Source organism: Phragmites australis, chromosome 2, assembly GCF_958298935.1.
Source record: "Phragmites australis chromosome 2, lpPhrAust1.1, whole genome shotgun sequence".
NCBI lineage: Eukaryota > Viridiplantae > Streptophyta > Magnoliopsida > Poales > Poaceae > Phragmites > Phragmites australis.
The window spans coordinates 6,941,960-7,006,746 of NC_084922.1; the positions used below are offsets into that span (position 1 = coordinate 6,941,960).

At 41.4% G+C, this 64,787-nt stretch overlaps 6 protein-coding genes and 3 pseudogenes across 6 annotated transcripts; 5 read left to right on the top strand and 4 right to left on the bottom strand.

The window, feature by feature from the left end:
- The first annotated feature begins 10,174 nt into the window (after positions 1 to 10,174).
- Positions 10,175 to 11,690, top strand: LOC133902157 (1,4-alpha-glucan-branching enzyme 2, chloroplastic/amyloplastic-like; annotated as a pseudogene).
- Positions 11,689 to 12,362, top strand: LOC133902168 (S-adenosylmethionine decarboxylase proenzyme-like; annotated as a pseudogene).
- Positions 12,363 to 17,379: 5,017 nt separating this feature from the next.
- On the bottom strand, positions 17,380 to 17,915 carry LOC133909806 (uncharacterized; annotated as a pseudogene).
- An 8,179-nt stretch (positions 17,916 to 26,094) lies between these two features.
- LOC133896841 (transcription factor bHLH51-like) lies at positions 26,095 to 28,087 on the top strand. Its single transcript, XM_062337492.1, has 3 exons — positions 26,095 to 26,374; positions 26,546 to 26,868; positions 27,317 to 28,087. The coding sequence occupies exons 2-3, from the start codon at positions 26,587 to 26,589 to the stop codon at positions 27,794 to 27,796; spliced, it is 762 nt and encodes a 253-aa protein (XP_062193476.1). The 5' UTR covers positions 26,095 to 26,374; positions 26,546 to 26,586; the 3' UTR covers positions 27,797 to 28,087.
- A 1,587-nt stretch (positions 28,088 to 29,674) lies between these two features.
- LOC133896849 (pyruvate decarboxylase 1-like) lies at positions 29,675 to 34,508 on the bottom strand. The gene is made up of 6 exons (XM_062337498.1): positions 33,906 to 34,508; positions 31,632 to 31,795; positions 30,883 to 31,533; positions 30,431 to 30,548; positions 30,153 to 30,341; positions 29,675 to 30,072 (listed from the first exon to the last, which is right to left on the bottom strand). Exons 1-6 carry the CDS (start codon positions 34,401 to 34,403, stop codon positions 29,902 to 29,904), a joined length of 1,791 nt encoding a protein of 596 aa, XP_062193482.1. The 5' UTR covers positions 34,404 to 34,508; the 3' UTR covers positions 29,675 to 29,901.
- A 4,471-nt stretch (positions 34,509 to 38,979) lies between these two features.
- LOC133896860 (receptor-like protein 6) lies at positions 38,980 to 42,275 on the bottom strand. Its single transcript, XM_062337505.1, has one exon. The coding sequence runs from the start codon at positions 42,211 to 42,213 to the stop codon at positions 39,124 to 39,126; it is 3,090 nt and encodes a 1,029-aa protein (XP_062193489.1). The 5' UTR covers positions 42,214 to 42,275; the 3' UTR covers positions 38,980 to 39,123.
- A 1,690-nt stretch (positions 42,276 to 43,965) lies between these two features.
- Positions 43,966 to 44,862, bottom strand: LOC133902176 (uncharacterized). The gene has a single exon (XM_062343775.1). It carries the CDS (start codon positions 44,632 to 44,634, stop codon positions 43,966 to 43,968), a length of 669 nt encoding a protein of 222 aa, XP_062199759.1. The 5' UTR covers positions 44,635 to 44,862.
- A 4,621-nt stretch (positions 44,863 to 49,483) lies between these two features.
- LOC133909808 (uncharacterized) lies at positions 49,484 to 52,102 on the top strand. Its single transcript, XM_062352356.1, has 3 exons — positions 49,484 to 49,510; positions 49,607 to 50,773; positions 51,971 to 52,102. Exon 2 carries the CDS (start codon positions 49,635 to 49,637, stop codon positions 50,754 to 50,756), a length of 1,122 nt encoding a protein of 373 aa, XP_062208340.1. The 5' UTR covers positions 49,484 to 49,510; positions 49,607 to 49,634; the 3' UTR covers positions 50,757 to 50,773; positions 51,971 to 52,102.
- A 1,878-nt stretch (positions 52,103 to 53,980) lies between these two features.
- LOC133896869 (single myb histone 5-like) lies at positions 53,981 to 60,132 on the top strand. The gene is made up of 7 exons (XM_062337512.1): positions 53,981 to 54,270; positions 56,176 to 56,377; positions 56,537 to 56,760; positions 56,875 to 56,959; positions 57,643 to 57,726; positions 58,408 to 58,755; positions 59,948 to 60,132. The coding sequence occupies exons 2-7, from the start codon at positions 56,228 to 56,230 to the stop codon at positions 59,960 to 59,962; spliced, it is 906 nt and encodes a 301-aa protein (XP_062193496.1). The 5' UTR covers positions 53,981 to 54,270; positions 56,176 to 56,227; the 3' UTR covers positions 59,963 to 60,132.
- Positions 60,133 to 64,787: the final 4,655 nt, after the last annotated feature.

A 64,787-nucleotide genomic window follows, 5' to 3' on the forward strand; every position in this document is an offset into this window, starting at 1 on the left:
GCAAATACACGACAAAATACCATCGTACAGTCTTTGATTCACTTAGCAATGGAAGTCATAGACCGCTCCTTTTGCTCGAAGACTCTTCAGTTCCATTCCTTCCAAATCTCCCAAATGACCAATATGACTAGTGATTTTAAGACCTTCACTTGAGTTAGTGACCCAATTAGCCATGGACATCCACCACGCATGCACCGATGAAGATTGAAGTTAGTTTATAGGTTTGATGGATGCTTGGCCGATTTGCAGCGCCAAAGTGCGCCACACCCTCTTGGTGAAGGCATGCTCTGAGAGGAGGTGAAAACAATCTTCATTCATCTGCTTACATACTGAGCAGAGAGGGCTACAAGGCCAGCCTCAGCGAGTGAGGCGATCGGCAATCCAAAGCTTGTTTTACACGGCCAACCAAACGAAGAATTTACACTTGGGTGATGCCCATGCCTTCCAAAACAGCTGAACGAAGCTCGTTTGTGTGGAACCCCAGAAAAGCAACTTGTAGGCCGATCAGATAGAATACTCCTCCTGGCAAGAGAATTTCCATGTGATACAGTCACTCAAGTTCAGTTGTAAATGTACAACCACGCTCCAAAGCCAGACGAACTACGTGATATGATCCTGCATGACGTGTTGTAGGGCGGCCACATTATGAATCCAGGATTTACAATAGACCGCCTCCTTAAGGGAGCATTGCTTTGTCCTTGATAAAGCAAAAATGCCTGGTGCCTGGTCTTTTGGCCTAAGACACTTCACCAAAGCCAAATGCCAGAAAGATTGCAGTTTTAGCAGTACTATGGTTTTGAAAACTACCATCTTTGTTACATCCAAGCACCTCGTGGTTTTTCAAAACCAAAGTATTTTATAAAAACCGTAGTAATTTTTTAAACCTCTAAAAATACTTCGTATCCAAATAGAGTTTAAGTGGCAAAATTAGCCATTACTTCTATAAATTTTGGAGGGGGCCATGGCCTACCTTAGCTATAAGGAAGCTCCGTCACTACTATTACATGTATGAAAGATTTTGCTACAACAGAAAGATTAGAGTTACAATTTTAGGACTCTAAATATGGTACCAGGCCCTGATCCTATCTCATCCACTCATATTTTAGACGACCAGCTCCTATAAAATTCTCAATCCTCCTACCTCACCGAGAGTCATCTTCTCTAACAGGTAAAAAACAAGCAATAAAACACCTCTCCATATACATTTTCTCTCCTCTGTTGAAAGGCATAAGCATCGTAGCACCGCATGGAGAAGGTGAACACGAAGGTGGCCGTGGTGGCCCTGGTGCTGTTGCTGGGCCTGGTGCTGGCGGGGCAGGAGGTCGACGCCAAGATGCCGACGGCCATGTCGCGCTCGTTTAGCAGCCTGATCAGCAACCGCGAGAAGGAGCGCGCCAACCGCCCGCCGAACCAGGCCAACCCGTCCACCCGCAGCTGCAGCAAGATCTTTGGATGCCGCGGCTGATTGATCCATGGAAGCACGCGCTCGCGCGCGTGTGATACCGCGCGGGTCAGCGTGCGCCGTTCCCGTCGATCCCATGCAGCTTGTGAAAAGCTAATTAATTTAATCGCTACTCTCTGCGGTGATTCTATCGCTTTTTGTTAATTTGCTTGTTACTCCTCGTGATCAAAATATTGTACCTACTTCTTCAATGTGATTGTATACAACTTTCTTAATTTTCTTTTTTAAGAAAGAACCATGCAGCAACTTTTTCCATGTGTATGTTGTGCTGCTGTACATACACGTACTAGTATATAATATGCTTGGTTATATTGGTGACACGGGGACGCTGCCAGACGGTTCGTATGTTATTTTGCCGACATCGTTAGCTAATTATCCTTTAATTTCCGTGCAGATTTGTGCGTTCCCGTGCTTCCCGTTGTTTTACTATATTTTTCTATTTTAAAAAAACTTAATTTAGATGCTAAGAAGCGTGTTAAATTTATTCTTAAGTTGTATAAAATTATTAAAAAGAATATAGAGAGTATGACTGAAAAGTTTAAGATTGCTGGAAGTAAGGTAGTAAGGAAATAAAATTTGAACTGAGTGATTTAGTTTAATTGTATTTGAGGAAGGATAGGTTTTCAAAACTAAGAAAGTCAAAATTGGTATTAGAGTTGATAGACTATTTAAGATAATTAAGAAAATCAATAACAATGCATATAAATTGGATCTATCTGTAGATTTAGGGTTAGTCTCACGTATAATATTTCAGATTTGAAAATATATTTGGGAGAAGAAGATAAATTTGAGTCGACGACGACTCCAATTCAAAAGGGGGAGGATGATGAGCTTATTGCTCCTTGAGATACGATCAATACTAGTAATATTCCTCAAATCATACAAGGTACAATTACAAGAATACGTGTACGATAATTAGATCATTAGGTGAACTCGTTTCTCGCTGTTCATACTTCCTTGGATGAGTTACTACTAAAGGTGCGTTTGGTAGGGCTCTAGTTTCTCTCAGAAATGTTTTTGTTCCAGATTCTCTGAAAACGTTTCTCTGGTGAATCAGAATCACCTTTGAAAACCGTTTAGCTAGCTAGCTGAATTCAGTTTTTTGAAAGAAAGGATGATAGAGCAATTGACCACTTTGTCCTTTACTGATATGCTATTTTTTTAGAGTTGCAATAACAACAATTGACATACATATACAGCATGAGTATCATCTCTGATCATTTTTGAGCAATTGTTGTTTGCATTTGAATTTAATTGGAATTGTTCAAATTCATGAAAAGTGAGGTCATGTTAAGAAACTTGAAATTTCACTTAGAGCTCTAGATAATTTTCTAAATTAGTTCATTAATTAAGATGAATATCGACTAATTTTTTCTAATTTTGGGAATCCTTTTAAAACTCTAAAAATTCATAAAAAGTGCAAAAATAATCAAATTTAAAGAAATTTAATTTGAATTCTGTTCATGCTTTTTAAATACAAGCAGTTAAAATAAGTTGCTTATGCATTATAGAAGCTACATAAAAATTGATAGATTTTTTGAAACATTTTAGAAGGTCTAAATTTATAGAGAAAAGAAATTGAAAATATAGATTTTTAGGCAATTTTGCAACAGCTGGACAGAAAGGTGGATCGGGATCGGCCCCTTTCCGTGGATCGTTTCGAGCTGAAACGATTCGATTGAAGCCGTTTGGATGCTGTTCCGACCGAATCGCCTGAGAATCGTTCCGGTTTATGACATCCAAATGCACCTATTTTTTTATGTTTTATTACTTAAAAATGTGGGAGAGTACTATAAATTGATATAGATGTTACTCCTCAAAGACTAAGTCTATTAAGTAATCGAGGTCGCATTCTAGTCATGATCGTGATCGAGTTTCATAGCATATCAATAAAACAGATTTAACTCTTACATACGGAGTCCAATTAAGATGGTTTTAGACTCGTTAAAAAGCTATTGACGAGATCTTTTCAGTAGATCTGATCTCACCCTTAGATTTCTTATAGATTAATCAGAGACGTTAAAATAAGGTGTTGCGTCACCGTTTTGGGCCTTGTTAGATCTTATAATCGTGTCAGGATCGAAATTTAGATTGTGCACGTCTCTTTCCACAACTACACAACCCTAAGTCAATATTCTCACTCACTCCTATATATACACAGTAGCCATTATAGTTTAGACTTAGATTATTCTGTTTTAGACAGTTTCGTCGTTTATCGGTTTGTTGCACCCCAATTCAAGTATTTTATTGGTAATTATTAATATTCAGATTGTATCTATCTGTTCTTGTTTGTATTCATGATTCACTTACAAGAAAAGACTTTTTGCTGAGGTTAACCGCGTCTTAATACGGTTGATAATCACGGAGTAGTGGTGTAGTGGTTGCGAGTGTTCTCGATCTATTCTGTTTGAAGTATTTATATTATTAACGTCGAAACTCCACCAATCAACTTATCATATTATTTTTTTAAAAATCGAACAAACGCGCATCAGTAAGTGAGACGTTCATCAGTCCAATACTCGTTTTGCATGGTCAACCAAATGAAGAAATTACACTTGGGCGGCGTCTATGACTTCCAAAACAGCTGAAAGTTCTTTGCATGGAACCTCGGAAAATCAAGTCATAGGCCGATCAGGTAGAGTACTCCTATCAAGAGAACTTCCATGTGATAGAGCAAGGCAAGTTCGGTTGTAAACGTACAGCAATAGCCACGCTCCAAAGCCAGACACTGCGTGATATGATCATGCATGACGTGCCGTAGGGCGGCCACATCATGAATGTAGGATTTAGAATAGACCAAGCATTGCTTTGTCCAGAAAGATATATCCTCTCCACATACAATCGAAATTGAAGTAGCAACCGCGCAGATTGCAGTTTTAGCAATACTATGGTTTGAAAACTAGAATCTTGGTACATCCAAACACCTTGTGGTTTTTTCAAAACCAAAGTATTTTGCAAAACCGTAGTAGTTTTTTAAACTCTAAAAATACTTGTATCCAAATAGGGCCTAAGTGGCAAAATTAACCATTACTTCATAAATTTAGGAGGGGGCCATGACCTACCTTGGTCATAAGGAAACTTCACCACTGCTGTTACATATATGAAAGGTTTCATTAGCAACAGAAAGATTGGAGTTACAATTTTGAGACCCTAAATATGGTATTGGGCCCTGATCCCCTCTTATCCACTCATATTTTAGACGACCAGCTCCTATAAAATTCTCAATCCTCCTACCTCACCAAGAGTCATTTTCTCTAACAGGGTGAAAAAACAAGCAATAAAACACCTCTCCATATACATATTCTCTCCTCTGTTGAAAGGCATATATATATAAGCACCGCATGGAGAAGGTGAACACGAGGGTCGCCGTGGTGGCGCTGGTGGTGCTGCTGGGCCTGCTGTTGGCGGGGCAGGAGGCCGACGCCATGATGCCGACGCCCATGTCGCGCTCGTATAGCAGCCTGATCAGAAACCGCGAGAAAGAGCACGCCAACCGCCCGCCGGACCAGGCCAACCCGTACACCCGCGGCTGCAGCAAGATCCATCGGTGCCGCCCCTGATCGGTCGATGAAAGCACGCGCTCGTTTCCCTGTGCGTGCGTGGGTCAGCGTGCGCCATTCCCGTCGATTCCATGCATGCAGCTTGTGAAAAGCTAATTGATTTAATCGCTGCTCTCTGTGGTGATTGGATCGCTTTTGTTAATTTGCTTGTTACTCCCCGTGATCAAAATATTGTACCTACTTCTTCAATGTGATTGTATACAACTTTCTTAATTTTCATGCAGCAACTTTTTCCATGTGTATGCTGTGCTGCTGTACATACACGTACTAGTATATAATATGCTTGGTTATATTGGTGACACAGGGACGCTGCCAGACGGTTCGTATGTTATTTTGCCGACATCGTTAGCTAATTAACCTTTAATTTCAGTGCAGATTTGTGCATTCTAAGGGGCAGAATAAAGGTAAAATTAAACATATGGCCTTCAGCGTGTCCATTTCATGCATTTACATACAGACATATGATCTCACACCTTTGCCAATATATATAGGACAACGAAGCCGAACATGACGTGAAAAATTGAAGTAGAGCGACAAAAAGTTAAACAGAAACACACTTCCGATCCTGGTATGTTTTGCACACCACTACAAACAATGTCGATATGCAGATGCGCACGCACCACATATTTGAAGCCATAGAGGTATAGCTTTATCTCCTGTTTAGAAAATCCCTAATTCATATATTGTCAGCCTTTGTTTTGCCCCCGCGTCCGCTCGCTCGCCCTACATGCATCGGTTGTTCGTCATTCCCCTGACTATACATCTGCACGCATCGTCCATCCGACCGCGCCTCTGCCCGCCCTCAGGTTTCGCTCATCAGCACGTTTCGCTCCACCCCGGGTTCCACCCAAAACCGTGTTCCACTCCTTGCCTCCCTGCTCGTGTTTCGCTCACTCCGCTCCTCACCCCCAAGATCCGCCCCATCGTAGTCGCCTCTGTCCCCTGCACCACTCTTTAATCCACCCTTAACCTGCAATCTGCATCTCCCCCGCCGACATCCCCCTATCACCGACGTCCTCCTGCGTCCACCACCGCCATCCGCCTCACGCTTTACATGTCCTCTATGCACTCATCTACGTCGCTAGACGACCACGCCTGCGTCAGCGCCTCCACATCATCGGTCGTCCTATCTATCGTTGTCGGAGGGTGAACTCCTCAAGCGGGGATCCGGAAAGACCCCCTTTGAGATTCGATCGGGGGATGATTCTGAACCCGTCTCGTACGTGAAATAAATAGGAGTAAATGAGATGCAGGTTGGGTGGAATGATCGGATGTAGAAAGAAGTAAATGCTCAGGGGATTTTTAGACAGGTTCGGGCCGCACTGAGCGTAACACCCTACTCCTGTGTGTATGCTATAAATGCTCTGAGAACATCTCTCTGAGGATCTGCTGTGTTACAGAAATGTTTGTCTAGTCTAGAGCTTCGTGCTTCTGTCGTCGTCGATCGGCGTTCGTCCGATGTGCTCTTCAGCTCCGTTCTCCGCCCTCCGTCTTCTTCGGGGAGCCTGCCCCTCCTTTATACCCGTCGGGGCGGGAGGCGTGCCCAGGAAGGATTGGCGCAAGTTCCAAGACGTCATAAATAGAAAGCAACCATCATGGGCTGTTGCATGAGGTGACGGGGAGAGTTGAAAACGCGCCCCTGTCCGGTCTTCATCGTCATCATTCCGCTTTTCAGCAGGAGCAGCGGGGAGGGCCCGCCAGGTAGCCACCGAGCAGCCCCGCGTGCCCGCCCGATCAGAGCGGGTCTGACGTAGCAGAGCGGCAGGCGTCGCCCCTCGAGCCCTACGACGTTATCCCAAGGCGCGCCGCATGACGCGTGATGGGACCCGTGCATTAAATGCCCCCCACGCCTCCCTGTCAGACCGTGGCAGGGACTGACAACAAGCGTGGGGGGAGTGGTTGGAAGTGACAGGCCACACGCCCTCTTAAATGCAGCATCGGGTCTCTCACCAGTTGATACCTCACCACTGAGCCCCTGGGACCACCAGCGTAGGACTTCTAAGGCCCTCGGGGAACTGTGAGTGCTCGGAGACTACTGTTCATAGCCCCAAGCACTCTCTCATGGATATGCCCTCTCTTGGTCCACGGGGAACCGGGTGCTCGGGGGCTACTGTTCACGGCCCGAGCACTCTCTCCCAGAACTTGACTGCTCGGGTCCTTGGGGAACTCGAGTGCTCGGGGGCCACTGTTCATGGCCCCGAGCACTCTCTCCCGGAATTGACTTTTCTTGTCATCGGGGAACTCGGGTGCTCGGGGGCCACTGTTCACGACCCCGAGTACGCTCTTCCGGAACTTGGTCTTCTTGGGTCATCGGGGAACTCGGGTACTCGGGGACCACTGTTCATGGTCCCAAGCACCCTCTCCCGGGACTTAGTCTTCTCGGACCTCAGGGAGATAACCCCCGAGGGAGGGCGCCACGTGGCACTCTGCTGTTCTGGCCTCGGGACTCGGGGACCCCTGGTTCCCAGCCGACAATCGCCCCATCCACACCTTCGGCCGTCGATCTTCAGTGGCTCAAGGCCACCTAGATTTACGTGTGTCACGTTCAGTTGTGGCTCGCCCACTCGTCCTCTTCCTCCACCTGCCCCTCTTCTCCGGCTCCTCCATGCAAGGCCGGCACCGTCCACCAACATCCCCTTCCAACGGTAAGCTGTGAGGCTGTGCCGCCACCACCTCCGTCGTGGCGGCCACAACGTCAGCCACCGTGACCCTGCTTTTCCTCAGATGCCCCCAGTCTCAGTCCAGGATCTACTGCATTGGGAGCGGTGAAGGGGGGAATTTGTAAGATCTGAACCGGATCACACGTGCACACTCGGGATAAGGGGGTTCAACATATACTTTGTCAAATTGTAATTTTCTCTTGGTCAATTACCCCTTCCTAGGATGTTGTGGCTTCTAGATTTGAGATTTGTTGGGCATGTTGATATGTTATGCTATTTTGTTCATTTTTCTATGTGTCGAGTTTTTAGGGTTCATGGAGTAGGTTGTTTCGTGATCTTGTGTGGCCCTATGAGTTATGATAGAGGAAGGAGGCATGGCCCCGGGTGCGAGCTCGCTCCCCTTCGATCGGAGGCACAACATCGCGTTTGGGTCCATCAAGGTAGGGAGGGGCTTTTGGTTGTCTCTTGCGTAGCTTGTGGTTTGAAGAGTACGTGGTTGTGTTAGGAAAAAAGGTTTGGATCTTAGCTCTTATTTCTTTTTAGCGTGCTTATCTATTTCCTGATTTTTATCCTTGTTTAACTGTTTGAGGAGTGAAATGATTTTTATCCTTATTTTTATCTATTTCCTGATCGCTTGGTTCTTGGTGTGATTGTCCCGCCATTTGTCCATTTTAGTCCTTCTAAAGATTCGGTTGTTGATGTTTAAATTCGTTCGATTATGGAAATGGATTGGTCTCCTTATGTGCGTTCTTATGTTGGATGCTAGCCACAGGGTCTCGACCGGCAGCATGGTCAGGGTGTCCTAGTCTCCCTCAGAGTCGCTGCCATCGTCCTCGTCGATCGTGCCACTCCAGATGGAGTCGACGGCAGGGCGATTCCTCTCGCAGATTCTGCTCATGCACCCACACCTACTTCCCGCCGCCGCCGAGCAATAACTCGAGCAACTCTAGACCGACAAAGAGGCTGAGAAGGAGAAGGGCAAGAAGAACGCCAGTAGCAACAAGTTGGCACCGTCGGGTGGTGATCTCGTGTTGTACAGGTAATTGTGGTTTTTGGTTAATGAGTTCATTAGCCTTGTTACTTCCGGTACATCTAGCTATAAGAGGATAAGATTTTGATAAATATATTTATATTGAGCTATCAGATTGCTTTTTAAGAGGCCGAGCGCAACAGACTGTCACATAGCAATTGTACAATTGTCAAGCTATCGAGGCCGGCTAACATGCTGCATCCAGAGGAGATTAAATCTTGTATTTTATGGATCCTTGTTGAGCTCCTTAAACATTATGTGAGTTTAAAAAATCTAAAGAAATGTTTGGTGGGATGGCTATATCATATATGAACTGATTGTCAATTGAGTTATGCATAGAGAAGAAAGTGTGAATAATTCTAGCCTGTTTGATTGTGGTGGAGTTATCATAGTTCATTTATGAGAAAATGATAGGGACTGGTCTGGACAAGAAGAAAGCTGAGTACCCAAAGCAACCTATGGTATTTATCGTGGGCATTAGGGCTGGATAACAAGCCAGCTCGGCTCGTTATGGCTCGACTCGTTTGGCTTGTTTAGATAACTAGCTGGCTCGGCTTGTTAACATAATGAGAAAAAATTTCAACTCGGCTCGGCTTGTTTGGCTTGCGAGCCAGCTCGTTTGGCTCATGAGCTAACTCGTTTGGCTGATAGAGGACTATCGGTGACATGAACAGAGGTTCACGATGACGCCGAGAAGCTAAGGTGGATGGGGATCTAGGTGGTTGATAGCACGAACATCGTGGACGAAGGACTGAGGATTGCTATGGACAGAGAATGGTGTTGTCGATTCACCGCTCACCGAGTCACCGATGGCTGGTGGTTCGGCGCCTGGGCCTCGCAGCCCTTGCACCCATGCCTTGAGCAGTCGATCCCTCATCCCTCGAGCACCAGTTGCGGTAGCTGCAGGATAATAGAAATGAGATGTTGTGTTAGAGTTCCTAGGAGTGAGGGTATATATTTGGTTGCGCAAATGGTCTACTGGGCTGTACAATATTTTATGGGCTGGCTCTTGGCTTGTAAGCCGCTCGTGAGCTAGCTTGTTATCTAAATGAGCTAAAACTCTGGCTCAGCTCGTTAGATTTTGGAACGAGCTAAGCCGAGTCGAGCCAGACACAAGCTAAGCTAGCTCGCGAGTTTCGAGTTTTTCATTTAGCCCTAGCGGGCATGTGAATTTCATCTTTGTTCCTCGAAGAAAATAGTTGAAAGGAAATAGTTAGACTATTATTATTGGGACCATTGCATAAGATTTTTATTTATATTTGATGAGTCAATAATTAATTATAGTTTTCCTTGTATGTTATCTTTTTGCCACCCAGATTATAAGTGAATGGTTTATTTTTACACCGTGTTGTTCTATACTTTATGCATATGGCTAATACTTAGTACATATGAAAATACAGTATTGTGTTGTTAATTCCTGATTCAGTACAAAGTGACATGGATATAGATATCTCAACTTCTCATGCAGGATATCTATAATTTCATGGCTCTGGATAGACCTTCAACACCTCGCATTGATCGTGGGATAGCATTACATAAAATGTAGGCTTAGCACAATGGGTTTAGGAGGGGAAAGCTATCTCCATTTCATGGGAAATGAGTTTGGGCATCTTGGTAAGTGTTTACAATTTATTGTATTTTGTAGCGTTTTAGGGTTTTAGCCATGATATTCGCATAGTTATTACCTATCGCTTCTGAGGAGTTGATTCGTTTTAATTTACTTGGCAGAATGGATTGATTTTCCAAGAGGTTATCAAAGTCTTCCAAATGGCTCAGTCATCCCAGGAAATAACAATAGTTTCGATAAATGTCATTATGGATTTGACCTTGTAAGTTTCAGCTATGCTATTGTATCCTCTCACCAGATCCAGATGGTCATGTTTATATGGAAATCTTGTTTAGGAAAGATTATTTTATATAAATGCTAACGTAATATTAATATATGTTACTGTTGTGAATAAGTAAGAGTTCTGTCCCTTTTGTTAGGAAGATGCATATTATCTCATATATCGAGGTATGCAGGAGTTTGATCGGGCAATGCAGCATCTTGAGGAAAATTATGAAGTATGGCATTGTTTTATCTCTATTGCTTATTAAGTTATAGTTAAATTCTAATGCCATCATATTGTGTATGTGTATATTTTAATAAGTAGACAATAAGTAATTTGAGAAAAAAATTATGTGTATATTGAATTTCTTTTCACGTTAGGGTAATTGGTGACTTATTACTAATGAAATAATCAATGTAATTGTAGTTCATGACATCTGAGCACTAGTATGTATCAAGGAAGTATGAAGAGGATAAGGTGATCATCTTTGAGAGAGGAGATTTAGTTTTTGTGTTCAACTTCCACTGTAGCAATAGATATTTTGACTAGCATGTTGGTTGTTTAAAGCTTGGGAAGTACAATGTATGCAGCTTTTTTTGCATGCTCTATAACTTCAATTGTGTAACCTATCATCACTTATGGGATTTTGCATTTTTTTTATATTTCTTCACACATAATTTGTTAATCTAGATGGTGGTACTCAAGTAGCAGTGTAGTATTCCTGTAATTTGTTTTATATTCATTATGGACTTCTAGCAATCTTCCTTCATTTAAGTTTTGTGCATACTGAAATTTATTTCACAGATTTACTGAAATGATACTATCGATTTTAGAGCCACCTATTTGGAGACACATGTTTTTATTGGTTGCTAATGGTTTATTTTATTTCCTATCAGCTGGTCTTAGACTCTGACGATGGCCTCTTCGGTGGATTCAGTCGGCTTCATCATGACATTTAGGACTTCACTGCTATAAGTGCTGGCTCAAGTGTTGAGGCATATTCTACTTGTTTTTTGGGTAGCACTAATATGAATCAACGTAGAATTTTACTGGTGCCTTGCAGGACTGGACACATAACAGTAGGTTGTGTTCTTACTCATTTACGCTCCTAGCATAATTGCTGTCGTTTATGCCCTTACAAAGGACTAGGAAGCACCCTATTGTTACCCTTGAAATGTGCATGACTGGTCTGTACAAGAAGAAAGGTTAAGTCTTTTTCAAGACTTCTGTTGATGGCCGCACATCATGTGCTAATATATGACTAAGCTCTCTAGCATCTATGCAATTATCCTCGAGATGGAGATCTACAATTTTGACTTCAAACCCTATGGCTACTTCATGAATGCGATCCATGGCACTACATCCTCTAACATTCATGTGACCCCCAAGGATGGTTTCAGCTATGCTAGCTATGAGGTTATGGGCTTTGATGCCATCACTTTGGCTTATGGTGACCTCGTCAAGAGGGTCCTCAATTGCTTTGGCCCTTCAGATTCTCTATGGATGTGACCATCTTTGGTGGGCGTGGCCAAGTAGGGACACGGGGGAAGAAACTTGATGCTGAGGTTCATGACTACTTCAACATTGTAGAGCAGAAGCTGCCTTGCGGTAGTCTTTTCTTTTACCAGAGCTTTTTTGTTGCTGAAGATGCTATCGTCGATTCGCCCAAATATTTTTTTCCATTGCTTTGAGGGTGAGAATGTGGAAAATCCTGCTCCTGCAAAGAACAGTAAACTTCCTACAAAGAACGGTAAATTGGCTAATCTTCTCTCCTGGGAAGAGGACGCCTTGGAGGAGATGGACGGAGTGCTTGATGAGTAAGATGGGACTCCATTGTTGATTTTTCGCTGAGTATTTTTTATTGTTTTGATTGTCGTGGTTGTCATTTGGTTATTCTATAAAGCAACCAAGCCAGGTTATTAGTATATAAAAATTATCTGTAGCATGCTTAACCTGAATAAGTATACAACTCTAGGTGGTTAGTTGTGTCTACCACAATGAGCATATGTATGGAGAAATGTCTATCACAACATATCAATAAGAATTATTTTGAGTCAATGATTAGTTATTGGTTTGTCATTTCTAAACGACTGGCCGGTGCAAATTGTGGCCTGATTTTTGCACAGAGGCGGCTAATAATCAGCTCATGCCGTTCTAACAGGGACACATTATGCATTCGTCGCAGTTGGCAAGTCATTTCATCGTCTCTCAGCTCTGTGTATAGCTGAAATGTCGAGATGTTACTTCTACAGCAAATAGATTTTTTTTATAGACGAAGTCTGCAGTAAATAGCCGGAGAACATGTATTGCGTGGCTGGCTGTTAGATGCAAAGTTTTGCCAGTTTGTTTTAGGCGTGGGCCCATTGACTTTTTGCTCTATTTGTATTTTGCTCTCAAGAGCATGCAAAAGATTGCTCTGTTTATTGTACTAATATATGCTTATCTTTTGGAGTAGGTTTATGCACTTGCATTAGATGTCATCGGGACTAGAGGGGGCACGTTTTATATCTTGAGTAGATAACAATCGTGTTTGGTAATAAAAAATTGCTCTTTGATTCTTTCGGTTACGAGAGATTTGCATATACCTGTACCATTCTCCATACACTTAACTACTGACAAGGCCGATGCTTTCTTCAATAATTTGATGTGGTGGGCCTTGTAAGTTGGATCCGATAAACAAATTCCATATTCCCATCATGTCGTACCGCCGTCTCCTAATAATACGTTTTCAGCAACTGCTTTTTATGTGTCGTCGATGTTTTGTTTGTTTGACCCACGAGGAGCTGGATTTCATTTTTGCCAACTACACACCAAAGGTAGTTCTTGTTTAGGACGCCGGTACAAGCATTGTCATCGTCAGACGATAAGCATCTCTCACTGGAATGATTGTGCACAATTTATTTTAATATATATAAATTTCTTTTTTGCCTAATATAAAATGATATCTTGCAATAAAATTATACTTGAAAGCACATTTTGTCTCTAGCATTGCAATCTGGAGCCGAATCATATCATGTTAATGTTGATGCTATTGAATAAAAAATATTAGCATGTTATTAGTATGGTCATAGATAGGTTATAGTGTATTATATATAATGCTATAGACAGGAACTTGTTTTACATGTTATGTCCTAAAAATAAATTACGACTCCCGTTGGAACTTAGGGACACATAACTATCTATCACAAAAGAAGAGAGGTATAGCTTCATCCTATGTATCTTAGCTATAGCGCACACGCACGTCCTCACAGGATACATGAAAGGGTGATGGCTACGCAAAGACCAAAACTTTGTAGCCAGCCGTACGTGTATCGCCATACAGTGCCCTCGGGTACGTACATACACCCTCGTAGCAACTAGCAAACCTAACTAGACGATTGGTGCCGACCATGTCCATATACAATAGACACTAGATACACACGCTGGATATATAATTGGTACGACATTCTATATATATACAGAGAGGAAGCTTTTTCTATATTCTAAACATACATATTTCTTTTTTAATTGATGTTCAAAAGGAGTATATATCTTAAAAAGTAATACATATATTTTAAAATATATATAGTTCACTTATAAAAAAAGTATATACATATCAAAAAATAATATATACATCTTAAAAAATAGTATATATTTAAATTATAACAGGAACAGTAAAAATATATACTCCAAAAATATAAACTAGTTTATATATATATACACAGACATTATTCTACATCAAAATATAAAATAACTATTTTACACCAGATCCATATATATATATATACCTCTGTTCCTCCGACACGCCCCTCCCCGCTCGAGCCTCGGCGCGTCCCGTCCCACCCCCACACACCCGCCCGACGCACATCCCCTCCCCGGTGCGCCTCCCCACGGCCCTTGGCGCCCTAGCGTGCATCCCCATGCCTTCAGCCGCCGTACCTCCTGGGGCGACCCCCTCCCCTCGCACGGCGCGCCCCTACCCCCAGCATGCCTCCTCACCTCTCCCCGGAGTCCGTTGGCGACGTCAAACGCGTCCACCGCACCGTCCACCCCGACAATATCGTCGTCAAGCTCTGCCGCAGCAGGCAAGATATATAGTTTCTTTCCTTTCCCGTACGCTTAGGCTTAGCTCGCTCAATCAATAATGGTCATTTCTTCTTCCGGAGCTAAGTGATGCCATTGCAGAGCCCTCAATGCTGAGGTGGAACCATGTACGTGTCCAGCGATGCTTCCGACGAGCCCCTTGTGAAGTCCAACATGTTACCTCTCGGTGGCACCAAAAGTTCTTCGGTGCAGTCAACCGAAGCATCAACCTGATCAATATCTATATCCTAACGGTGGAAAGAATAGCGCCCTCTCGAGGCCTTGCTACTGTAGCAGTGGGCCTGAGTACGTATACATACATACACGTATGTGTATATGTATATATGTATATATATACATGTATATATATACATATATACATGCATATGTAATTTTCTTTTCTAAAAATTCTAGAAAAATATCGAAATGAATAAAATGCAAAGAAAAATATCTAAAACTCAAAAAAATATGAAACAAATTTTTTCAGGTTAGTATTACTTTCACCTACACGTTAAAACTATGTGCATGCATAAAAGTACTATTGTTTTCTCTATATTTAATTTAATGTGTTTAACATTAACAATTTTATAAATAAATATTGAATGTAAAAAATTTGTGAACTTAATTTTTTAGTCTTCTTTTGTCGTGCTCTACATAGTAAAATAAAAATAGGCGCGTAACATTAATAATTTTATAAATAAATATTGAAATGTACAAAATTTGTGAACTTAATTTTTTAGTCTTCTTTTGTCGTGCTCTACACAACAAAATAAAAATAGGTGCGGCGTACGCGCGCCAATCAGACTAGTTGAAACTATTGAAGGTACTTCTAGAAGCTATTTGAAAATAACTACAAGCTTCTAAAGCTACTGAAGGACTATTGAATATCTGAACATGTTGTATACAAGATGACATGATCAATCCAAACATTATACCAAACTTTGAAATCAACTTTGGAAAGCCTAAGAGCGAGCATAACAGAACTTTGAAATCAACTAATGATATAGTAGTGTAGCTTCCAAGTTATAAAAAAACTTCTGACACTAAATTAAATTACTGATATATTTGAACAACACAACTAAACAAATTTATTATGACTTGAAACTACTGAATAATTACTAACATTACTAAATAAAAACTATTGAACAAACTATTTGAAAATAACTACAAGCTTGAAGCTATTGAATGATTATTGAATATCTGAAAATGTTATATGCAAGATGACATGATCAATCCAAAAATTATACTAAACTTTGAAATCAACTTTGAAAAGCCTGAGAGCAAGCATAACAAAACTTTGAAATCAACTAATGATATAGTAGCATAGCTTCAAGTTATAACAAAACTTCTGACAACCACTAATTAAATTATCAATATTATTGAATAAAACAACTGAACAAATTTATTATTACTTAAAACTATTGAATAACATTACTAAACAAAAATTACTAAAATTACTGAACAAACTACTAAAAGTTACTGAGTAATTTTACTATAATTTAAAATTATAAAATAACTACTTGCACTACTGAATAAAACTACTAACACTACTGAACAAACTATTGATACTCCTAACAATCACTAACAACTACTAACATTATTTACATAAAAATTACTGAACGATTTTACTATAAATTTGAAACTACTTAATATTAAACTACTGATGACTACCGACACTGCTGAACAATTTTTCTATAACTTAAAATTATTAAATAACTACTAACATAACCACTAAATAAAACTATTAATAACTACTAAAGCACCTAAATTATAGTAATTATTGAGCAGTTGGCATAGGGGCGAGTGGTGTGTGAACGCGTAGCGAGGGGGCACGGGCGAGCACATGGCGCCAAGGGGGCGCTGAGCGGGTGAGCACGTGAGTAGGAGTAGGTTCGCGTGACTGGGCAGGGGTTAGACTAGGTTGAATTTATTTTACACTATAAATATAAAATAGCATTACTAAACTACTTAAATTACAGGACTACTAATAAACCACTAATCACTAATAAATTACTAAACCACTAGATGTGTGGCGCGCGGCACGTCCGCACGCTTCTGCAAGACACGAATTCACCGGTTCATAGCCGAAACCACCAACCGACCAACCTAACCCGTCGATTGCAGCAAGTGGCCGAGGACCGACCTACAGTCTGGGCCCTATGACCGATTCCACACCGGACTGCACTGAATTACGACCAAACTCGACATAACCAAATAGACCGAAACTCTAGCAGCCGCAGACTCCAACCCACCTGGCCCACTCGATATAACAGCCCATCATAACGCATGCAAGAGCACAACAGCCATACATCAATGCCCATGTGCAGCCTGGGCCCACCGGAGCCGAACTCGCACAAGTACTGATTCCACGTGAACCAACAGCACACACGTATGCAGAAAACACCGACCATCCGACTCCTGGAAATCTGGAATCTACGCGCGGGCACGGGGCTGGGAGTTAGCGCTGCTTGATTGAGTTTTTTTTCTGAACTTTTGCTTCTTAGAAACTACTGAGTTTAATTAAATAGTTTGCTGAGAAGTTTATTTTTGAAAAATTGAAAAATTAATTTATAAGAAAATAAACTAAAAGTTGAGAACAGGTCACCGAAAGCTGAGATGCTGATTGAAATAAGTTTTTATGATTTTGGTGTGTTAATAAGCTAAAAATTTATTATAAAAATTAATAAAAAAATATCAGTAAGAAACAGAAATCAGTTAAAAAAATCAAAAGCCTCATCCTAGCAAACAGTGGTCATGGTCGTCATCGATGGATGGATCAGTCGCGGCCGAGATCCTCCTTGGCCTCCTGAAGCTTCTTCTCGTCGGGCTCGATCGATGAGCACGGCGCCTTCGCTGTCGGCGCGGTCGTTGCCGGACTCCCTCGTGCGACTCAGCCCACCCTTCTTACGCCCTGCACGAACTTCACCCGCGCCGTCAGAAAGCAACATGGAACGTAAGTATATAGGAATGGGCGAGCTCAACGTGCAATGCCTTCGGCAGATCCGCGAGGGCCGTGCCTCCGCTGCGCCGCCCCCTCGCCCTCCTCGCGGCCGCGCGCGGCGTTCCCAGCTCCGCCCGTATCTCCGGGGGTCCGGATCCTGCAGCTCCGCCGCCTTCTCCGATCCCGCCGCCTCCCGGGACGCCATCCGCACCGGGCGCGAACTCCTCGACCCAACTGGTTTGGTTGTGCTGTCCTCCCGGCTCACTGCCGGTCAGTGGTCACCCGTCGACCCCGACTAGCTGCAGTTGGACTCGACACCCGTACAGCCGCTCTTATATAGAGCTCGAGACGGCGGCGACGCCGGCGACGAGTGCACTGCTGCACTGACCTCGACCAGTGTGTTGAACCACGCGTACATAACACGGCTGCACTGAGTTTGGGCTGGCTCCATCGGAAGCACGGACCTTGCCGTTTATGGGCCGGCCCACTTGATTGGTCTTCCTGTTTTCTTTTTCGGCATCCTAGTTTTCTTAGCAGTAAAAGAGGTGTATCAAGTTTAAATATAGTCACGTAAAGGGGACAGAAAAGGTAGTCTAGACGAACAGTAAAAGTTAGAGCAAAGTTTGTGTGGTTGTTAATAAGTTGTGCCATTACCGTCTAGTCAAATACTCCCTTTGTCATAAAATATAGAGCGTATTAAGATTTGAAAAAAATCAAATTTTGTAAATTTTAATTAACAATTAATCAAATTATATGTATATTTTAATATATAAAAGTTATATTAATATATCTGTATTTCATAGATTTTTTAATATTATATTAATTTTGTAGTAATTGATACTATATAATAAAATAAATTAATGGTCTAAGTATACTTTCAAATACTTTTTCAAATCCTAATATATCATATATTTTAGAACGGAGGAAGTACAAGCAAAAATGATTCTAGCTAGCATGTCCAGAAGGCCGCAGTTTTCCTCGTGGAGGAACGTCAAAAGATATGAAGGATCCAAAAAGATCAGAGATCAGAGATTACATGGTCCCCATCTTTGAACTTAAGCAACAAAGCCAATGTTCTGCTACAAAAAGCCAAAGAGGTATGTCTAGATGTACATGCAACTTTGAATTTACACCGTCTCTATCAGCTTCATTTTGGCACTGTTTGGCAAACGAGGCCCACTTTTAAACAGAGTGAGTATCATGAAAATATTTTTCAAAACAAGTTTATTAGTGTTATTTTTAAATATCTAAATTCAATATATAAAAAATAATTTATAGCTAAAATTTAAAATAGTTGGTTATACGCAACCTAAAACAACACTTATTTTGGACTAAAGGAGGCATTAAAAGTTGGATTAGATGGTTTGGGTGCTATTAATTGAAAATAAGAGTAATTAAGAGAATTAGACATGTCAATAGTAGGAGGCTAGGTGCATTAATTGCCATCTTGTTCTATATGCTAGAGGCTAAAACCACATTATGTCTTTTTGGAAAACTCGGAACAACAAAAGGAGGTAATTGGTTGGGACTGCTAGTGCAAAATAGATTATTCAAGAAATAATAATTGCAGGAATAAGGTAGAGAGCGTTTTTGGGCAGGTGCATTTATGTCTGTTTTACTAAACCATGCAATATCAGATTGTAACCGATCTTATCCGTTTAACTAAAAGAATTTAATGGTCCACATATAATGTTTGTAAGTTGCAGAGGCCAGAATAAAAAAGTTCCTTCGTTTAAAAAATAATGTTTGTAAGCAGAAATTCTTCATAGCTCACGTGACACACATCTCGAAGCAAATTTTATTTTTCAGATAGTTGAAGATGTCTCCTGGTCTCTGTATCTTCACGATGCACACAGGCTCAATAATTACATAGTTTCAACATCAATTATATGGTTGGCACACTAAGGTACGCATGAATTTCAGACACAACGACAAACAAATCATACAGGGGATTCGTCATTTCTTGCTCCGACACAGTGTTCTCCGCGGTTTCTTGGGCAGCTTGTCTACCCGGTGCACTCGCAAGTTCGCTTGCAGAGCAGCTGACGTACGAAGGGAAGGAGCCCGAGAGAACCGTCTCTCTGTTTACATTATTAATTTTGGCATCAACCCTATCGTTATTCATGGGTCAAAGGAGAAGCTATCTCAATTGTGCCGTGTCAGGCCTTCAATTACTCTGAACAATAAAATGCTCTGCAAGTAGCCACAAAGCTATAGTAGTAGTTCTAATCTCACATGTTCCCAGGGAAAAAATAAATTAAATTAGGCAGTGCAAGACGACAAAGATTAGTGTCTATCAGAGGGATAAGTTCGAGGAAATAGTAATTTACTGTCTGATTGAGATAGCAAAATCGATGCATTTGATCAGAGCGTTGATTGCTGCAACTGAATCATATGCAGGAACAAGATTACAAAACCTCTCAGTCGGAAAGGATCCAAAGGCATATGCTGTGAAGTTGCTGTTAGAAGTGAACTCAGGCTCTATCCCTAACTTATTCGAACCGATTGTGAATGAGAAATAAGGGGAGTTCATTATCACCTCACGTCTAGACGTGACCAACCTATTTGGTTGTGATTTCGTTTCACCAACACTATATATAAAGAGCGCTAACAACCGGATCTCAAGATCGATCGATAACTCGAGACCAATGCACACCCTTACACACCTATGCTCTAGACCGATCACTAGGGATGCTACAGTGGAGTGGAGACCGATGCCGCGCCATCGCCATCTGCATCACACTGGCACTGCACCAACTCGTCTACACCGACATCCTCACCAACGTGTACGCCTACATCACCAACCCTAATGGCTTCACCGGCTTCCAGTTCGTACACATGCTTCCGCTCTCAGGGTGTTCATGCTTAGGATTAGCCAATTATGATGATTAGATGAGAATTAACATCAACATTTGGCATCAGAGCCTGCTAGCTCTAAGATGAACCTAATTAGATAAATTTTCACCCGTTTATGCCTCGGGTCAGTGCAATTAGTGATAATTAATGTTAATTGAGCCATTTTTATTCATGAATCTGCACTTTTTGTACAAATTTTAGGTGAATTAGCTTCAGCTTAGATGGATTAGTTGCACTTATGATCAATTAGGCCTGACTTGATGTCAATTAAGCTCAGACTATTGTGTCTTGTTCATGAATGAGATGTCTATGTGTATTTTCATGATGAATTGATTCGGTTTGGGGATGATATGAGTTTGGATATCATTAAGAAGGAAGGGATCAAGTTTTTTTTCATGAAATCCTAAAAAATCCCCTTCACCATAACCCTAAACCCCACCCCCACCCCTCCCCCAAAATGGAACCCTAAACCCGTAAATCCCCATTCAAACCCTATATCTATTAGGAGAAAAGAGGTTACTTACGTGTACTCACTCATGTTGTCGATGTCGTCATCACCAGAGTCGTCATGGAGCACCCTTTTGCTTTCGGCCATGCACATACACCTCAGCTCCTGCATTTGTGCGCTTCCCACTCGTCGCATACACGCCACTATCCTCTCGGGCGCCACCTTGAAACCGCTCGACGGAGCCACGTGCAACCTCAGTTGCACGTGTGCCCTAGTGAGCGAATCCGTGGGAACACCACTCCAATGCTCCATCGATGCCGTTCTCTCTCGCTCATGGTTGCTCTCTCTCTCTCTCTCTCATCGACAGGGATGCCTTGTCGGAGTACTCACATGCGTGGTCACCGATGTTCGCCTCATGCTATCGGTCGCTACGTTTTTTCCGTAGGAGACGGGAAATGGGAGATAGGGTTAGCGTTCCAGGGGGAGGGCGCCATTTTGATCGAGCAAAAATGCCGATGTGCTGTTGATCTCCATCGAACAGCTGGGATCAGTCGAACTCGACGGATATGGGCTGGTGCTCATGTTGGGCCGATGTGGGAGTAGACTAGGTCATGCTCCCGCACGCGGGCGCCACTGGGCCACGTGTGGGCAAATGTGGATTATGGGCCGAAAGACTGATAAGGTTGGATGGGCTATTTTCTTTAAAGTTTTGGGCTATTTTCTATTTTATGATTTATCCAATGATTTTAATGTTTAATCTTTTATGCACTAGATTATGACCCAAAATTAATGATATTTAGTGCAAAAAAAAATGATTAATTTTTTGGAGGAATTGGAAGCAAGGGGAAGATTTTTTTTAGAGAATTTTACGTAGGTTCATAATTTCTTTTTGACCAACATTGACTGTAATTATATGACATTTATGTGTTTAGTTACAAATTATTTTCTATTTTTCTGCCTAACGATGATACGGATTGAGTTTAATTTTTGCATAATTTTAATCAGACCAATGTAGGGTTATTTTGATGCAAATTTTTCACAATACATTTCTAATCTGGCTCAAAAAAATTTCTCCAACTCTTAACACCTCCAATGTTGCTGCCACAATTGACGGCATAGAGTAGCTCACGGGGAGCAATTTTTCCAATTGGAAGGCAAAAGTAAGTGTTCTCCTTGGCGTTCTGGACCTTGATTATGCACTCAGGATTAATGATCCCACTGCTCCCGTCGTTGGTGTGAAGAATTATGATGCAATTGCTGAAGTAGGAGCGGTCAAACTATTTGTCTCTAATGGTTATGAAGAACTCCATCTCAGTTGGGATAAGAGGAGCAATCTCCGACTCTGATACTGTAAAGACATACTTGGCGTCCGTGGTGGAGCAATTCAAATGCATCTCTAAGGTTTATGCTGGTACACTCATTTAGAGACTTTTGCATTAAGTATGATGGGTCTGACACATATGAGAGCACATTATGATGATGACTGACATGGCTGGCAAGCTCATGGGCATAGATATGGAAATCTTTAAGGGTTTTCTTGTTTATTTTATTATGACATATCTCCCTCCTGAGTTTACTCCTTTTAAGGTCAACTACAACACTCAGAAGGAGGAATGGACCATGAGCAACTTGATTGTGATGTGTGTCGAAGAGGAGAGATTGGGGGCTGAAAAGAAAGATTTTGTGCATCACGTTAGCAGCCCTGACAACGAAGGAAAATTCCAACTGGATTTTAAGTCTAAGAAGAAGTTGTATTTCACCTCTAAGCTCGAAAAGGCAATGCAAACGGCACCCAATACACCTGCTCCTTCTGCTTCTGCCACTTCTGCCATAAGAAGGGACACTACCAGAGAAACTGCACTAGTTTTCTAAAGTGGCTCACAATAAAAATGGTAATGATTTAATAACATTCATTTACGAGTCTCTTTACACTGATTTTTCCCTTAATAACTGGTGGATTGACTCAAATGCCATTGTTGTCGTTACCAACTACTTACAGAGATTCCATATCGTGAGAACACTAAGAAGGGAGGAGCGAAGTCTTGGAGTGGCCAATGGGAAGGGACCTGAAGTTGAAGCTGTCGGATCACTTCCCTTAGTCCTTGATAGTTTATTCGCTCTTAGGCTAAATAATATAGTTTATGTTCCTTCAATGAGGATGGATCTCATTTCAGTTTTTATGTTGGATGATGATGATTTTATTATAATTTTGGAGACAATAAGTGTATTAATAAGTCTAATTCAGATATTATTGGTCTTACCATCCGACAAGAGAAACTTTATATGCTTCCTCTAAATGAATCTTCTGTATCTTTGAATGTCTGTGATGTAAATAGCAAGAGAAAGAGAAGTGCAAATAATGATACTTCTTCAAAACTGTGGTATTATCATTTAGGCCACATTTTACGGGAGAGAATGAAGCATATCATTAAGGAAGAGATTATTCAACCTTTAGACTTCTCCAATTCTGACCATTGAATACATTGCATTAAAGGGAAATACGTTAAGCAAATAAATAAGAGGTCACTCGAAGCACGTGACTCTTAGAATTAATTCATATGAACTTTTGTGGTACTTTTCCTGTGACATCAGTAGATAGTTTTAATCAATTTATTACCTTCATAGATGATTTCTCCCGCTATGGCTACATCTACCCCATTAAGGATCGATCTGAGTCTCTCAATAAATTTAAAATATTTAAGGTTAAGGTAGAAAATCAGCACAATCTAAAGATTAAAGTAGTGAGATCGGATCGAGGGAAGAGTATTATGGACATGCCTCTTATAGGCAAATCTTTAGTCCTTTGCCAGATTTCTTCAGTATAATGGCATAGTAGCCCTATATTCTACACTTAGTAAACCTCAATAGAATGGGGCAGCTGAGTGACGTAACCACACACTTATGGACATGGTACGAAGTATGCTCAGTTATTCTAGTTTGCAGTTGGATTGTGGATGGAGGCATTTAAGATAGTCGCACACATTCTCAATCGGGTTCCCAGTAAATTAGCTCCTAAAACTCTTTATGAATTATAGACTAGGAGGAAACCAAACTTAAATTATTTACATGTGTGGGCTGTGCAGCTGAAGCTAAAGTATTTAATCCACATATTAAGAAATTAGATCATAAGACAGTTAGTTGTCACTTTATTGGGTATCCCAAAAGATCAAAAGAGTATAGTTTTTACTATCCAAATAGGATCATTAAGTTCGTAGAAATAAGACACTCTAATTTCAATATGAAGGATCTCGGTGAAGCTTCTTACATTCTTGGTATTGAGATTCACTGAGATCGATCCAAATGAGTATTAGGTTTGTCCCAAAAGACATACATTGATAAAGTACTGAAGAAAAACAATATACATAAGTGCTCTGCCATGCCTGCTTCTATTGTTCAAGGTGATAAGTTTTGGACAATTCAATATCCAAGGAACCAATATGAAGTTGATCGGATGGATTTGGTTCCTTATGCTTCAGTTGTAGGAAGCATTATGTATGCTCAAGTATGTACACACCCCGATTTAGCTTCTGTAACCGGGATGCTTGGCAGATATCAGTCGAATCTAAGACCGGATCATTGGAAAGTTGTTAAGAAAGTTCTTCGGTATTTGCAAGGCACTAAGCACTATATGCTCATATTTAAAAAAAATATGATATTCTTAAAGTTATTGGTTATTCGGAAGCAGACTTTGTGAGGTTTGTGGATACTAAGAAGTCCACATCATGTTATATCTTCACCCTCATAGAAGGAGCTATCTCATGAAAAAGCTCTAAAAAGACACTAACGGCATCGTCAACGATGCAAGCTGAGTTTGTAGAATGTTATGAGGTTGCTGGGCATGTTGTATGGCTAAAGAAATTTATCCTATGATTAAGAGTGAGACAGTATTTCAAAACCACTTACGTTATACTGCGATAATCAACCCGCAGTTTCTATATGAGTAACGACAAGTCGAGTGGTGCTAGCAGACACATCAACATTAAGTATCATGTTGTAAAAGATAGAATTTAGGATCAAACTATCAGTGTCAATCATATAAGTACTAAGTCAATGCTTGCGGATCTGCTCGCTGAAGGCTTACCATCATATATTTTTCGTAATCATGTTTCCATCATAGGGTTATTAGAAAGCCTACGATTATGGATAAGAAGACCATAAAGCAAACCAACTCCCATTAAGCATAGCGAATATCCATTTTGAGTTGGAGTGATATACTATAGGTATTTGGGTTTCAGTGGCATTTCATTAGCCGCTGTAACATTTTGCCATGATGTGTTATTTTATTAAGAGTGAGCTTATAATGTTAGCCTTACGATTAAGGGGATGTTATTGGATTAATCCCTAGTATATCATAACCGAACGTGATCGAGAGATGAGGAGGAGTCCATCCCCACCTTGCGCCCTGATCGGGGGCACAACCAAACTATTTGGTTGCGGTCATGTTCCATCAACACTATATATAAAGGGGGCTAACGCTGGGGTCTCAAGATCGATCGATAACTCAAGACCAACGCACACCTCTACACACCTAAGCCCTAGACCAATCATTGGATGTGCTACAGTGGAGTGAATACCGTTACCGTGGCGTCGCCATTTGCATCTGTATTATGCCGGCACCGCACCAACTCATCTACACCGACATCCTCACCAACGTGTACGCCTACATCACCAATCTACCCAAGGCATCACCAACCCTAATGGCCTCAGCAGCTTCCGGTACTTACACATGCTTCTGCTCTTAGGGTGTTCATGCTTAGGGTTAGCCAATTATGATGATTAGATGAGAATTAGCATCAACAATTGCTTGTTAGGGAGTGTGAAAACGAAGTGTGGCTGCAGCTCAAACCCAAGCCGGCAACTTTTGGAGCCTACAGTTCGTGGGAATTCATTTAATCATGTCCCTATCTCATGAGGCAATGCATGGAACATTAGTCAATGGATTGCAAAGACTTCTTTCGTGGCCATCCAATTCCAGAGGAGAATATTGTGGGTTTTTTTTTTCTCGAAAGGAGGAGAATCTTGTGGTCTACCCTCCATACTTTCAGAAGTTCATAAAATTTACATGAGATGTGATCCTAGAACACAATCAAATGTAAATTCACTTAATAGTAGTTAAAAATCTTTAGTCGAGTTATCAAACATATGGTTACAGTCTGAAATCATCTGAATCCTTATCAGAACAGAAACTTTCTACGCAGCTATTGAAGTTCTCTATTTGGCACGCTTTTTCTGCATATACTACGTATACTCATGCATGCCACCTCAGCCATTGGTCCCAGAAGCACATCCATGCCCATTCGAAGAAATTTCTCCTAGTGGAAACACATGTGGACTGTGGAGAGAGAGAGAGAGAGAGAGAGAGAGAGAGAGAGAGAGAGAGGTTGGCCAGTAAAAAGCAGAGTACACTACATGACTCCTATCATACATATCATAAGATGATCACATCTCACACACAGGCATATCACTCATCCTAGGATGAGATGAGAAGACGTTGCACCACTTATTGTAAGCAGCAGCAGCAGCAGCGTGAGTAGCTTTCTCTTTGCTTGCTTCATCTTCTCACCTCCTCTTCTTGATCTTGCAGCTTGCTGCATCATTTCTTGCAATTTTCAGTCGCTGTTGATGCTGTTCAAATTTGGTAGCTGCTTCTTTATCTAGTGACTAGTCCAACTAACACATTCCCCTTTCTTGTTGTAGTGACAAGAACCGGGAGTGAAGTGAATAGGATGCTTTGCTGAATGGCTGCATGCCAACCGCTGCAAGAAGGGAAGGAGCTGCAGCCATACGATGGCTGTGATGCTGAAGTGTACAGAGGACCAATTCTGCTGCCCCGGCAGGCCAGCTCGGCCCCTCCTGCCGTGCCGGTAGCACCGCCGGAGATGTCATCGTCGTCGGGGTCCGGGAGGAGCGCGACGGAGGCGAGGGCTCTGAAGATCCACAGCGAGGCCGAGCGGCGGCGCCGGGAGAGGATCAATGCTCATCTGGTTACGCTGAGGAGGATGATACCTGATACTAAGCAGGTCTGTGCAATCCTGTCACATACGAGCTTGGTTTGTATTGAAGCATGTGACAAGATATAAGCAGCTAAATGTGAATCATTTCAGAGTTTGCCCACATTTAATCGGAAGTTTTTTTGAAGTTTTTTTTTTGTAGCCTAGTTTTCTCTAGCAATTTGGCTGGTTTACATTAGTAGACTAGTAGTAATAGTAAAAGAACAAGTTTCTTGAAGTAAAACTGGAGAGAAGTTAAGCTTCATCATTGTCTAGAAGTTCAGTGTTAGATACCAATAAGTGATAATTCCGAGTCATAATCCATGGAGAACTTTGAGGTTTGCAAGGAAGCCATATGAATGGAACCTTTGCACTCACATTTGTTCACATTTCATCATGCTTTCACTTTGGAATTCTCTAATGAGACACCGTACAATGCTATGACTTAGAAAAAGGTTTTTGTTTTTCTGCACTGCAGATGGACAAGGCGACCTTGTTAGCCAGAGTGGTAGACCAAGTGAAGGACCTGAAGAGGAAAGCAGAGGCCACTCAAAGCATGCCCCTCCCACCGGAGACCAACGAAGTCTCCATAGAATGTTACACCGGCGGCGACGATGGTGGCGCTGCCGCCACCGACAGGATCCCGCACATAAAGGCCTCCATCAGCTGCGACGACCGGCCGGACCTCATGGCCGGGCTCATCCAGGCGTTCCATGGCCTGAGGCTGAGGACAGTGAGAGCAGACATGACTTCCCTGGGAGGAAGGGTTCATCATGTGTTCATACTGTGTAAGGAGGAGGGCTTGGGAAGTGCAGGTGCAAGCCTCAAGTCTCTGAAGGAGGCTGTCAGGCAAGCACTAGTGAAGGTTGCTTCTCCAGGAATGGTATATGGCAACAGCCCCATTCAGAGCAAGCGGCAGAGGATTCTGGAGTCACATTACTCAATTATGTCCATATAGAAGATTATAATTTGTGGCGATTTATGAGCTGAAAGTCTGCAAGAAATGATAGAAAATTCTTGTTTTTAAGAGTGTTAATTATGTTGTGTATCAGAAATGGCGTTTTCACACTCTGTGTTTTGAAATCTGAACTGTGGCCAGTGCGGCAACAAGTATGCAATCCACATGGTCATGGCCCATGGTTTACAACTTTACATGGGGTGTGCTGTAGTATGACTGTATGCATGCAGAAATGTCCTTCTGCAGAGTCATATGATTGGCTTGACATTTCAGAGTTTGCGTGAAAGGACATTGATACCTTTCGAATTTTGATTGGCTCGTAGACTACAATATAAACACCTTGTCTGTTGTCTCTACTTTCGGCAAAGTCACACGCGCGAGGAATAATAGTGTTTGCTAGAATTCTGGCCCAACTGCCAGATGGAATGAGAAGCAGTCTATTTCACAGAACCAAATGTTCTTCGCTGCAAATGAACTTATAGTACTGTACGCATACATTTTCTCAAATGTTTTTTGAAGCATTCATTTCTTTTAGAAAAAGCTTTGAAGCATTGTTTTTGCTGTAATAGTTAGACTTATTAGTGTTTCTGATATCAGCATAGATGTTCTTATGTGATGAGTTTAATACTATCCTGTTAGTTTAGATAGGTTGAAACTAGCTTATAAGCTTTTATATTCTAAATATAGTACATTCGAGTTAACCGTTTTTACAAAACGAGAATAAAAGTATAAGAGATATGCTATGTATATACAGATCTGCTTCACAGGTGAGTTGTGCTCAAATTTTAGAGGCGAGATGTTACAGCTAGTATCAAAATCAACTCTCGTTGCACAAGTGCATGCGTGTCGACTCGTGAAGGGGACATGATATGGCCGTGGTACCAAGGGAAGATATTGTGCATTTGTCTATTGTGAATACAGTAAGCTATTGAGGGTGCCAACTCTAAAGGAAAGAATGTAATAGTGTTTCTAGTTTCGGGTCTGTGACTCAAGTGTTCTGGTATAGTGAGTTTAGTATCATATTGATAAAATAGGTTAGAGTCAGCTTATAAGTCTTCGCTTCCAAACATAATATTTTTGAATTAACACTTTTACACGATGTGATAAAAAAATATAGAAGAGATGCTATATGCACGCGTGCCAGTCCACAGTTGGACTAGACTAATTTTGGAGATATCGTATTACATTTGCAATAACTAATTAATATGCGAAACCGTGAGCGTCTTCCCATAGGTTCAATAAATCTGTTTCTTTCACCAAACAGAATTTGCTTTCTTATATATGTGCCTTTTGCTTTTTCATTGGAAAATTGTATGCCTACTTTTGACGAGGGGTAGTACTCTTTCAGTCATACTGATAGAAAAGCCCAAGCCTTAAACTTCTCGAGTATTGACTCCTGACAGAAAGCGCTAGACTAGCTGAGCTCCCTGGCCTCCCTGTCCCTTCCTGTTCTTGTAATTCCCTGTGATTCATTTTCAAAGTTGATCTACCGAACCTTGTTGCCTATTAGGCCTTTGCACTCAGGTACAAGACAAAAAGGTGCTTTGGAAAATAGATATACAAAGTGCACATGTTAGACTAACTCAAGAAACTTTGCAAAGTCACAATTCGGAGAGGAACAAATCGGTAGATGGAGAGAAAACAATCTTCTTCACCCAAACAAAATCTGCTTCTTTATTTCTCAAAATGCAACTTTCTTCCTCACTGCAAAAATTTAGCTTTCCATAAGGGATACCGCTGTCAGACTGAGAGACAATGCCAGCCTGATTTTAGGTGCTTAACTCGAGCGCACGAGCGAGATACACTTAGTACACATGTTGGACTAACCCATGAAACTTTATAGAGTTTGTAAAGGTCCCGACACAATTTGCTAGTTGGTTAAGAACAACAAAAATCGATTTCAGATTTATTGGCAGCAATACAGCTATACAAGCATCAGTTTCTGAAATCATTTCCGTGCAGTAACCATGAGGGCTAACAGCATCAGTTAATTACATGGATAATTTAATCAGAGATCAATGACATATCCTTTTCTGAACTTTTTTATGTGGACATCGAACAGGACGAGGACCCATTTCCCGTGCAAGTGTGGAGACCAGATGAACTCATTGAGGATTCGGTGGGCGGCTATTTGCCGCAGAAACCCTAGATCCCCACTCGAGAAGCTCTTTGCTGGTGTCATCTTTGTGCACGATGACCTCTATGAAGCACAAGCAGTCCTCCTTAGGTCCCAGAGCTGCCTCGATTGCCTCCTTCAGCTCCTCCTCAGTTCGAACCTGCAAGCATAAAATGCAAAATGTCATTGCAATGCAAATTTGTGCCAGACTTCACAATAATATAGCATACAGTTGCCAACCTTTGCTGTGTAGCACTTGCCCTCGCCGTTGTGGAATGCTTCCACCAGACCAGTGTAGTTCCAATTCTTGATAACATTGTAAGGACCGTCATGGATCTCCACCTCAATGGTGTACCCTCCATTGTTTATGAGAAATATGATGCTGTTTTGCCCCCACCGGAGCATTGTTGACACCTCTTGTGCCGTCACCTGAATTTCAGTCAAATTAATTTCTTGTTCACTGCATATTTTGATACAAATCCAAATAGCAACCATAACAATCTTTGATTGTTTCATACCTGAAAGCTGCCATCTCCAATGCAGGCAATGACACGCTTATCTTTAGCAGCCTGTGCGTATCCCAGAGTTGCACCCACTGACCAGCCAATCGATCCATATTGCATCTGAAATTCGTACCTGGTGAAAGAAAATATTGTTTAGTATGAACACACCGAATAGTAAACATCTTAACACACCGATGCAAGTATTGACATCACTACTATCTAATAGTTAAGACTTCTACAAGAAAACAGCTACTAGTATTGAATTTGTAGTATTGTCAGAAACTCAGAACAAGATTCCTCAAATTTTCATCCCACTAGGCCTACATCAATAGTATCAAAATAACCATTTATGTTACCAATTATCACCCAGGCACCCACCAAACCAATGATTTTAAAAGAAACTGACAGATATACATTGCATCACTACAACATAAAACAGCCAAATTTTGATTTCAGCAGGAGTTTACCCACAGCCTTCTGGTAGCTTCAGCTTCTGGCAGTTAAACCACGAGTCCCCAGTCTCTGCAATGACAGCCGAGTTGCCAGACAACATTTTCTGAATATGCTTGAAGAGTATGTTCACTCTCAATGGCTCTCCAGGTTCAGATGACAGTGGTTCGCCCTGAGGCACAAAAATTCGACGATAGTTCTCATATGCAGCAGCATTCTTCTTCAGGCGGGTTGCAAGTGCATGCAGGAAGTCCTTCATCAGGACACATCCAAACGCAGGGCCATGTCCGATCACCACCCGTTCCGGTTGGACAATGATGGCCTTCTCCTTCTTCAGGAGTAGTGAGTACCCAACCGAGCTGTAGTCATTAAATATTGGACCAGCAAATACATAGGCATCGGAAGACTCGACGATTTCAGCACAGAACGGAGTGCTCACAGCACCCCAGTATGTGCCAATAAACCTAGAGTGGTGCTCTGGCACAAGCCCCTTTGCAGAAGGCATCACTGCTACGGGATAGCCGCAGGCATCTGCAAGCTCTACAAAGGCTTTGGATGCTTTGGCCACCCTCATCTTTGGTCCACCAACAAGCACTGGCTTGACTGCTTTGTTCAAGAACGCTGAAGCGGCTTCCACTGCTGCCTCCAGGTTCATCTGGTTCGATAGTCTGCAAATTTAACAATTAATCCACATGAGCAATACCAAACTGATTCTCGCCTCGCTTTTATTACACACATATAAAAGCCTGCCAAGTTGCCAACATACCTTGGGGACAGGAAGAAAGGGACAGGATGGCGGCTGAAGGTGGGATGTGGGATTGAGGGGAGGTTGCAGCTGATGCTAATGTAAACAGGCTTGCTCTCCTTCAGTGCCGTAGAGATGGCAGTGTCAATCTGTTCATGTGCATCTTCCAAGTTGTTCACCACTGCCTGTGAGATATAAGCAAAAAAGCACCATACCTTAGCAAAATGTTCATATGAGTATCTTGTTCACATTTTTTTCCCCACGAGAACAAATCGCATAGCCTCAAGCATGGAATATTTACAAGCTCAAAGGGATTTGGTTAATCTGTTGTGGCACTTCAATGTGCCTATTTTCAATGTTAATTCAAGTGTCTCCTAGCCATCTATAGCTCGAAGTAAAAAAATAATGGTTCACCAAGTGAAAGACCAAGCAATGTAAAAGTTCTACTTGAAGTCACTAGACATAGCTGCAAATGATGTATCGTTTGAGCACAGACACACAATAGCCATCAAAGATGGTATCCAAAACTTTGGTAGAGAAAAGGGAGTGCCCTTAATACATATATTTACGCAGCATACCATTTTGGCACCGAAGAGACGGCAGAGTAAACAGTTACTAGTTACCACATATTAGTCTAAGCAATCATATTTGAAGTTTGAAAATCAAGAAATGCACCAGCTAAGAATTTGAGCAGTTCATCTATTATATTATTATTTGAAGAGAAAAAAGAGGCACCAGTTCGGTCTCAAGATCACAAAATTACCACTTTAATCGAAAAAAGGAAAAAGATCTAGACCACTTATTGTTATGAACATCTAATGGTCTAGATTAAACCAAAGAGCCCATATCAAATACGATTAATAAATAGCTAAATTTGGAAACCAAAGAGTCCTTATCAAATACGATTAATAAATACCTAAATTTGGAATAAAAATCATGGAAAATTAGCATTTCAATTTCCATATGGTTTAGGAAGCAAAATATATAAATAAAGAGTCCAAATAAAATAAAATAAATAATAATTAAAATTGGGGTTAGAATAAAAAATAAGGATCCATACCAAATATAGTCTTATAAAAAAATCAAATACCTAAATAAAGAGTCCATGTAAAATACAATTAATCAACAACTAAAATTAACAATAAACATAATTAAAAAAATTAAATTTCTTACTAAAATAATAGATTAAGAAGCACCGTGTAGCTCAAGATAGTCACATCAAGCAGTCAGCAGGCAAGACAAACATATCTTATTTTGGTTGAGCTGTCTACACCCGAAACACGGTTTTGACAGTTGATCAAGACGTATACGAATCGAACCAATATGTGTATACGATTCGAGTACAAGTTTAGAGTATAAATAATTTTTTTTCTACTAACATAATTTTTATTTCTTCTATAATTTTATGTGTTTTGTAACTAAATGACACTAAACTCAGAAAAAACTAAAGAGATTAAATTTTAATCAAAGATTATCATAACAAAATATTACAGGGAAGCTAGCCACGCTATTAGCATGTGTCACCTTACTAGTTAAAAATATTTAAATGGCACAAAGTTTGGTTCTAACAATTCTGTTGCTACACAAAGGAGATGAACAGACAGCTCAGAAGTGCATTGGTGCCAACAAACTGATATATTGTAAAATTAAATTGTTGGAGGTGAAAATGATTATTTGTACTGAATGATCTTCCACTGGTATTGGAGTGAAAACTCTATGGGAGGGTTTAAAGATATAATCCATGACTGGATTTACTATTCAGACTTCAGAGCATCAGTTTAATTATCTCAGATATCAATTAATTATTTCATAAACATTAGCTCGAATCATCAATTCCTAACTACAACCCTCACAACAAACAACTGCATCTTTATGAAGATCCTATCCGTGAGACTGAGCAAACAAAAAATTTAAAAGAGAGAAGGCAAATTATATCGCAAATTCTTAGCTGACACCAGAACTTTGACCTCTTAAACCCAACTCCTGGGTCCTGACACCCGAAGGTTAGTCACCCTCGAAGCAAGTAACATTCTGTAACTATACGGCCCCGTAAGGTTTCCAAAGTATCAAAATATGCAGGAAACTAGTTATTGCCTCGAAATTCCTAACAAAATAGGGGTAACCGACAGCAATGAAGCAAATTTGACAGTAAAAAAGCAATCTTTGGCCTTAATAGCTACACATACAGACAGAAATGCGATTAAAAAAAAGGAAGGAAAAGAGAGTCCAACACTGAACACGTAATACAAGTCTAAAACTCGACCATCCAGGATCAAGAAAAAAAAATGGAATTACCTGATAGCACGTGACAGTCTGGAAGCACCTGAGCTCCTGCGTGAAATCGGGCAAGCCGATGGTGTGGTGCAGGATCCTGTTGCTCCCGTAGTCGTTGCTGTTGGGCCCCCCGACGATACAAATCACGGGCAGGTTCTCGCTGAAGGCCCCCGCCACGGCGTTGATGGCGCTGAGGCCTCCGACAGTGAAGGTGACCGCGCACGCGCCCACCCTGCCGCCCCGCGCGCGGGCGTACCCGTCGGCGGCGTAGGCCGCGTTGAGCTCGTTGCAGCACCCGACGAGGCGGACGCCAGTCGAGCCCTCTGCCTCGAGCTCGTCGAGGAGGGTGAGGTTGAAGTCCCCCGGCACGGTGAAGACGTCCCGGGCCCCCACCTCCGCCAGGCGGCGGGCCAGGTGGCGCCCCAGCGTGGCGTCCCGCGGTGCGGTCGAGGAGAGGGCCACGGCGGGGGACGACGCGGCGTCGGACGCGGACGATACCGAGCCAATGGCCGTATCCATGGCGCGCGGCGGCGGCGAGGCGATGAGAAGAGAAGAGAAGTAGAGAAGGTTCGAGCGGAAAAAGTTCGTCGCTTTTCTGGTGCGAGCTGCGAAGCTTCAAGTGGAACGGTCGAGGTCGACTCGGCCGCCATAAATGGCCGAGGGAGTGGTGGGCCTGACGCCGCCAGTGAGTGTAGGGGAACAGGTAGCGCCCGATGTGCGAGACAAGTAGCGGTCCCGCGGCCGTGGACCTTTCGCTGGCGTGGCGACGAAGCAAGGTCAGCCTGCAATCCGGGGGCGCATCGTTGCAAGTTCCTTACTGCGAAATGCCGAAACCACGACGCGAGGATGCGCAAACGAATATGAACTGTGAACAGAGCCGCGTAGATAGAAAAAAAAACGTGGTGTAAAAAGAATCGTGAACAGAAGCCGACCTCTTTAGTCAGCAGACAGCATCACGCTGTGTGTGCTGGTTGTGTTATGTTTGTGGTCTTTTGATGCTCGTTGAGCTCTTGGTGAACACTAAGTCTCGATTTAGATGGTTAGCAAATGTACTAGTACCTTTTATTTATAAGGGATTAAATCTTATATGTCTTATCAAAATGAACTTTTTTTATGGGTAAGTGATGTGTTCGTTGATAATAAGATGTCTGTGATGACTTTCTCAATATGTAATTTCGTATCTTTAGTATTTAGTAGTTATTATGTGAGTATATAGATATATTTATAAGTTGTATTAATATTTTTTTTAAAAAATATATTTGTGCATTGAGTCGCAGAAGAAATTTTCTAGAATCGATGGTTGGAGAAAACCCGTGGAATTGCTAAGGAACGTCTTTTTAACTAAACTGCGTGCACGTAGGACTAGAACAGTCTTCTTTTGCTCGAGCATGCGTGCGCTGTCCTGGAGAACTGAAGGGTCACGGTTTGATTAGCTTGTTGCTTCTCTCGACGCAAGCAGAACTGCCGAACTGAATCCTCCTGTGACGAGAACGGGCTGATAGCCATTGGTAGGAACTGGTGATTTCCCTACCCATCAGCGTTCGAGCCTCGTGTCTCAACGGAGCGTCTCGAGTGTTCCTGGAGTACAATCAAAACGTCACGTATTTATTTTGCAAAGTCTGAGATTTTGAATCTATTTAGCAGGTTTGTGTATAGGTTATAGATTTAATGTGCGTCTTAAGATATAAATGTGTAGAGTACGTATGTTTAGTGAGTTCTGATAAATCAATTTCTTCCGAACAGTCTCGAGCGTCTGTAGATCATAATAAAAACACGACATATCCACTTACTGAGTCTGAGATTTTGAATCTATTCAATAAGATTATAGATCTAACATGTGTCTTAATATATGTGAGTGTGTAAGATATGATGTATATTTAAATTTGTGTTTCGATATAACAGCGAGGTTTTAAAAAATCCTCCTGCGATGTGATGAATGGTACGGGAGCGACGTACGTACGTACGATCCTGCAAGCAGCGGCAACACGTGTGTAACGCGATGCCATTACGTACGGAGTGCACGGTTGGCTTTGAGCCACGCGGCAGCAGGCGTGCGTTGCAGGCCATTCGAGTCTTGGATCGCCAGAGGCCTATGAGACCCACTTCCCACAGAAGATCTCAGCCCATGTGGCTCGCGACCACGGCAGCCCCCTGCGGCCCAACGGGTCCATCTATTATGAGATTAACCTCCAGCAGCCCAACCTGCGGCCCGTCCTTCCCGCGCGCCACGTGTCCGCACCCAGAGCAATCGTCTTCGTCCATCCCGGCCTCGCCCCTCGTGGTCCTCGCACGAACTCGCTTCCCCTTTTTCCCATTTTAGAACTTTCAAATAGATGGCAAAAGCTTCTGGTTGAAGCAAGAATCTTCCGAGTAGAGGCAAGAAACTTCCGATTTGCATGTGAAAGAAAACTTTAAATTCATGAGCACAAACTTTGCATTCGTGAAAGAAAACTTTAATTCATGAGCACAAACTTTGCATTCGTGAAAGAAAACTTTAAATTCATGTTGGCGTCTGGTGCTCGGGAGGTGGGCTTCAGCGGACACATGTGGCGAGGGGAGACGGTCCGCCAGGATCGGTTCTAGAGGTTAACCTCTAATTAAAGTTTTCGATGTGTGATTTTTTTAAAAAAAAAAGACCACTTGATCAGGCTTAGTCTTACAGGTGCCGTATCAATTGAACAAGAACCATCGGTTGGCTAAACAAAAATGATGTTTCGATTCTTAGAAAACGAAATCTGCACAATAACTGAACCCTCCTTTTTTGCGAGGAGAATAACTGAACTTATGTACCTCTGTGATTCTCTTGGAGAAAATAGGATGAATTTTTTTTCTTAAATATGCAGAAAAACTGTGTATCTTTATATTAAAAAAAGAATAAAGCTCGAGTGTTACATGTCCCATCTTATTGGGCCACACTTTCGACCACTGAATACAAAACGATTACACAAGAAGAAAACAACTTGATGGACCCAAAGCCAGAACCAAACTAGAAAACCGAGCCAAAACTACGCAAAAGCTCCATGAGGATGAATAAATTCTTAGCCCTGATTTCACACCAGCGATCAATGTCCTCCCAGATAAGGGCCACCAGGAAATCAGAAGAGATGTGGTGGTTGTTGAAGATGATATCATTGCGCGACAGCCATATTCCCCAGCAGGTGAGAAGGATTAGTGAGTTCGGGCCTTTGCGATGTTCTTTGGCCACACACACATGGAGATCAAGCCACCAGTCAAGGATAAAAATTGCCGCCATAGGAGTATGAATCCCTAAAATCTGCCATTATATCTCTCTCGACAAGGTGCAGTTAAGGAGCAGATGATCGGTGATTTCTGGTAACTACGCATAATGCATGCATGAATCATCAGATTTTAGCCCCGTGTCATTGCCTTCAGGTCGCCGTCTATAATCTCCCATGTATCCCCAGCCAACTAAAGAATTTAACCTTCGAGGGAGCCCAAGATCTCCACACCAGTCTAGCACTCTCGAAATAGATGCAGCCCTGAAACATTAGGTGATATGCCGATCTAGCTGAGTACTGACCAGAAGATGTCCATTTCCAAATCACGCGGTCTTCAACGCTGCTCATGTTGATGGAGTCAAGTTGGCCCCATAATTGTAAGTATTGGGTTATCACTGGTATGGACAAGGGCATGTAATGTCTCTGATCCACCTTCGGTTGTGCAAGGCATCTCTAACCGTTCTGCTCTTCGAAGTTGAGGGAGCGACACATCCAAAAAGTTCAGGTGCCACAACTCTGATAGAACGGCCTCCGATCCAGGAGTCAGTCCAAAAGAATGTGGATTTACCACTGCCCACCTCAAACTTAAAATGAGATGAATAGTGAGGAAGTTTCTTTTCTAAGCAAATAGTGAGAATTTGTTTTTGAGCAAATTGCATAAAACCATGAACTTTGAGGCAAATGTGGCGCAAAACCACCACTTTAAAAAAAAAAATTGCGCTTAACCACAACTATTCGAGCAGTTGTTTCAGAAAACCATGATTCCGTCCGATTCCGTTTGAAAAACATTACCTAATAGATGGGGCCCACTTGTTAGTCACACTAGCAAATGGGTCCCACCTCCCTTCTCCGCCGCTCTCGCGCGTGAGATGCAATGCGGTGCGGCACAGTTCGAGGCAGCAGTAGCGGCCAACAACAGCGGCGGCTCCAGTGAGGGAAGGAGGCAGGAGCACGGGCTATTCCCCCAGGTTGGGGAACTCCCTGGTGGGGTTTCCCAAAGACGGCGAGGCGTGGAGGGGGCTGACAGCAAAGGGGTAGCGCGGTGAGGAGTGAGCTCCGCCGTGTGAAATCGGACAGAATCATGATTTTATAGAATAACTACCCGAATAGTTATGGTTAAGGGCAATTATTTTAAAAAAGTGGTGGTTTTACGCCACGTTTGCCCAAAGTTCGTTGTTTTATGCAATTTGCTCCTTTTGCTTTTAGATAATGATGAATAGTGAGAATGCCGTAAGTAACGTTGTTGCCCCGCTGGTCATGGTTATTGGTTCATGTTAACATTTGCCAAGGACATGCAAAGATGTTACTCGTACAATTTTGTAGTAAGATTTCAAGTGGCGATCGATGGATGGGTCTTGAATAAGAGTTCGATTTTGAACGTTCCTTTTTTGAACAATTCTGAATGATTGGGAGCTTCGTGTCTCTAGCATAGCTAGTTGTGCTGGAACAAAAAATTCATCCTTACAAAGGTTGTATACGATCAAAGAATCCAACTCAGCCCACTTTAATTGGGAACACGATCAAACACCTTTACATTTGAAACAGAAAATAAAATAAAATGCTGAATAACCGCATACAAACAAACGTTCGTTAACTCATGCGTGGTCTGGTCTGAATATATGAACGAGAATATATTGAGAAAACATGGTCTGAATACTGATAACTGATTGACTCAAACGAGCTAGCCATCCTGGGTACTTTACAGATACAAGTGGCCACGCGCATTAGCCATCATCGCGATCCGGCGGCCCTGTTCTTCTAAATAGCAATGCATAAGCCATCCGATGTGAGTGTTTGCACCTGCTGTCGGGGTAGCGTTGGTTTTTGGACGGACCTTTATTTCTGTTTAATTAATATAATGATACATAACTCTCTTGCGTGTTCAAGAACAAGAAAAAAAAGCCATTGTGACCGAATTACAAGGTTCAGTACAACACTACTGATGATATCGAAGGTAGCAGTTCTTACTAATGCAGAGACATTGCTGCATTGAAAGTTATCTACATACAGAAGAAGACTTTCTTCCAACGCATAAAAATGTTGTCTCGAGATCTTCTCCTAACGCGGATTCCCCATGTCAGGACAATTGCAACGGCGAATCCGACACCAAATCCCAGTCCGGCAAAAAGGAACAATACAATGTCTACTGATTTCTTTTCCGAATGATGTAGCTCCACATTTGGTGTTATGTTGTTGCATGTTCTGGACACCTGAAGTCCACAGAGACCAATGTTCCCCAGAAATGAGAGGTTGGAGAATGTCAGGAAATGAGGTGACTCGGGTATTCTCCCATCCAGCTTGTTGTAGGACAAGTTCAATATCGAAAGGAAGTCCAATGATGCCAGCTCTTGTGGAATCTCTCCTGAAAGATCATTTGAAGAGAGGTCCAGTGACTCCAGTTGATGCAGAGTACCAAACTGAGATGGAATCGGTCCAGTAAGGGCATTATGTGACATGTTTATCCCACTGAGCTGAATAAGGTCACCAATTGAGTTGGGAATTGCACCATAGAATGCATTATCTGAAACATCAATGACTACCATGGACCTCAATATCTTCGAAAATGTGACATCAGACCCTTTGTATGTGATTCCAGTGGTAAGCCGATATGTTTCGTGAAGTAGATTATATTGATTTTCCATGACCAACGTCTCATTGGCAGATTTGGTTATCATGGATTTCAGGGTCTTAAACCACTCATTTTGCAATATGCCAGAGAAATTGTTTGAAGCCAAATCAAAAATTCGAAGTTTCATAAACTCACAACTGTTTTCATCTCCTGAAACAGAGGGCCCCACCTTCCCAACAAACTTGTTGGACTTCAGAACAAGTACTTGAAGCTTAGGAAGTATACTCATCCAACATGGAAAAGTATCATTGATACGATTATTCCCGATGTCAAAAACCTCCAAGTCTCTACAAGCAACTAGAGATCTTGGTAAGGGTCCTTCGAGCCAGTTGTCACTAAAATTTAATTCCTCAAATGCACAGCCATTCTTCATATTATTTGGTAACTCTCCATGTAGTCGGTTTCTTTTCAAGTTTAATACACTCAGGGAATTGATATCCTCCATTAAACAAGGTGGGATGAAGTAACTCAGATTGTTGTAGGAGAGATCAACGAGTACCAGATTACTTGCTTCACAGATCGATGGTGGGATTTTTCCCGAGAGGTTGTTTGCATAGGCCATGAAGTAGGAAATACCGCTAAAGTGAGAACCGAAATCAAGTGGTATGGATGAGAACCGGTTGTTTGAGCAATCAAGCAGCTCCGTATCAGGTCCGGGTCTAGGTATGGGCCCTTGGAGTAGATTAAAACTGAGGTCAATAAGTGCTATATTAATTAGATTAATAGAGCCATATCCTTGTCCTATATTGCTGAATCTGTTGTGTGATAAGTTCAAAACTTCCATGTAGGTCCAAGTTTCCCATGCCCATTGAGGTATAGCACCATGGATATCATTGCATGAAAGATCAAGATATTTAACATAACGCGTATGCCTCAATGCACTAGGGAATTTGGATATGTTACAAGCTGCTAGATGCAAAGCATCCATCTGATTGATGACTGTAGAATTATCTTCCTCGTCTACTACTACAGTGAGTTTGTTGTTTGACAGGTTCAAACTAAATAGATATGGTAATTTCCAGAATGAGCTGAGTTCCACAGTACCAAGGAAATTGTTTGAATGAAGATATAGGACTTCCAGTTGAGTTAGGTTAAATAATTGCGGAGGTAGTGTGCCAGAAAAATTGCAATTGTATAATTGCAATCTAGTTAGGTTATTGAGATCACCTATGAAAGAAGGTACCTCTCCAGATAAGCCGCAATCCGAGAATTGGAGCACTACCAAAGAAGTTAAATTTGCAATCCAAGATGGTATTCCTCCTACTATACCAGCCCCAGATACCTGTAATGAGATTAATGATCTTAGCTCGCCAATTGATGAGGGAAGCTCTTGGGAGAAATCAGCTGCTGCAAGACCCAATTTGTTCAAGGATTTGAGATTCCCTATGGAACTCGGAATAGGGCCAGAGAAGTTAGTGCTACTGACAAGCAAATTCTTCAAAATACTATTTGATGAGAAATTTGGCAATGATCCAGATACTTCGAAATTATACCTAATATCAATAGTTGTTAAGTTTTTATTTTGGAAGATCCTTGTTGGGAGCCATCCTTCAAGGTAATTATTGGTAAGTGTAAGAACACTAAGGGAAGGTAAATCGGCAAAGGACTCCGGAATTCGACCGTATAACTCATTATACTGTAGGTTAATCTCAGTGAGTTGGCGTATGCCAGAGAGTGATCCACAAATCGGACCATTGAGGTTGGTATGTGGTAAGCTAAGAACCTGAAGCTGATGAGTGGAATTTGCGAATGCACTACACCACATTGCCCCACTGCCGGACAAATCAACTTTACCGAGGTAAAGCTCTTTCAGATTACTAAGGTTCACGACTAATGACCCAATGTTTGGCTCAACGAGAACCCACTGGGGCGACCATGATTCAAGTGAGAGAAACTCATCATACTGGTCACCAAGAAAAAATTTGGTAGAGAGGTCAAGGGATACCAATTTGGTGAGGCGTCCTATTCCATCTGGTATCTGACCCGCAAATTGTGTGGTAGAAAGGTTGAGATGGATAAGCTCCGTGAGCCGTTCAAACCCAACGGCAGGAAGTTGTGACCCGTTGAAGCTGTTCAAGGCGAGGTTCAGATGCCTCAGGGAGGTTAGTTCGAAAAGTGCAGGATGAAGGCTGGCACTCTGCAAACCGCACTTGGCCAGATTGAGGGTAGTCACGCGGCCGTTGGCATCGCCGCAGCGGACGCCCTCCCAGCCACAGCAGTCCGTGCCAGCCCGCCACGACGCAAGGGTGCATCTGGAGCCGTTGGCATAGAGACCCCAGCCGTCGGTGGAAAAGGAACGTTTCAGCCGGAGCAGCGCCGAGGCCTGGTCCGGCAGGCACGGCACTGGTATGGCGGTTTGGTTGCTGTACACGCCAAGCAAGCAGGAGGGTTGGGTTCCTAGGAACAGAGCAGCGAGCAAGTACAGTACAAGTGGATCCCGGTGGCTAGCGATGGAGGGCATTTTGGCAAGTTTGGTGGGCTAAGATCTGATGAGTTTCTCCCGTGAGATATCCGTTCCCACACTGGCCTCGTATATATAGACGCGCGCACATTACTGTTCATCGAGTTAATTGGATCTGCACGTCGTGCAAGTGCAACTGCGGTAACATGAAGTCCAGATGACCGAGACTCTGGCAGGTCAATCGTGGTTGGTATTGCATAACGGGCTGTTAGCATGGGCCATACAAGATGCGACGCGGCTTGGGTTGTGATCAATCCAACCTGCGGTTAAAAGTCAGCCGAGACGTGGGTGACCGGTGACACTGCATAACAGGCCGTTTTCCTGGGTTGCGCAAATTACCGTGCTACTCAGGGCACTCAACCATGTGATTCCATTGCATGTCCTAACATTTACAGCGCTAAGTAGCCTGCGTACGTATACCGTCTTCTTTTTTTAGGAAGTAGGAGTAGCGTATACCATCTTCATATAGGATTTAAAGTTTGGTTAAAGAAGTGGTTACAATTGTATATCAAATCTAAAAATACCAGGTTGTATATCATAGGGTGGTCATAGTACAATTTGAGAACGGATACGAGGCGCGCCGTGTTTTTTTTTTAAAAAAAATTACTAGCGTATAGGAAGTTCGGATAAGATAGTTAGGCTTATTTATTTGAATTTTAGTGGCTTCTGTTTCTCATAAGTTAGAAGTTAAAATAAACAGTTTGTTTTTCTGGTTTTAAGCTATAATTTTTGAAAAGTAAAATTATTCTTTACTATCACAGAAATATGAGAAATCAGAAACAAGTTTGAATTTACTTATGAAAAAATCACGATTTACAGAAGCTCCAACAAACAGAACCTTACACTACGTGTGGCCACGAGCATTGTTCCTATATACCAGAAGAAATAACCATCAACAGTGACAAACTCACTTATCTCAATACGAAAAATGTAGCATCCATGTTACTGTACATCAAAGACCGGGAAGTTGAGCAGAGGAGGACCGATGAATAACGGTCGTGGTACGCATACCCATCCCCGTCTTCACCTCACGAATGGCAACCTTATCTCCGGTGGCGGCGAGCAGGCCACCTCGCGGCTTCGGACTGCGGCGGTGCCTGGGAAACGCGGCCGCTGCCGGCCGGCCATCCGCCCAGATGCAATCAAAACATTGGACATTTCACATTTGCGCATGAGCTGGCGTAGCAAAATTCGCCAATACGAATGACGCCGAAACACACGTAATACAGCCGCGTAGATAGAAAAAAAAGAAGATACGTGTTGTACGTGAGGGTGGTCAACAAATGTGTGCCGACTAATCGAGAAGCCGGTCTCTTTAGTCAGCGGACAGCATCACGCTGTGTGTGAGCTGGTTGTGTTATGCTTATGGTCTTTTTGGCGCCAGTCAAAGTTGTTTGTGGACCGGAGACATGGTTGTATTTTTATTCACTAAGTATCTGTCTACCTAACTACCTAAAGCGCGTGGCTTTCTCTATCAGGCGTTGAGCCACAACTGCAAGAATTCGTGGGCCGTCGGATCGGGATCGGTCGGTAAGCGTCTCGTTGAGTGTTTTTGGAAGCCTCGGGAATCCCCTCGTCTTCGTCCCTGTCCCCGCACAGATGGTAACGTCGGTGCGCTTGCTGCTTGGCCCAAGCTCACAACCAGACTTCTCAAAAACTGAATCCGACCTCCCCAAACCTCGAATCCTCTTGAGATCCGCGTGAAAATCAGCTGCACGATTGGAGTTAGATAATAACACAAGGTATAGATTCTCAAGTGTCATATCCGTTTATAGAGTACAGATGCAAGGGGCAACAAACAGATCGGCAGCATAGAGACGCGATGTTATCGTGCGACGCCTGCAGGAGCTCCTTCCCAGAGATCACCACCTGCATTAGCATGAATCGCCCCTCCCCGATCGACCATATCGGCGGCGGGAATGACGGTAACCGCTTGTCCTCCTCCTTCCCGGCCTCCGCAGCGCAGACGCCGTCCTTGATCATGTCATCGGCGTCCACGGTGCTCTCGGAGCCGAGCCCCTCGATACAACGCAGCATGGATGCGGAGCTCTTCTTCATGGAGAAGCTCGCGCTCCTCTTCATGGACCCCGTGCCGCTCGCGGGCTTGGGCCTCAGGAGTGCGTGCATCGATGAGTCGTCCTTGCTCTTATCGGCCTCGACGATGTCGAGCCACGACGCCGTGTGCGGAGGAGGACGAAGCACCGGCGCCAGCGCAGGCTGCGACAGGACGGCTCGATCGGGCTGCTTCTCTTGGAAGTGGAGCTCGTCGAAGATCTTGGTGAAGAACGCCGGGTCTATGGGCTTCTTGTGGTGGACGTGGTGGTTACATGCCGACAGGGCCTCCGGCAGCGTTGGGTTCACCGGCAGTGGATTCTCGAATAGACGCCTCAGCCTGCCGTCCGCCGCCATCTGCTCAACCATCAACTGCTTCTCTCTTGAGCGGTGTGCTACAACTGATCTTGCCCGTGCAATTTTACAAACAAGCAACAAAAGTGAACAAAAGTTTCAGTTTCTATGCATCTCGACCCGTGGGATAGCCATTAGTATTGAACATATGTCATATACAGATCGAGACAGCTCCAGCAGATTTTCGTTTCCCAACAACAAATCAAACGAGACATTGCTTCACAAACTATATTGAATATCATAGGTATGGCCGCACTTCTCCAGAAATTATTGGTGTTATTTCAACCATTGATAGTGACTAACTATAATTCTGTAACAGGTATGTAGCTGCAAAAAGTGAGGGTGCTCCTGAGTACGAAAAGTTTACCAAGTACTATATATCACTCTGCCCAAGTGAATGGCTATGCATTCTTGCTCCAGTCTCTATATTTTATTTATTTATTGCTGCTGCTTCTTCAGTTTGTTCTGCGATAGTAAGACAGTCATTTCTATGGTATATGATCCTAAGATACTCATCCACACTGATCTTCCTACTAGTCATGTATGATCTGAAGAGTCCATTAGACGATGAAATCTGTCTGTTTTATAACGTATAATTTTACCTTTTGATAGCCCAAAATTCTGGGGTTTCAAGATTATTATCTGATATAGTACTTTAGCCATGCATCTTTGAGTAAGCCAAAACATTCGTGTGGTTAGAGCAAACTCCTTACATTGGGTCACCTGATGGAATTGATTAATTGAGTTGCATGGGTTGGTTTTCGAGTTCTTCGAAGGAGGACTGGGCTTTATAGCAGCATTGTGTTGGATGCACTGGATGATTCATATTGCCGTGTTTCATGTTGACACGCCTTTCTGCTCTGTTTTATGTTTTTTATTTGGTATTTCAAAAAGGCTGTCTATAATAAACTTTTCTCATACTTCGTTAATCCTATCATTTAGCTCATATTGCTACATAGTAAATGATCTGCGTGGGTACGATCTTAAGATGATATATTATGTGCAATGTTTTCTACAATGCCTACTTAAACGGTTGAGGATAAGTGATCTGCGTTGAACTTGATTTGATTCTTGCTGTTGAGTGCATGCTATTTCGTTTGTTAGTATAGCAGTGTTATACCCACTCTTAAAACTCTCCCATTCTCAACTTGATGACATGGCTATGAGAACGTTGGAACTAGCAACGTGATACAAACACTCTGAAATAAAACTGTTTTCTAATAATACTTATATACTTCATGGACCCTCTGCCACTACATTGATTGTTTTAGAATGTGACTAATCAATCAATCCTATATACTAACGGCGACGGAATCCCCGAACGCTCCTAGGCTCTGCTACTGTAGCTACTATAACAGGGTCCCACCCACCATTGTATACGGATATGTATACATATATGTATGTATATGGATATATATATGTATACGTATACATATATACATATATATATATGTATTTATATATGTATAATATACTTTTTATTTTTGAGAAATACTAGGAAAATTAGTTATATTGATAAATCGACTGAAACAATCTAAAGTGCAAAGAAAAAAACTAAAACTCAAAAAAATACAAAACAAATTTTGTTACATTCGTAACTACTGTCCACAAATATATTATGTGTGTGTGTATATATATATATATACAAATATATATTTATATTTATATATGTATATTGCATACATGAGTCCAGATGAATCCAACATTTCACTTCTAATATCATATACTAACGGTGGAAAAATCAGTGTGCTAATACGATTTTTTTTTGTTAGCTTCGTATTACTGACGTAGCTACTGCCCAGCAATATATTATGTGTGTATATATTACATACATGAGTCTAAATGAATCCAATGCTCCTCTTACAATAACATATGCTAACGGTAAAAAAATCAGTACGCTCCATATGCTATTAAAACTACTACAAATCACACAACATTGAAGCGTAACATTTATTCGAAACGGGCATAGCAAAACGCACCAATCTACCTAGTTTTATACTAAGCTTTATCAAACAATAAACATAATCCAACATAATATATTTTTATTCAAAATATTATACACTTATTGCACGCTACCACCTTAGTGACGGGCTATTTAGCGTGCCAACGGCGTGCTATTTTCTAGTTAAGTCTTAAGTTTCTTCCTTATGTGTTTTATTAAAATAGATTATTTTTTAATGATAGATGATATATTCAACAATAACGAGACGTCTGTATTAACTTTATCAATCTCTAAACTCTACCACGTATTAAAACTTTAAGCAAATACGTGGTTTAGTTGCTCAAAGCTTTTCCTATTGGAATTTGCCCAATCATGATCTACTCTTAAGATTCCAAAGCAGACACACTTAGCTCCTTATTTCAGTCTAAAGAGAGTTAGATATGTTTAAATAATTGGCTCTCTTTTTTATCTAAAATAGAAACATATGGCAGAGAGAAAGAAAATGATTTTGGCTATACTCAAGCACGTGCATTTCACATATTTTTTATATAAAAAACTGTATGACTTGTAACTTGCGACGAGCTACATGTAAATATGATAACCAAACGTGCAATATTATTTTTCCTTTTTATATGATGGTTCTGTTTTAATGGGATTATAATGGATGATTAAAATTAGAATAAATAATGCAGTTTTTACAGAATTTAATATGATTAAATGTCCCATTTGATTGTCATTACTTGTCATTTGTGACAGACAAAAGAACTGTCATTTCATGGTTATATGAGAATAGTAGACGTCCTCGTTGTTCACTCTGTGATTTCGTCTCCTTATTTTCCCCATTTCCCCCTTCTCTTTTGCAAGCGTGTTGCACTGTTCAGTTTGCTATCACGATCTTATCATCGACGTACAACGAGGAAGAGAAGAACGGAATCTCCGAAACCGATGCCAGTAGAGACCTGCATGAGGTCACAATCAGGCTTTTAGGCAGCACTCGATGTGACCGCTTAGTGAGTGCGATTCTCCTTTGATTACCTCCTTGATGTCGACTACGTCTGAGGAGGTGGTTTTGCGACATCAACCAGATCACCCTCTCGTAAACTTGTGTTTATCAAACCAACAAGTAAGCTGTGCGAGCAATTTTTTTGAGAAATATGTCTTTTAATCTGAAATACATAATAGGCATGCTAATTCTAGTATTTACATCGTATTTATCATGTGTAGTCTTTCTTTCAATAAAATATATATTTAATATTTGTCGCAATTTTTTAACATTTCCTTCAGAAAAAAAAAAATCCTCAAAGCCTAAGGAGGATACGAATAGAAAAAAAAGAATCAGCCCACAACGCAGGGCGAGCCCGCGGCAGGAATCGGCAAACGCATCATACGGACGGAAAATCGACTGCAAACACAAAAATAAATAGCTAATAACAACTGTTTCATATTTGCGATTAAAAAAAAAATGCCAGTTTCAAAACAGGGCCTTTAACGGATAGGCACAGCAATGTGGCCTCCAGGCTAAGATTAGATGGGCTGCGGCCCGCCCAGTACAGCCCCGTTCGGGCTAACCTGGTCGACCGAGCGAGCGCTGAGTGGAGAACAAGGCTGGGCTGAGGCTGACCAGAGGGCCCAGTTCCCTCATGGGCCACGCGTTCGTGGGCTTTAGATAGGCTGCGCGCACCCGTTGGCCCAACTCCGTTCCTCAGTGCGAACGTGCCTTTGGCACGATGGTAAGGCTCGGTTGGTGAGCCAAACCAGCCCGAGCTCCATGCTTGGGTAACGCACTGGTTCTGATTTATTTCGGATACCTTCAGTTCTTTTGGCGTGGCGCTACAGATAGGACTACGACAGACCCGTTGAGTAGCAGGGGCGAGGTGGGCTGTCGCACAGGGCCCCCAAATAATTGGGGCCTCCAAATCCTATTCAGCTCGGTAGCTTGACTGTTTCGTTGGGCGCTGGTGCTGTTCGACTGGGCTTGATCGACTGGTCGTATACTGGTATTCGTCCAATCGTCCGTCACTCCGTCTCCCAGGTCGTCGAGGCCCTAGTGGCTAGTGCCCTGCGGCTTGCACCCCTGCCGCCCTGCGCCCCTGCCGCCGCAGCCGCACTGCCGCACGCCCGCACCTGCCGTGCCGAGTCCCGTCGCGGCGTTGCCGAGTCGCCGACGTGATCGCGTGAGCATGCATATTCATTCGATTTCGACTTGCAAGTACTGTTTTTCTTTTTTATGTCGGATATGATTCATTTGCAACTTGCAAGTACTGTTTTACATGCTTGCATTCTGAAGCATATGTGAAATACATGCATACGTTTGTTTCTTCATCTATTATGCGTGTTGTAGGCCTGGCGTGTTGTATCTAGTCATTGCCATCATATGGACATGTAAACTATGAATAAAGGATGTTTTCAAATCTTCTGTAGATTGTAGAATTTGGAAAATACTGAAAGTGCTGCTGGCTATAAACGGCAAATAATTACAAACTGAACTGTCGGTACTACTGGTTTATTAGTTCATTTTTGACATATCTCTGCGTAACTTATACCTCCTTCATCTTCTGCTGAATTTATAGAGCACACAGTGCCTTGCTATATAGGAACTCACATATCTATCTAGTACATAACCAGAGTTGTGTTTGGCCACTTCCACGCTGCCAATCCTCAATTGCTCTCAGGTAAGCTGGACGGGCTGCTCGGGAGGCACTGGAGTCTGGAGAAACGTTGGCCTGGGTGCCTGGCCTTCAACTGCACATTGTTGCTCTTTAATTTGGATTCACAGAATTGGTATGCATCTTTGCATGTTTAAATAAATTCGATCTTGGCTATGCAATTGGTATGCATCAATGCATTTTTAAAAAATTCCCTTGGATTCATAGACGAGAACGGCAGTGACCACTGTCCAACTCGATATGCCGACAAACGAACTAGTGCTGGGCAGCACGTTCCACGCAGGTTCGATCTTCTTTTCTTTTGATCTTTTTCTTATCTTGCTAAGTCTAGAATTCATGTACTGTTTAAATCATTAGTGTTGTTTGATTTATAAAACAGGAAGACGTTTATTTTCTCAATCCTCATCATGTCTTCTAGAAATAGGAAGTATGATTCTGGTTATGAAAAGCGTAAGAAGAAACAAAGACTAGAAGCAGCAGCTCAATCTCAAAAGGGTGCTCTTGATAGATTTGTTATGAAAGAATCTCAATTTAATTCTGAAAATCAAACTGCAGCTGCTAATGTTGATGGGGTTCATAGTGATGATGCTAAGATTGCAATAGAAGTTGAGGCTCACGCTGCAGAAATTGTTCAAGGTGACGATACTAATATTGCCGATGAAGTTAGTGGACATACTGATGGAGTTGATCTCAGCTTAGATAGATCACCAAGTACTGAAAGTAACAATGACATCAATACTTCTTTTCAGCCTGATATATTTGATCCAAGAACTTGGGATGCACTTGATCTTAAAATGATTGATATTTTGGTGCAAAAGGGTCCTAAAAGAGATTTGTCTATTGAGAAAGGTCCTAAAGATAAATTATCTAGAAAGTTTTCTGCAGTATCGTACACTAGAGTTCTCTCAAATGGAGAAAAGTGTGACAGAGAATGGCTTGTATACAGCAAAGAGCTTGACAGAGTATTTTGTTTTTGTTGCAAATTATTGAGAAAGGGGTACGGGAAAGGTCAGTTAGCAAATGAGGGTTTCAATGACTGGTATCATCTTGGCACTAGACTTAAAGAGCATGAAACTAGTACAGAACATGTTATGAATATGGCTACTTGGTATGACTTGCGTCTCAGGTTGCAAAAGAATCAAACAATTGATAAAGTTGCTCAGCGAAAACTTCAAAAAGAAAGGGACCATTGGAGAAAGGTTTTGTTTAGAATTATCTTGATTGTAAAATTTCTTGCAGAACATAATTTAGCATTTCGTGGCAGTAATAGCAAGTTGTACCAAGACAGCAATGGTAATTTCTTAGGATTGATTCAAATGTTGGCTGAATTTAATCCAGTTATCCAACAGCATGTTCAACGCATCACGAATGATGAAATTCATATTCATTATCTTGGTCCTGGCATCCAGAATGAGTTAATAAATTTGATAGCTGCTGCAATCAGGTCTCAAATCATTGGAAAGGTTAAAGAAGCAAAGTACTTCTCAGTTATCTTTGATTGTACTCCTGATGCAAGCCACCAAGAATAGATGTCTTTGATCATAAGGTATGTTGATGCATCTTCAGGTTCTATTTGCATTGAAGAATCCTTTTTAGGTTTTTGGATGTAAATGATACAACTGGGCAAGGATTGTTTGATGTTCTATAAAATGAATTGAAAAATCTTGACCTTGATGTAGACAATGTGAGAGGACAGGGATATGATAATGGGTCAAATATGAAAGGAAAACATCAAGGGGTACAAAAGAAACTATTGGATAAAAATCCTAGAGCTTTTTATTTAGCTTGTGGTTGTCATAGTCTGAATTTAACACTATATGATATGGCAAAGTTTTGTGGTAATGCAAAAGATTTTTTTGAGTTATACAACGTATCTATACAATATTTTCTAATTCTACTAAGAAATGGCAAATTCTTAAAGATAACATAACAGGATTAACTCTCAAGTCATTGTCATCTACTCGTTGGGAGAGTCGTGTTGATAATGTTAAGGCTATAAGGTTTCAGATTCAAGAAATAAGGGAGGCTTTACTACAAGTGGCTGAAAATGATAATGATCCATTGACAAGTAGTGAAGCTAAATCCTTGGCGGATAATGAACTTGGTGGCTTTGAATTTTTAGTGGCAATAATCATCTGGTATGAAATATTATCTGCTGTTAATTTGGTCAGTAAGCAACTACAAGCAAAGGATATGCTTATTGATATTGCAATTGAGAAAGTACAGGGGCTGATTTTCTTTTTCAATAAGTATAGAGAAACTGGCTTTTCAAATGCATTAGAAGCTGCAAAAGAAATTGCACTTGAGATGGATATTGCTCCAGAATTCCGCACCAAGCGTAAAATCAAAAGAAAAAGACAATTTGATGAGAGCAATGATGATGCATCTATTGCTTCACAATCTGCACATGAGTCATTTAGGGTTAATTATTTTATAGCTATTGTTGATCAAGCTATAGCTTCACTTACTAGGAGATTTGAGCAATATCAGGGGTAAAAAATACTTTTGGTTTCTTATTTAATTCCGATAAGCTACGCTCCTCGGATGATAAGAGTTTGTTTTCTTCTTCTGTTAATCTTGAGGTAGCACTTAAGAGTGGAGAACATTTAGATATTGACGGAAAAGAATTGTATGTGGAGTTAAAGTTCATCCAGGATCTTATTAAGGAATCTATGAGCCCTCTTGATATTCTGAAATATTTGAAGCAGCTAGGCTGTTTCCCTAATACCGTTATTGCATACAGAATTTTGTTAACCATTCCCGTGACTGTTGCATCTGCGGAAAGGAGCTTTTCTAAACTCAAGTTGTTGAAATCCTACTTGCGTTCTACTATGACACAAGAAAGACTCAATAGATTGGCGACAATAGCACTTGAAAATGATATTTTGGAGAAGATTAAGTATGAAGATATAATTGAAGATTTTATTTCAAGAAATACTAAAAGGATGATGCTTTTCAGTAGAACATAAGGTCAGTTTATTGCTTGAGTACTACATTTACTGTTTAGCATTAATATTTGATATATTCCTAAGTATTGTAACAAATAACATGTCTTGAAATTATATAATTAAGTGAAAGTATGCTTTGGTTATATGAATTTTTTAATTTTAGGGCCCCATTTTGTATTTCGCACTGGGGCCTCAAATTCCTAGAGACGGCCCTGGACTACGATGTGCTTGTCGTCTACGGGATTCTCGATGGGTTCCGGTGATCTCCATATAGACGCTTTCTTCGAGCTGCGTGTAGGTGTAGAACTAGCATGTGCGTGCGTTAGGTTTGTGTGGGTTGCGTGCGTGCGTGTATGTGGGGTGAGTTCGCGCGTTCATGTTCAGATACTACAGCTGTATTCAGTGGTGAAGAGTTAAAAAAAAAACTCCGTTCCTCAGTTGGATCCGTTGAAACAAATTTTATACAACTGGATTTAAAAAAACTTTCTTTTTTATAATAATAAAAAATATATGATTTCATCACGATCTTACAGAGATCTCTTGTAGCAAGATGTATCAATACTATACTACTAAGCAGGGCGGAATCCGCGCGCTCTCAGCCCCTCTCCCTCACTGTAGCTCCTGTGCTGATAGTTAGGCCCCGTCACTTCATTCCCTGATCAGCGGAACGGTATGTTCCAGTGAGTTCTGGTACTCACAAGTCTTCAAAGTATATAAAAAAAAACAGACTGCGAGCTCAGACGAGCACCAGAAATAAGAAAACGTACTGGAGCTACTGTATCGTACTACCATGACACCAAATATTGTATGAGAAAATACTGTGCTGTATAGTAACTAATGTTCTCAAATATTTAGCAAAAAAATTATTCCATTCTAAAAAATCAACAAAATATCTCGCTTATTTATTTTCTCATACACGTATGCCCAGATAAAATCTAGCATTTTCCTCAGAAACTTTAGTCACCGGCGAAAAAAATCTCACTTATTTATTTCCTCATACATATACGCCTAGATAAAATCCAAAATTTCCCTCCGAAAACTTTAGCCGTTGGTGGAAACTTCAATCACCGGCAAAAAAAAACCCCGTGACCTTATTTTCCAAATTAATACTTCTCTCATTTATTCCTTCATTTATTCTTTCATACATATGAGACCAATAAAATCCAGCATTTTCCTCTGAAAAATCCAGGCACCGGGCAAAAAAAAATACTGTTACCTCATTTTTCAAATTAATACTCCTTACCTGTTACTAGCCACCGGCTCAGAAAATCCTTGCCACCTCATTCTTCTATATTTCTCTCACGTTCTCGCTCCATCTCAACTCCCGCCTTGCGTAAGTCCAAAGACTCTTGCTCTTGCCGAGTAGCAAAGTCGGAGAACCGATCAGTTAGGTGTGCTTTTCGTCAGCTCTCTCTTTAGCCTCACGGTCTTCCTCCCTGGCTCTCTCTCGGCCTGCGGGCGCAACGAAGATTTTTTTGGGCAATTTCTTTGTGTCAAAATTCCGGATCTACTTCCCTCACCATTGACAATTCATACTTAAAAACAACAATGATAAAAAATAGATAAAAATTAGATTAAAAAATTACACCAATATCAGTTTATCAGCTTAACACATAAATACCCAACAACGAAATAACGCATAATTGATCCATGACCCTTGACGTATTAATCACAATATTTCAATGAGTGTGTCCGTAACAAAAAAAACAAAAAAGACCAATTTTACCCTTCAAATACAGTTTACAAACCATATAACATTTTATTAATACATTTATTCGAGACACGCGCCATTCTGCCTAGTAGAATTTATTTCCGGACCGGCTCCCACGGTTGAAGGCGGTCCTTCCACACGGCCAACCCGCTACGTCACCTGTCACCACCACCACCACCACCAGTGGGCGGTGGGCACCAAGCTGCCGTGGCGCATCGCCGCGGGTCACCCCTCCTCTCTGCCGGTCCTCCATGTGGCGGCGCACACGCCAGTGACCACGTCACCACGTCAGAGGATCTCAATCCCACCCGCCGTCCGCCGCTCCTCTCTCGGTCTAGTGGGGGTGGAGATCCGTGCAAGCGAGGACCGGTTCTCCTTGCCCTGGTTAGTAATCCTTGCTTGCTTGCTTGGATGGATGGATGGATTCCATGCGTTCGTAATGGTTTGCGGTTTGGTTTTGCTCTCAATCAAACCCAAATCCTATCTTCTCTCTCTTCATTCAGATTCATTAGTTTCTTTAACCCACTGCTGTAATCCAATCCATACCCAATCATGGTTCGATTAGGATGGAGATGAACTTCCAAAATTTCTGGGGTTTCAACTGAACCCCCATGCCCCTAGTGAAGTCCGCCATGTTAAATTGTGCTTCGTCAGCACGTAGGATCATGTAGCCAAAGTGCCAGCGCGATATATTTTTCGAAAAAATTGGGCCCCCCAGGTTAAGTCCGCCCCCGGTGAAATTGCAAGGGCAAGCATCTGCATGACTTCTCTGTTGTATTTCCACTATGTGGACTGTGACTGTGGTCTGTGCATACAATGCTCTGATTAAGATGGTTTTGCTGAATGATGTTTAGTCTCTGGATATATAGGTTGTCTCATTATTGTGTTCCAATTTTTTCCTGCTGACTTGGTTTTGTATGCCGTGTCAAGTGCTGAAGTCAGTTATGTTATGTACTCTGAAGCCATGTTCCAACAGTTTCTGAATAGGCAAAAATACTGCGATGCCTTTAGGTTTCAAGTTCCAGCGTCCACTGTCCATTTCTCTTATCAGTTCAGCATTCTCTTTCACTTTCACATTTTAGTTTGGTTGAATCTAGGATAGAACCTGGAACGTGGATTAACATGGTTTGGTGATACTGGTGTGCTTGGCAGGACCCGTCATGTTGGCGCTTAGGTCACCATGTGTGCAGTCGTACTCAGACTAGTCTTTTAGATGCCAGAATCACATTTTCATATGATGATGATGCATGTGTCAAATCGGATCGATACTCATTGTCTTCTGCGTTGATAATTTTTGAGCTTATTACACCATCCGTCTAACAAAATCTTAAGCTACAAGGAAGCAGCATATTTTCATTAGGATTTGTTTGAGAATGGTGTCATAGAGAGTTTCAGGTGAACAGAGGCATGGTGAAGCGATTTCCAACTTCTTGAAATGATCCCATGTTGTCTTATGTTTTGCACCGATTTCCTCTTGGTTTGTTTTATCTTAGGTGGTTAGGGGATGATGTTATTGGCATAGCAATGAAATTTCTCATGTATCCAATAGAATTAGAGAGGGTTGGACTTGCCCGTTGCCACTTCTGAGAAACAAGTAGATCTGAAGTTGCCTTCCAAGCCCTAATCTGTAGCTTTGTTTGGTCACATTACAGAGGCCATTGTTGAGTTTAGTACCATTTTGATTCATATGTACTCCAGTCACAAATAATTGATGTTTTGGGTTGCGTTTGAATATTTGAAAATGATATGAGTAGATTTGTCCTCAAAAGTAGATTCATAATAGTATAATGTTGCTATGTTTCATAAATATGTTACACAAAAATTAGTAGCCCAAGTTGTGTATTGGGGACCGTGTCGATATCCGAAGTGTCACTTATTTTTGACTGGAGAGTACACTATAACAAATATGATAGGCTGTTTTTACCATGAATGATAATGGAGCCTCTGAGAATCAATACGGCAAATGTTTTCTTCAATATTTTCTAGGTTTGTTCAGATTTACATGGTACATCACACTTTCCTCCCTATTATTTGGTATATTCAAGTTGTAGTATAAACCTGATTTTCTACTTTAGCCAAGAATGGCTGGATGTTGTGCATATTAAAAGGATCATTTATTTCTGTAAGTATTTTCTGCACATGTTGCTTTTTTGGGTAAAAAATTCCTTAGGATTGAGGTTTCTGAATATTCAATGCTTGCAGTGGTGTTAGCCTAATGTAATCCAGCACTGCTTACATTCCTTTTACTTGTTTGTTCTAGCAGCATTTACAATGTTCTAATGAATTCAGGTGTGCCCATTCGTGTTCGTATTGTATTTGACCAAGGAGATTAGGCCTAAGCATGGGGGCTCCAAAACAGAGGTGGACTTCTGAGGAAGAGGCTGCTCTTAGAGCTGGAATAGCAAAACATGGAGTTGGAAATTGGCGCAGAATATTGAACGATCCAGAACTTAGTTCCACCCTGCACTACCGCTCGAATGTTGACCTAAAGGTTAGAATTGTTCACTTCATTACACGTAATTAAGCTTGCTAGTGAAGGGAATGCCAAATTTTTGTATTCCTTGAAATCGTGTGTCATTTGGTGTTAAATTTCCAGATTTCATCTTCAATCTTAATGTTCATCTCCTCTTTTCCACTAATTACTACATAGGACAAGTGGCGCAACATGAATGGAATTGTCTCCGCATCGGGTTCTCGTGAAAAGGGGAGAACTACTGTGAAGAAAACCCGAGCTACTCCTAAGAATAATGATCACTCAACTACAGTCAACACAGTTACTTCTGATGCTGATGATGAGAATGTTGATGCAAAGCCTATAGCATCAGTGTCTAGTGGAGCGTTGAATACATCAAATCTAAAGAAACCTCACTCAAGGTAATTGTATATGTACAAGTGTAATGCATAAATTTAGTTCTTTTTCTCTTAGTGTTATCAATAGAATACTAGATAGTTTGGATGCTCCTCTTTAGTTTAATGGCTTTGTTGCAGGCTAGGCAATATTATAATGGAGGCTATAAAGAACTTGAATGAGCCTACGGGGTCGCACAGAACTACTATTGCTGATTACATAGAGGTGTGCATCCTGCTTTTGTTTTTGTTTCTTTGTAGGACTAGAGTTATATGTTTTATGGTCTGTCTACAAATGACCGTCGTCTTCTATTTTGAGGAGACTGTCAAACACTATTTGCTCTTTCTGTCTGTTTTTTTCAGCCAAAGAGTTTACATAGCTGACAGCCTGTCACATATATGTTCAATGTTTTTTGTTTTGGTATAGTGTATAAAAAATCAGACTAGGCAGTGCCCCAGCCGCAAAGATTATGCCCAAATAGGCAGGCTGCCAGCCTAGGCAGTGATGGATGGTGCCACCCATGTCTGTTCGAAGGCTCATTACTCCTGAACACCTAAATAAAATAGTGAACACAGCTTCATACCAGAAACAAAAACTACACCATACCTAACCTGATTGTATCTCAATGAGCTATCACAGACATCAAATAGTAGAATCACATAATTAAGAATGTCTGGTTACACAAGATTTCCTCCTTGTGTGCAAGAACTGCAAGTGGTCACCCTCTCTTCCAGCTTGGTCAAAAGCAAGCTATTGCATTGTGTCTTCCTGCTGATTTCTGATGTCATTCTGATACTATCATCATGTTTTCACTTGCTTATTTGCTAATGAAAGTTATTGGTGAATCGAGGCATGCTTGCTCTTATTTGCTACATGCACAGACAGTTTCTTACCCTGGTTTTATGTAGGAGCAATATTGGCCACCTAGTGATTTTGATCACTTACTGTCTGCAAAACTTAAAGACTTGACCACCAGTGGGAAATTGATAAAGGTATTTTTTTTTTAATTTTTTGCTCCCTACTTCATTTTTATGCTACGCGAGAAAGAAAACTGATTCAAAGGTGAAAGTGAAACTACTAGGCGATACCATGTGAGTAAATTCGATTATTTGTAGTGATACCACCTAATGAAGTAGATAAGTATAACCTTTACATGAAACCTCAGAAGCCTAGTTTTCATCAAACTGGAGCAGTTGACGTGCCATATTTATGAAAACAGGATATATGAAGGTCTCCCATGGTATGTATGATTGGGCATATGCATGTGTTCTAAAAGATGCATACACTTGTTCAATCATGCACCATACTCTACTATTAGTCTATTACTAAAGCGCCGAAAATGTTTGTCAGTATTAGCAATCACTTTTGCATACTGGTTTCTTGTTCAATTTCATGTAGAATCCTTGTTGGACTGCAGGCTTACTATTTTGGTTTTACTTAACAAAATGCTATTTTCTGCTTTATTTGGTTTGTGGGCTCTTTGGTGTCCATGACTTATCTTTTAATGCTGAATATCCTTATTTTGATCCAATTAGAACGTGCGTAGTCTCATATGTTGTGGGCAAGCAAGGCGTCTTAAACCTGATAATGACCTATTTGTTGTCCACTAGACAATAGTTACCCACGCGAATAATCTTGAGCATTTCAGCATGTGACCCAATGGAAGATTGCAGGTGAATCGGAAGTATAGGATAGCACCTAGTTCACCGTACTCAGAGGGCCGAAGCCCCAAAATGCTGCTGCTGGAAGACGTGCAAAGAGAGCCCTTCAAAGTAGGGAGTGATGATAGTAAAACCCTTACAAGATCTCAAGTTGATGCTGAATTGGCTCATATGGCAACCATGAGCGCTGAGGCAGCTGCAGTAGCTGCTGCTCGTGCAGTTGCAGAGGCAGAGGCTATCATGGCAGAAGCTGAAGCAGCTGCAAGAGAAGCAGAGGCTGCAGAAGCAGATGCCCAAGCTGCACAGGCCTTTGCTGAAGCAGCATTCTTGACATTGAAGAACAGAAATGCTGCAAAATTGGTATAGCTCTAGTCCGTGGATCTTTACTTATATGTCCTCTAATGTAGAAACAGGTTTCGTAGTCCCTTCTGCAACTGAATGGTTACTTCTAGTTACTAGAAAATACCGAAATGAGCAAATTTTCAGTTTTCATAAATTAACTGACTTATTCAATGAAGATTATGATTTCCAAAGGCACTTATACCAAGGTATAGAAAAAAAAAAAACATTCATTCTAACATATTTTTGTTATTGTTCTTTGCACTAAACCATGCATGCTATTCAAGAATAATATTCGAAAAACAAAGGATCTTTAAACAGTAATGGGTTCTCGAGTTTGCTAGAAGCAAGCGTACAATCAACCTGTTTTCGACAAGTTGCAAGCTAAGATCTCTTTCCCATTTGTAGCCAAATGGGGCCTCAAAATAGCATTTGAGATGAAACAGTACTATGTTTCACTTCCCACGGAAATAGTAATGTGTTCCATCTCGGTATAGTAACATATTTTCTTTATTTTTCACTTCCCTCGTGTAGAAAACATGGTACCGACCGCTGCATGCCTGTGTGCTTTCCATTTTCTTTGGAATTAAGATGTGACTCCATTTTGAAATCCTTCTCGAGGAAAATATGATCAGCCAGGGAATTGGGTGTCTTAATTGTTAAATATCTGTTGCACTGCTGCGCCGTTTGGATATTTTTTGTTTTTTCTGTATCTTTCTGTGTACAAAAGAATCGGACATTTGTCAAAGGAACTTGCATTGATTTCACTGTTTGTTTTCAACCAACTATTTTGAAGGACAATTATTCCCGTGCACAACATTTTGCATATTCTGATACTGTGAACTACCTGCAAAAGAAACCTAGTATTGGAATGCTTTTCAGTTGGAAGTTTATTGCTATCGTTGTTTATATATATATATCCACTGAACATACTCTTCGGAGAAAGCAACCCCACCCCCGTCACAAAGTCTTCTCCGTAGATCCTTGTGAAGTTCTCAATTTGAACTCCCTACAAAGTTTAAGTTACATCGCTTGTGCTCCTAATATGACCACCACCTCAACAACATTGCATTTATCTACCCATACTTATTGGGATGCTATTACATTCAAATCAGAGTAGATGTGCATGCCTCCTGCTGTGATAGATAAGAAAGAGATAGCCAATGTGCTTTGCTGCTGCATCAAATTCTGACTCCTTGATGTTCATGTGCAGATGGGCCAAGCTTGATGCTACTCGGAGCTGTTTCCGAGTTGTATCAATTTATGTTACTGGAGCCATGTGAGCCCCGACGCACCAACGAAGACGCCAGCTTGGTATCCCCTTGCGAAACCGTTTTCGGAACTCGGTGGAATGCTAAACTCTTTGCCAATGTGAAATTGTTAAAAAAATTCACTGACGATTGGCTTGAGTGCATTGTTTACCAACAGCCTTTGCATGACTGCACGTCTTTGGAGCTCTCACCAAACTAACAGAACGGCAAGAGATGACGGTGCGCGCTGCCGTCGCGTCGTTGGTCTCTTGATCGGGCCGTTGGTGTGCCGCCGATAAGATAGGAAATGCGCACGACTTGGGCGAAGGTAACTGGAAACTGCTCTTTGGCCAAGGGGACTATGGAGTAAGAAGGCCGCTGTTGGTCGACGTACGGTGAATGGTGATGCAATTGTATGTGCTTCAGCCCAGATCCCCTGATAAAGGACAGTCAGGACTATACGTTTTTGCGTTTATGTGAGGTTGACTGACTAGGTGATGGAATGGAAGAAAAGTCGTGACTTTGAATGGATGTCGACAATTGGTATCCAGTGTAGCGACGTGCTCAAATCTACGTAAAAAAACTTTAAGAGAACTCACTAGATAAATCGTGGTGCATTCATGAGGTTGACTGACCGAGCCAAGCCATACGGCCTTAGTATTAGCCACTAAACTACACCAAAACGTCAGTCGAGCGCTGAAGGGGATTGATTCAGCGTTGCATACTTACGAGAGGATGGGAATCCATTGGCGACCTTGGCTTGTAACCGAGGTAAGGTCGATTGGCCAACTTTCATATATATGGTCCATGATAACGGCGCGCCCGATCGGTACCCGGCATGGATTCGCTGGCATGATCAGCACGTAAACGGTAAACCAGCTGCCACTGTGTATACAAGTATATGGATTCGGTTCATATTTCCTACAGTGTTTGTAATAGCAGTAGAATTTCAGTATTGTGCCATCTTCACGGCATGTTAATGGTTCATCGTTAATTTGTTTATACTTGATGCCTAGATAAAAACCCATCTTACCGTATGGAAATAAGAGAGGATATTGAAGAGCCATTAATGCAGGATGAATGGGATGAATTCTTTTGAATTCACCACCATGAGATTGCACTATTATATCAAATTCACCAATTCCGGAATATGAATTTTCTACTATTAAAATAGCTAGTTCAGGAGATGATAAACGATCTCGAGCCATTTTGAATTTTGTACCAATGGATTACATGAATCTAGCATCTTAATGATTTCTGCAACAATATTTGGATCAAGATCTTTAGATGAGTCATCATTTCTGAATATAGCAAGTCTATTAGCCACTTCATGTTCTGTATTATAGATATAAAGTTGAGCATATTGAGATTGATTTCCTGGTTCAGGCAGTAAAGATCCTATGCGATGATGTACAACTCCATTGATACGAAAAACATAAGGCCCATCTCCAGTGTTGATGCTTCTATCAATATGAACTCCCAAAGAGGTGAAAGCAAAAAGAGAATTGTACTGTCTTATAAGTTGCATGAACTTGTTTGCTTTTTGTCCACTATTAAATCTCATAAGTTCTTGAAGTAAAGATGGTCAAGGCTGGAAAGAGGGCAGTGACACTTTCCTGCCACGACAACATAGGTTATAAACAATCCATTTTTTTATATGAACTGAGATAGACAATACGTTCTTGATACCAAAATATAGCCCCACATTTATTACATTCATAGTCATATCCGCCATAATATGATTTATATACATCTAAAAAAAAATGAAAACATAATAAATAAAATACAACATTGATTCAGATAAGAAGGCAGCTAGGAAGTTATGTTATATGGTGCACAATAATGGAAATAAATAATTCATAATAATATAAAGAAAAAATAAGTTGGATTACCTTTCAAGAAAGATATAAACTCTTTCCGTGTGGTAAAGTTTGATTCTAATGATGATAGTGATGAATCACCCATTGTTAAAGTTGTAAGTTAGTTAAAAAATGGTCATATTGGATAAGAAAAAAGATAGATCAGATAATATTGAAGCTATGGACATAGTATATTGATCTACACAATATATGTACTCCATGGTGTCATATATGTATAAGATAGATAGAAATGACATTGCTGTGCTGAAGCTTTGTATTGATTAATACGTCTTCTTTTAGCATGATTTTCGGTAACAATGTATGGAGGCACTATAGGGTAGAAATGATCTCCTATATCAAAAAAAAGTTCCAAAATTACTTTTTTTAAATATCCAATCTGAATCTTTAAATAAGAATTCGATAGGGTATAGATCTAACTTCCTACAGGTCGATGCCTCTTTTGATGTTGTATATATGTCCATGTTGGGTTTTCTAGAAAAAAGAAAAACAATAGGGTGAATTGTTTTTTTAATGATAAACCTTTTTTTTTAAGATATGTCATTACTATGTCAATTACTATTAATGAGGGGGGGGGGGGGACATGACTTACCTTGTTCTGGTATAGATGTTCCTGTATTTGTTGTAGCAACATTAACTTGGTTATTGCCTAATGGTATATGCAAACAGTAGAAACAAATATCAGGATATATCAATTATTGTTAATGAAGGGTGTGTGTGTGGGGGGGGGGGTGTAAAAAAAACATGGCTTACCTTCTTCTGGTATAGATGGTCCTGTATTTGTGATAGCAAAACTAATTTGGTTGTTGACTAATGGAATATGTGAACAGTAAAGAGAAATGTCAGGATGCTATCTTATAAGCATTATCAATTGTAATTTTTTTAAATAGGGAACATCTGATAGAAGATCAAGTGTTATCGTCATACCTAAAGGGAAAATGACTGATATGTTTGAATTTGGTGACAAAGAACGTCTACGTGGACGACGTCGTGTTCGAGGTCGATCAACATATGCCATGTTTGTAACTAATAGATGTAACAAACACATATTTGCATTTCATATATGCTTTAGTTTAATGAAGTGTGATTACAACCTAGAACTTTTGGCAGAAATTCTCTATTAACGTCACCTAAGAACAACAAGGAAAACACAGGAGAGAGGGGGGGGGGGACAATAATAATACAAAAATGTCACATAAGAACAACAAGTAAAACACAGGAAAGAAGGGGGAAAAACAACAATAATACAAAAATATATAGATGGGAAATATCTATGTTTAAAAGAATGCTAATTATAAATAGCATGAGCTAAAATTATATATACTAAAAAACCAAGCAGGTTCTCTACATATGCTATTCTTAAAATACATGTACATATACATAAGATAATGTTGCATATCTAAATTATATGAACATATTGTAAAACAACAATAATATAAACATAATGAGAATCAGGAATGTTCCATTCAAAATAAGGAAGCTTTAGTATTAATCAGTGTTTATTAACATTAATTAACTCAAGACCGTTCTTTTTTTAAAAATGATTCAACATAGCTTTATCAAGGTTGACAGTGATATTCTAGGAGCAAATATGTGAATGATGAACATAATATTAAAAGTTTGGGAGCAGTAATTAGTGATTCAACTAAGAGTCTTTCAAAGAGGATGTGTGCACATCGTCTTGGATTGAGCATCAGTAGCGTGTGCATATAATCTTGTGGTGCTGTTCTCATGAGGAAGATACATCAATCCTAGGCTTCTTTTAGATTTTAGAATCTAAATAGGAATTTTGGAGGATAATGGTCCTTAAGAATTTTTCCTATTTGACTCAGAGAGAGAAATGTAGACCCATATACCATACATTGTAGTATCATTGTATTTAATGAGTATATTATCTACTAATTAGTAGTTATCTTTTATCTCTCATGGTGTTCTCTCTGCACCACATACGAAAAATCTAATATATGGACAATCTTATGGCTAATCGAGGTGTATCCATTGAGATGACCTAGCATCGTTACCCCTAACTAATTAGCTCCCATCTAAAGCAAACCTTTAATTCTCCAGCTGTTCTTGTGAGCAAAGTATAGGTACATGAGCTGTTATAGCTATTGCGGGGGGGGGGGGGGAGGTGATATACCTGATTATGGGAAAGAAAACACTTGGGGGGAGAGAGGAAGGGGAGGATGGGGGGGGGGGAAGGAGGCGGATGTGGAAGCACAGATGGGAGTCCAACCTTGTATGGATTGATGGAGAAGTGTAGTTTCTTGAGAGGACTTCGTGAGGGTGATTGGCGGAAGCTCACTGGGAGAGTCCGAGGTTGGAGAGGGCTGCGGCACGGGAGGAATCGGTGGACGGGCTCGGCGGCTCGCCGAGGAGGTGGGGAGGAAGGAGGTTGGGAGGCTGGAAGGGACAGCTGTACGGGAAGAATCAGTGGAGGCGTCTGGTGGCTCGTCGGGGCCGGCGGAGCAGTGATGGTGGAGAGGAAGGTGGTTGGGGAATGAGAGTGTACATGGAAAAGAGTGTGGAAGCCAGGGGTGTGTGTGCTCACTGATTTTGTCAGCTTCATCGTTCGAGAAGGATCGTCGTGGGACACGTGGGAGGAATCGACGCCGGTGTTAGGATCTTACGGTCAGGAAATTGTGTGAACAGTAGCTACAGTAGTTAGAGGTCATGGGAGGCCAGAGATTCTTGGCTTGTTAATATATGTTATAGATAAGCCTAGGCCACAGTAAGGAACACCCCACATCAAAAGTAGAAGAGGCTCGAGAATCAAATCTTACTTGGATGATTAGTAGAGGTGGTCTGCTACACAAGCTCAATATTTCACATAACACTCTCACTAGGCCGATTTCATCTCAGCTCAGACATTTGAACTAGTTGGAAGCTCCGGACCTGTCCTCCAATGAGCTTTCTGGGGAGATTC

What these genes read in the sequence shown, in the direction of transcription:
- LOC133896849 (XM_062337498.1), bottom strand. Translation starts at nt 34,403, where the DNA reads ATGGATACGGCCATTGGCTCGGTATCGTCCGCGTCCGACGCCGCGTCG. An exon ending in AAGCTACCAGAAGGCTGTGG is followed by an intron (nt 30,549 to 30,882) that starts GTAAACTCCTGC and finishes TTCTTTCACCAG; the next exon opens with GTACGAATTTCAGATGCAAT. An exon ending in TTGGAGATGGCAGCTTTCAG is followed by an intron (nt 30,342 to 30,430) that starts GTATGAAACAAT and finishes ACTGAAATTCAG; the next exon opens with GTGACGGCACAAGAGGTGTC.
- LOC133896860 (XM_062337505.1), bottom strand. Translation starts at nt 42,213, where the DNA reads ATGCCCTCCATCGCTAGCCACCGGGATCCACTTGTACTGTACTTGCTC.
- LOC133896841 (XM_062337492.1), top strand. Translation starts at nt 26,587, where the DNA reads ATGGCTGCATGCCAACCGCTGCAAGAAGGGAAGGAGCTGCAGCCATAC. An exon ending in TGATACCTGATACTAAGCAG is followed by an intron (nt 26,869 to 27,316) that starts GTCTGTGCAATC and finishes TCTGCACTGCAG; the next exon opens with ATGGACAAGGCGACCTTGTT.
- LOC133896869 (XM_062337512.1), top strand. Translation starts at nt 56,228, where the DNA reads ATGGGGGCTCCAAAACAGAGGTGGACTTCTGAGGAAGAGGCTGCTCTT. An exon ending in GCTCGAATGTTGACCTAAAG is followed by an intron (nt 56,378 to 56,536) that starts GTTAGAATTGTT and finishes ATTACTACATAG; the next exon opens with GACAAGTGGCGCAACATGAA. An exon ending in CCAGTGGGAAATTGATAAAG is followed by an intron (nt 57,727 to 58,407) that starts GTATTTTTTTTT and finishes GGAAGATTGCAG; the next exon opens with GTGAATCGGAAGTATAGGAT.
- LOC133909808 (XM_062352356.1), top strand. Translation starts at nt 49,635, where the DNA reads ATGTCTTCTAGAAATAGGAAGTATGATTCTGGTTATGAAAAGCGTAAG.
- LOC133902176 (XM_062343775.1), bottom strand. Translation starts at nt 44,634, where the DNA reads ATGGTTGAGCAGATGGCGGCGGACGGCAGGCTGAGGCGTCTATTCGAG.